Consider the following 60948-nt stretch of genomic DNA (forward strand, 5'->3'; position numbering starts at 1 on the left):
TCATTTGAGCCATCAGCTATATGTGTGGGGACATGTGGAGGATGTATTTCAGTAAGTCTGTGTCAGAGCCAGTGACCCAGACTGTGGGCTGAAAAACAGTCCTAGACATTGATTAGCTGTGCACTGTGAAATCTCAGGTGGTTGTGCATCTGCCAGTCAAGAGAAGTGAAGAATCCATGAATGCTTTCTTACTAAATATTTAAGAATATTGGGAGAGAGCTGGTAGTTGAGGGTCTGAGGAATTAGATTTTTGGTCATGTCATGTTAAAAGGGGCAGAAAAGAAGAATTTTCTGTCCAACCTGTTCTAGTGGGTTGACCCTAATCAGATGCCAGGTACCCACTAAAGCCACTCTCTCACTCTCCCTTTGCAATTGAACAGAGGAGAAAGGGAAAAAAAAAAACAAACCAGCTAAGGATTCATGAGTTGAGATAACAGCTGGGAGAGGTCACTTACTGATTCCCTTCACAGGCAAAACAGACTCAAAGTGGGGATAGTACTTAAATTTATTACTAGCAGGATAAGAGCCAAAGAGTGGAAATAAAACAGTCTTAAAAACACCTCCCCCACACCTCTCCTTCCTTCCATGTTCTCCCTTCTCCCCCTCAGTGGTGCAGGGGGATGGGGATTGGGGGTTGTGGTCAGTTGTTGTTTCTGCCGCTGCTCAGAGAGAAGAGTCCTTCCCCTGCTCCTGTGGGGACCCTCCCATGGGAGACAGTCCTTGATGGACCTCTCTGGCATGAGTCTATCCCATGGGCAGCAGTTCTTCCCAATCTGCTGTCCTGTGGGTCACTTCTCCATGGGGTGCAGTCCTTCATGGATGAGCTGTACCAGCGTGGGTCCCCCACAGGGGCCACAAGTCCTACCTGGGCAAAACCTGCTCCAGTGTGGGCTTCCTCTCCTTGGGCTGCAGGTCTCTGGCAGGACCCTGCTCCATCTTGGGCCTCCCATGGGGCCACAGCCTCCTTCATGCATCCACCTGCTCCAGCATGGGCTCCTCCATGGGCTGCAGGGGGGTCTCTGCACCCTGATGGTCCTCCATGGGCTGCAGGGGCAGCTGCCCCACCATGGTCTGCACATGGGGCTGCAGGGCCTGGAGCACCTGGAGCACCTCCTACCCCTTCTTCTGCACTGATCTTGGTGTCTATCTTGCTGCTCCAATGTTCTCACTTGGCTCTTCCCTGGCTGGAGTTCTTCCTGCGCAACAACCTTCTGTTCTTAAATATATTATCACATATCATATATTACTCCTGATTGGCTTGGCCTTGGCCAGCAGTAGGAAGTCCATCCTGGAGCCAGCTGGCATTGGCGCCACTGGACAGGGGAAGCTTCTGCCAGCTTCTAACAGAAGCCACCCCTGTAGCCCTCCCCCCCTCACACCACTACCAAAACCCAGCCACAGAAAACCACTACACCTGTATTAATTTATTTTTTGTCTATCCTTGTCCCTCCAAGGAGATCAAAGCTTTTTAATGTCCAAAACAGTCTGTTAGCATCTCATTAAGAGGAGACCTTTCGCTTAACAGTTTCACTGAGATGGACATTCGATACCTTTACATAGGGACTTCCCTTAATAATGATAAGGAAACCCCTCAGTAAGTTTCTCCTATGAGTTATTTTGCTGTCAACAAAACTACCAGCACCTGAAAATGGGCTCACTCTAACAGTTCATGAAACAACACATTTATTAATACAAATTCATGACAATTTATGGGGTTTGTGTCTGGAATAGGGTCTAACTGCAAAAATTACACCTAGCTATGTAGTAATAATAATAAAGTAAGATCTAAGCACACACTCTGAAACAAAGGACTAAAAATACTATGAAGAAACATAAGCAAAAACTTTAAAATACAGCAAGTTACTAAGAATAGCATGAAGAAAAAGTAAGCTCTAGTTATATAGAAGCAAGTAATTAGCATGTGTAAGATATGTCTCACCTTCCAGGCAGCACCCAGAATGGAAGGAGGAAAGGCAGCCCCATCAGCTACCTCCGCAGAGTTGATGGAACTTCTCTCCATTTTTTCTTAGGTCCAATCTCTTTTGATACCTTTTTTTTCCTTAGGCAGTTTGAGTGGCTATAGTCAATAAACTAATTTTGGGGTGATAGACAAAGGACACAGGCTCAAGGGTCGTTTTCCTGTGTCCCAGTCTGGCAGGATGTTTTCGAAAAAAGTCGATGTTATCTCCATATCACTCCTTTCTTCATTTAATCCTCTTATTGGTTTCTGGGAATGTCTCCCCAAGTGCTGGGGTCTTCCAGGAAACCATCAGGAGTTTTTTTCTCCTTTTGTAAAGCCTTCTCTATCACCTTACAGGTCATCTCCCTACACAGGCAATCAATTACCCAAAGTGCTCTCCATAACATTGTAAGTAATACAGTTGTGTGAGAGAACCTAAATCTGAAGCATAGACAAAGAAGGAGGAGACATCCTATTTTTATAGTCATGTGTCATTTTCCATATTTCCACTGTCCTTTCCCCCATTCATAAGGACAAGTCTTAAGGCCAGACTGTGTCTTACATTAGATGCTGAAGAAGCATCCATTCAGGCACACGGATATGAAATGCTACTTCTTTAATGAGATTCTCTCTTCCTAAACCAAAAGTTAAAAACATTTTGGATCAGGATCTCCCTTGAATTTTTAAATAAATACTGCTTGATTAGTAATTGCAAATGATGCCCATATCTAACCCACTATCTAATTGTTAGCACAGCACCACTCCTAGTACATATTCACCAAAAACTGCATGCTGTTCTTTTCTCAGAACACAGTAAATTCCTTTATATGCATTTCAAAGGTTGCATGGTTTGTGTCATCTTCTTCTTTGCCTAAAGGAAGAGCTGCTGAAAGGTAAACTAGTTCTAAATCCTTTAAAATTATTTATAAAGTTAAAAGAATTTAGCATGCTTATAAGGCATAAAAATCAAATTAATTTTTACTACAGATTTGTAGAATACTAAGATTTGGAAGATAATCTATCATTAAATCTCAATAAGAATAGAACTGAAAATATTATTCATTAGATTTCTATGAGCCTAAATAATAATAGTTAATTCAAGTTGCATGAGCTACAGTGGTGCTGTGGTTACTGGGTTACTCAAATAGTGCTATATAGTGCTGATATAAAAACTGATAGTCTGAAAACTTCTGTACTACCATTAAATTCTGTAACATTGAAAGTAGTACTGCATTTTTTTCCTGATCTAGTTTTCTGCAGTATTTCTGAAAGGTGATCGTGCAGTTGATTTAAATGCAGATGAAAGATTTAAAAGGGAAGTGTAACAGATCTGATTATTATTTTTTAAAAAAACTTATAATCTTTAATCTATATTTACATTAATTCAATTATATCACTTCAATTTTTATTTAAATGTCAGATGAGAGGAAAACAGTTACCCTCCCTCTCAATGCTGAAGGTTTTGGCAAATGAATGCTAACTACTGCAGGCATTTTTGCAGCACTCTAGATTATCAAGTTAATTGGAATTATCTATACTTTATTCTTTGTGTAGATGTAATTATTACATTTATTTTGATCAGCAGAAATTTCTAGCACAATTCATAGGAAATTTCAGAGTCTATTAGAAGAATGAAAAGTGCTTTTGCCTGATAAAAATCATCAGTTCAGATAGGTCAGGATCTCTGAAGATCTGAAGATCTTGCTCTGGTTAGAGTAAGATTCTTTCTGTTCTCTGAACTTCCCAGTTTAAAGGCCTCTGTCACACTTATGCAGAAGTTTGTTGCTACCAACCTAGTCCTGTGAGACTGCTCTGTGATTAACAGATTGGACAGCTGCATTTGTCCCCCCAACATCTAAGTAAATCTTTAAGGGACTTTCTCTTCCCCTGCACAATTACCAAAAATGTGATTTCTAAAACCCTAAAAATAGCTGGCAAATGAAAAGAATATTGATAAATGAGTTCCAACTAATTTTTGTTCTTATTCAGATAGTAATAGCTTCTCTAACAGTAGAAATAGATGTGCATTAGGAAAAAAAATCTCTTCTTTCCCATTGTTCATACAGCATGAGGGGTGTGATTTTGTGTCAAATTCAAGTCTATGGAGACATTGGTGTGTGACTGTCATTACTCTGAGTGGAAGACTGATTTAATGATTATGAAAAAAAGTTGTTGGAATGAAGTAGGTGTCAAGTCTCTTTTCCCCAGTAACAAGATGAAAGAAAATGGCCTCAAGTTGCACCAGGAGAGGTTTAGATCAGATATCAGGAAAATTTTCTTCATGAAAAGAGTTGCCAGGCATTGGAACAGGCTGCCCAGGGAAGTGGTGGAGTCACCATCCCTGGAAACATTAAAAAAATGTAGACATGTGACACTTGAGGAGATGATTTAATGTTGAAAATTGTGGTAATGCTAGCCTGATGAATGGACTTGGTGATCTTAGAGGTCTTTTACCAAGCTTAGGGATTCCATGGATCTATGATTCTAACATCCTGACTGGTAACTGGCACACCAATCCTATAGCCTGCAAATTCTCACTGGAGTGTCATTGAGGTTACCTTCTTGTGTGCTACTTCTGGCCTTTGGCTTTGATTGTGAATTAAAGTGGGGCTGACTCAGTTATCAGCATAAAGTTGTTTTTGTGCACCTTCATGACATACTTGTGTATCAAAGATAGCAAATCTCTGGTGAACTACTGCCTCGCATTTAGCTTATTCATGCTGTTATGAGAAAAGGGCTGTCAAAAGCCTTGAAAATCACTCACATCTTCAAAGTAATTTAAACACATATTTTTTCTTTTAGATGTAAAGTTTTCTGTATGTGTTTATTTACATATATATAATTCATCTACTCATGTATTTCACACACTTTAAGTATAAAAATCTTTACAAAATCCCTCAAAGTCACAAAAAACATATAACTTCTGTTTATCTGATACATTTTTACAATACAGAATTTGTCAACATTTTCATAAAACAGCCTGATCTTAAGAGCCCTGCTTTTTATTTCATGACATCTTAGCATTCATATGCGCAAAGTGATATTAAAGACCAATGCAATTACTGCATTTTAGGACTATATCTGCAAGTAAGTGGTTGCCTAAATAGAAAATGTTCTTTCTGTTGTGCATACTTTGTTGAAATTATTCATGTTAGGCAGGAAAGAAAATTTCACAGTACACGGATTTTGTTTTATTGTTCCTCTCCTTAACAGAACTCCAGCTAAAAGCCCTGTACTGTGTTCCCTGGGATACATTGTGGTTAATGACTAAAAGCCACAGCTGCACTGCTGGGGAAGGCAGAAGGGATGTTCTTGTACCGACTGGATTGACTTCTCTGCAGTGACAGCTCTGTACCTTTTCTGGGTCTGTTTCTGAGCATGTGAAGATGCAATTGTATGATTTCATTTCCTTCACAACCTTATCAACTGATTATGAATAATAATTTATGACAAATATAACCCCTCTTCAATCCTGTAGATAGGCTCATGGCACCTACAGGAAAGAGGAAAATAATTTTGTTTCTTTCATCCACTTCATTTCCACTTTGAATTTCCATTAAAAATGTAAGTGCTGTCTGCCATCCTCTCCTTGCCAGAAAGACCTGACACTTTCCAAGCTGTAGTGCCACTCTTGAGCCAGCCAGGAGAGGGTGCAGGAGAACATAGTCTGCCAAACAGCTCCCTGGGTAATTTCATTCCTTAAAATGTAAAAAAAAAAAGTCCATTAAAGTTATTATGCTTTTCTGTTATCTCATCTCTTTAATTTGCTGCCTTGCTACCTACTGCATCCTTTTCAAATGGCATACTACAAGTGCAGACAAATAATATACCCAGATGTCTTTGGTTCTGGAATTTTTATTGAGATGGATTTGCCTGTTATTTCAAAAAGATTTAACATCTTCTAGTGTTAAATACAAATTCATGTCTCACCCATGTACCTCTTTAAAGGTCATGTATAAAATCCCAGAACCACAGAATGATAGAATCATTTGGGTTGGAAAGGACCTTTAAAGACCATCTTGCACTCCTTCCATGGGCAGGGACATTGTTCACTAGACCAGGTTGCTCAAAGCTGCATCCAGCCTGGCCTTGAATGCTTCCAGGAGTGGGTCATCCACAGCTTCTCTGTGCAGCCTGTTCCAGTGCCTCACCACTCTCACAGTAAACAATTTCTTCCTTATATCCAATCTAAACCTACTCTCCTTTAGTTTAAAACTGTGGCCATCCACAAATTCCCTATCCATCAAATAGTCTGTCCAAGTTCCAAAAAGCATATTTATTAATTTTCTTAGCCTGTAGCCTAGAATTAGGAAACAGAAATGTTCTGGAATGGGAAGTATTTAGATAAAGTACACTATCTTACCTTTTAAATTAGAAAGTTTCTGATATTTTTAGGTGCATGTAAACTAGTATGGTGTTCCTACTTTTACAAATATTACTATGATTCCCCCAACCTCATAAAGTGACAAACATCAGTAGCAGTTAAAGAAAAAACCCAAGAAAGATGGCTCTGCATTCAGGCAGACACAAGATCCAGGCTAATAACTACTTATGACAAACACAAAGTGTTTATGAGCTCCCTTCCCCTATGCTGTAATTATTTGCAGAAGCTTCCACATTTACAGTCACATGTAATGTCTCCAGACTTAATAGCAGAAACACCTTCGTGTGATACATCAAAGCAAATAAGAGAGCTCTTTGATATATTGTTAAGATTAACTGCATAATGATTTTTTGTGGAACAAATAATTTATCACATAAAGAAAACTTTTTCCTAAATTCACCTTATTTGTTTTGTTTTATTTTGTTTTGTTTTGTTTTGCTTTGCTTTTGAAATTATCCTTAACTATTTTTGAATGTGAGTGAGTTTTCAAATGGAGGAAATCAGCTCAGCTGGTCTGTATCACATCAGCAGAGCAAACTTCTAACTGGAGGCGATGCACATAAATCATCAGTTGAATGACCTGAGGACAGAACAAGAGACAGCAAAGTCACCTTTTTGGTATATGGCTCTGGGAATGGGATAACAGCTACAACCTTCCCAAGGTAACTTTTTCATCAGTCAGGCCTGACTCTGTAGGACGTGCAAACATCCATCCCCCAGACTGCCCTGGCTGGCAGTTCTGCAACTTGTTTCCACGGAGCATTCAGGGAACGAGCCAGCAACATCCAGGGGCTGTGCCAAAGCATGTCCAATCTTTTCTGTGATAGAGATATGGGAGAAGCAACAGGTAAGGGAAGGGAGGGATTAAGGATGGGAGAAAATTCTCTTCTATCCTATACCATATTGTTCAGTCGAGGAATGAGCAACTGGTCATAAGAAGAAGCAGTGACCAGAGGCAAAATATCAGCAAAAAGTGGTGATGTGACCCCACATCTAATTACACTACAGAATGCTGCTCTGCAGAAGGTAGTGGACTTTAAAACTGTAGAGATTGCTGCAAAAACAACTGGGTGAATTAATGAGTTAAAATCCAGCTAGACCTATAAAATACAGAAATTTCATCTCTGCTGCAGAAAGCCCTTGACCTACAAATTACCACTGGCTAAGAAAATATTTTGCAAACATAGCACTGCATGCATAACCCTGGTGTTCTATCCTTTTGCATGCATGCAGTGCTGGTCAGTGGCAGGGGGACAGTCCCACAGCCTTTAGCCTGAGCTCCTATGGCCTTTTTAGGTTTTTATTAGCTTAAGTGTTTGCAACATAATAAATGTGAATTTAAAACCAAGAGGAAAATTTTGATTTACCTGCAAAATTTCCAAGTAAATTTTGACAGTACAGCACCACTTTTATGATTGTTTCATTCTGAAGGCTTTCTTCCAGTATATTTTAACTTATAACTTTTTCCCTTATATTCAAGACATATATTCAACTTTATCATTATTATTGCATTTCTCGTAAATACCTGCCAGAAGGCATCCCTTCTAAAGACAGATTATTTTCTGGTTTTGACGTGGAGGAAGGATTTCTATTAATTTAATAAAAATTCTGTTTAGCTGGAGTAATATTAGCAGACATATTTTATAGTAGTATGCAGGGAGACCATAGTTGTTCATTACTTTGCCTTCTTAAATATTTCTATATTTACTATCTAGCACAAAAATCAATTTTATTTCTTTTAAGGGGTAAAATAAAGTGTATAATTAGGTAGCTTCAATAAATTGAACTTGATGAATTTGTTATTTTAAAAGCATACAAATTTTATTCCTTGATAAATTATTTATTATATATACGTATTACATAAATATATATATAGGTTTATGTTATTTGTTCTCATCTTTGAGATGTTCACTTTCTGAAAAAAAAAATCATACATTATGTTTTAAAATGTAGTGGCATGAATATACTTATTAAGCTGTCACATGTTTTATCGAAAATAAACACTGTAGCCAGCACTTCAGTGGAAATTCTCTCTAAAAGGACTATCAAATAACAGATTTTAATTGCAAGACAAAATTATTGCTCTGATACAAGTGAAAGAGAAAAGTGATGCAACGGACATTTGGAGGACTTCAATCATAAGAGAAAAACCTGAACTGTTAGTCTAGCATGCAATGGGTATGAACAAATCATGCTGCCAAGTTCCATTTCACTGAAAACATCACTTGCCAATCAAGTGAGAACATTGGTGAGAACTGTGAAAGATCTCAGCTTTGAAAAGGGATGCAAGAGGTTAAGAAGACTGAAGCTGCATCCCAAGGAATCAAACGAATGTGCCAGGAACCAGTTCCTGGCACAAGGGCTGACTGGCACAGGCACAGCCCTCTTACTGACCTCCCAGGCAACAAGGATTCTTGTTGCAGTCTGAAGGGCAACTGAGGTGAAGAAGCTAGAGAGGTAGAATTTATTCTGGTAATATACACCGATATTCAGCTGGCAACCACCCACAGTGCTGGGCTCATCTCAGTTCCCTCCCCCAGTCCTAACCAAAATGATCATTTTTGTACAAACTGTCTGTAAGCATCCGGAGGAAAAGGAGATGACTAAGAGTCAATGTGGATTAGTTAATAATAAATCATGTCAAGCCAATATAAATTCCTTTGTGAGGCCCGCGGGTAAGAGAGAAACAGCTGAAGTCATATATTTTGATTTTAGTACTTCTTGTGACACTGTATTGACAGTGCATTCTCAAAGCAAACTATGGGCACATGATAGAAGTGAGTACATCATTGACTGGGTGGGAAGCCAGTTACAAAATCATATTGGGAGGACTGTTATCAATGGTTCATTGTAGAAGTGGCAGCATATATTTCAGTAGGTTCTCCAGGAGTTGTCCTGGGTCTGGAAAACAGTTCCATCATGATGCCTGCATGATGAAATAAGGAGTATATTATTAATGTGCAGACAACTCCAAGCTGAACAGGACTGTCAGTTCTTTGAAGAATGGTTAGAATTTAAAATAATCCTAACAAGTTATATCATCTTACTATAATAGGATGATTGTTTTAAACAGAATAAATGAAAATTAATGAAGGAATCAAAAGCTGCACAGAATGAGGAAGAACTGAGATAAGCAGGAGGCAATATTCACATGCATAAAACATTGCTACAAAGACAGAGTGCACTCTGTTCTTCATAGCTGTGGAGGACAGGACAAGAAGTAATGACTTTAACACTTTAGCACAGAAAGTTCAAATGCCAAGTAAAGATAATTAAGAGTCAAAGAATAATGTAATTTGGGAGATAATGGAAACCACTGCTAGAGACTTCTAAGAGCAGGCTAGATATCTACCATAATCAGCATAGGTATAGTTGAAATTCTTACTCCTTGAATAATTTTTATTACCATTTACAGAGAATATATTTGGTATACTGACGAAAGAGAAAACCAAATCACACACACACTGACAACTCAGGAAGAAACCTAATTTGTTACATGCAGTAACAAAAATCTGAGTGTCTCCAGATAAGCACATGCCTGTGCCTCTACACAGCCCTGGGGGATGCAAATGCACACCACTGTGACTGCAGTATCAAAGTTTCTCTCATGCTTCTCCAACACCCCTTTAGGAAGCAGCAGAACAAGATGCCATCTTGCTGCTTAGAACACTTCAAATTCATTTATGATTATTACAAAGACAATAATATTTGCCAAGATCCAGAATCTGCAGGAGGATGATAAAAAGTCCTGTTGTTAAAAACATTAAATCAACTCCCATGCAAACTTCCTAATTACCCCACAGATTAAAGTGCCATTTAACTTCTTCACTCCATAGAACAGAGTGAATTCAGGTTTATTTAATATTGCCATTATTTTAGATATCAAATGAGGTCACATTCTTTAATCTAAAAGCATTTTCTGAGTGGGAACAATTCCAAGTATGATTTCATACTGTTCATATTTTTTTCTAGTCCTATTTGGAACTGAATAGTGGCTTCTGACAAGAAGCTGGAGGAAGTTTACAATGTCTCCAATAAAAGCAAAAATGAGTGATCATTAAGAAAAATTAGAGAAGGCATCACATCATCAAAGAACTGTGAAAAAGCCAGGGAGTATGAACAGCATTTGTGACACATTACAATACAAATCCAATAAGAGATGAAATTACTTTCTCTATGTCTACAGAAAACGAGATTCTAATTGAAGAAAAAAGAAGTAACACCACCTCTGCTGATGCTATTAGTTGCCTGTTATTGAAAGTGGACCTTGTCAGTTCATGTTTCCACCTTACAAAGCACAAAAAACCTACTTGCTTCTAAAATCCCCAAATGATTTTATCTTAGATTAAAACAAACTTCAGATTTCTGAACTAATATTTCTTACAGATTGAAGTAGACAGAAGATGGAATGAGAAATTGTACATACTTGGGAGAAGACAAATTAGGGAACCCTGAAAAGGTACTGAATGATTTGCTAAATGGTACAAAAAAAAGTAGCCAAATTCAGTAACTTTTGGTGAGATTATGGGATTAGTGGCATGTAGATAATTTTGACCCATGATGGACTGTGAAAAATGAGATTAGCAAGGTACAAGATAAAAATGCGTTCCAGTACATATTTGGGGTAGTAAATAAATCAATATCATCATGGCTAGTGAACGAAGATTTGAGAAGGGCCCTACCCACACTTGTGAAAAATACAGATATAAAACCTTTGTAATATTTGTGTTCCTGTTGAAGCATTGCTAAACCTATTTGTGAAGATTCTTAGTTGGCAAAAAACAAAGGGTTCCTTAAAAAAAAAAAAAAAAAAAAAATTGAACTCACCTCTGAAATCAAAACTGTTGGCAGTGTGTCCTGACAAACTGTAAAGATAAAATGCCCCCTTGTTATCAAGCCCAGTATTCTTCAGTCACATCCAGTTTCATCTCCTGCGGTGGAGAAGGGAGTTTCTCCAGAGGTTAAGGTCAGGTCACAGATACAGAGTGTTTGCAAAAGCACTGGAGCATCTGATGAGAATTTGCATCGTGTCCCTGAGCCAGGAGCATGACATGCCAGATCAGGTGACTGCCTACTTTTTCTTATAGAAGCAAATAAAACTTAGTATCTTTGGACAAGAGTGCACCATAAGTTACTGGTTTTTACACATGTATTCCACACCTGCTGTTTTAAGTAGATATAACCTCACCACTTCAGTGGGGTCAACCGAAATTCATTTATAAAGTTACAAGTGTTACAATATACTAGGCAAGAACTAAACACTAATCCCATATTTCCTGCTTTGTTGCAAGGAGCAGATACATTACACCATAACTTGTCTAAATGAAAAGTATAAAAATAGTCTGGATGTATATATGATCAGAGAAGCCAACCAGTATTTAAACTGTAATGAAAATTAAGTTCTGAAATAACAACAGTGTTTCTAATATTCTAAATGGTATTAGAAAGAAGTTCTGATATTTGGATCTATTTTTTCCTTATTAGAAAACAAGTCTTTAAAACTCCTATCTGTACTGGATACTTGCATAAATAGATTATGGTTTAGCGACTTTTTTGCCAGATGACTTCTAGCTTTGTTCATGGGTGTACCATTTTAAAACAACGGTGACAGGAATATGCAAGTCCTTTCTATTTGGTGTTACTTCTAATGTGAAAGTAACATAATTGTTTGGCACAGCTTGTGGTATTTGCTTACAGTAGGTTTCAGCAGGCTATATTTCATTTTGTCACAAGTCTCTGGAGTCCAGGCTCAAAGTATGTTTCTTTTAACTCTACTGATACCATAAAAAATAACACTGGGTATTATTTAAATATTGTTTATGAAGATTTTAAGTTATCTTCCAGCAGTGACACAATTTTAATACTGATCTGAGGCCAGATCCTGCAGAGTTGCCAGTGCGTAGCTGCTGATGAACAGAATGAACAGGTCCTTCTTGCATTAAGCTCATGCATTTGTGGAATTGTGTTGATGTGGGTTAAATCTACATTCCATGAAAATTCAAGACTAATATTTTGAGTGGGTTGAGTGGGTGCACTTGACGGCTGAAAATCAATTCAAACCCATGGGAAACAGTAATAATAGTCTCTCATAATAACTTACGAAATATCGATATTAAATAGAAAATGAAAATTACAAAAAAAATAAAATGCATATGGAATAATAAAGGGAATCTACCATTTAATATATTTAAATACATTTGATACAATTTTACAAAGGAAAAATGAACAATTTTGAAAATTGAGACTGAACCTGCATTTGTTACCCTTGAAGTCAGTTACAAGGCCCACTGATCTCTTGACATCTAGATTAAGAGAACAAAGTACAAGAAAATCAGGAAAACAAATGCATAAAATAGATAATTTTTAATAACACATTATTTTACTAAGGAGGATTTTGAATCTTCTGAAATTTGTACCATCACTGGGTGCACAATAATTGTATTCATTTAAGTTACTCTTAGTATCTGGAGGAATTTCTCTGAAGATGATTTTCAAAGCTTAGCCTTTACTTTAGGAAGGAACTGCAGGGCAGGACACAGCCTTTCAGCTGTGCTGGTAATTATGGATATACAAGGACTATGGGATTGAATCATATTTCAGAAATATTTGAGCCCAATCATACAGTCTTTCCTGTACTAAAGCTTGCCCAGAACTGCTTTGTGCTGCAGGAGGGAATGCTGAAATCCATTGGTGCCAGGTGGCACTGTACCCAGGGCACCTCCCACGGGGAATGGCATATGAAATCATCTCTGACTGGATTCTTTCCTGTCCCTGCGCTTACACAGATCCCTTTGCACTCAAATTCTAGGAGGCATTTGTTGCAATTAGCAGTTAAACTGAGTCAAGGGACTGGGTGTCAGACATGTGCAGCTGGGGATTGCTGGCTGGGCGCCTCCAGCCAGTTTGGAACAACACGGCATGAGCCAACACATATCTCAGCAGGAGTTTTGCCATCGTGCCTGTCTATAGCCAAAGACCTTGTCCAGAGAGAGGGGCAATGCCTGCAAAACACAGCTGAGTCCCAACAAATAGGTAAGGGAGGATGATGAGCCTTTCACTGTTGTCCGTAATTCATGGTTCAAACTGCAACTGTTTCTTTCACCTAAACAAACAGACTATAAATCAACAACATATTTGACATGGTCGACAATTCAGGATTAGTAGGAAATATTTTCTTGTTTATCTTGTCTTCTTTCAGAGAAAAATGAAATAAAGTTACAAACTTACATTGTAAATTAATGTCAAATCAAATGCAAAATTAAGATTAAAAAAAATCATTTCCTCTTCTTGACATTTATAAACATTAAGATTTTTCAGCAACCCTACAAACACACATCTTTTCTTGGAAGTGGAGCACTCTTATTTCTGCCCTACATATATACAGTGTTCTCAGAAACTTCACAAGCCTTTATATCAAAGCAGTGCCACTGTTGTTATTCACTGACAGTTGTGGAAAATGTGATAGTGCCATTGTCTAAAGCAAATGCCTAGATTTAAAAAAAAAAAAAACAAACAAACCAACAAAAAAAAAACTCCTTTCACAAATTACATTTGTTTCCAGATAGAACTAAAAACATCAACTTTGCACCTCCAAGTGGTACTTCAGTCCAGATTCTCAATAAAATGCTTTTTCTATCCACTCTGTGATGCAAGTGCTATATACTAGATAAACATACGGAAGATACTGAGGGGAAAAAAAAAAAACCAAAAAAACCCAAACAAACCAAAAAAATATTTCCTTGATAACCTTAGGAGAAGTAGCATTCATAAATAATTAGCTGTTGAATACCACCAGTACTTACTTTCTCACTCATTCTGACTTTATATGAAAAATGTCTCCATCAGATCCACCTTACCAGTATCTTCCAGTTTAAATCAATCTTGGCTCAAACCCACTGAGTCAAATTAAAAGTAAACACTTGCTTCAAAGCAAAAAAGCTTTCAAAACTAGGTAAGAGTTATTATGTACATGTCCATCTCTGAACAATCCATCTCTCTTGAGTATTCATGTTTCATCAGTATTGTATCAAAACCTAAACCAACTGAGGTTATAGATTACACCAGGGCTCACTGGCAGAAATAGCTGCACGCCATCATCTTTTCCAGGACCTCACCATAGCCACATCCCATGCTCTAATGCAAATCTCTACAGAATTTACATTATATAAAAAACCACATGGTGCAGTAAGACACCATTACTGAGCTCAGACGGTTGGATTTCAGGAATCATAACAAGGCCGCTCCTAAACTTTGAGACTGGATCAAACAGTAATCTCAGAGATTATCAAAATATACGTCCTGCTGCGTACAATCATTTTATGAGTCAGATAAATTGGGCCTATAAAGAAATATCAGATTTTGCTCTGTTAGAGCTCTGGTAAAGCTGAAGTCTAAAACACACAGGATATTTCTGTGCCACTTAGGCTGCGCATCTACAAACTAATAGCCTTCAATGGGAGTGTCTATTACAGTAAGGCAGTTTCGTAATTTTTTTTAGAGAGACTTTTTAAAGTGTTTACACTATTTTAAAAGCAGAACCAAACTGCACTTCAACCCAAATTTCACATATTTCCCAGACTGTTTGGATGCAAAGCTGAGTCATGAGTTTTGGCAGAGCTCTGGGACCCCTGGGGAGAGAAGTTTAAATCTAGGCAGTTGCTAGCCCCAGATCCTTCCTTGCACCTCCATCTCCAGTGTAGGCACAGGCGTGGAATGAGGCTGCTTGTCATGACTCTGCCTCTTCCGATCTCATAATTTCACACAGTAACTTCAGATACCTGAAGTCAGACAAGTCAGCTCAAACCCTTTCTACATATATAGGCTGCTACACAAACATCTGAGAGTGTGTAGTGCTTTAGCTTGCTTTCTGGATTACATTTCATTGAGTAGTACTGACAGAGATCTGTTTAGTACAAACAGATCACACAACTCTTATCAGAAGTCAGATTAAATAAATGTCTAGCAGAAAATAGTGTCTGCCTTGAACTCTTTTCCACTAGCACTGAACACACTGTTCCAGCAGACATCTTACACTGTGCACATAGGCAAGATCACTCCCCTACTTCAGCCCAATATTCCATTTCTTCTACATTAGTTCTCTTAACCACAGTCTTGGTCTAAGAACTCATATTAAGACATTCTCTACTATGGGTATTTAGTTTCCAAAACAGTTTCCCATCCTGATGGCAGAGCTTTATTATTTGTCCCAGATGTTTTTCTTTGAGTTGGACTGTACATTTTAAAATGTTACTATTTGCTCCACTGAGTCTTTTTTTCAAGATATGCTTCCTATGAAAATATCCTGATAACTATTAGTTATATTTTTAACATCTGATTTGTGTTGCCATGGTCCCAAATTAATTATTATATTATTTTGCCCAAGACCAGCATGAAGCAATGCTTCCCTTTTTCTCTTTTTTATATATTATAATGATAATCATAGTCTTCTCATCTTTCCCTCATTTTCCAGTATTTCTGAAAGATGATGAGAGGATTTTTCAGGTAATTCTCTAAAGACATCTAATGTAAACCATTGTCATGAAAATGGTTAGCTCCAGCTGGCCTTCTTTCTAGCATTTGTGTAACGTTTGAGTTAGATCTACTGATATTATACAACCCATCTGAACAGAAAAACAGGATCAACACATTTGATAAGCAAACTTGCCTCAGCTGGCAAAGTACAGATGCTCTTTAAGTCACAGACAGAAGCATTACCAGCTATGTGCCTGCGTTAATGAAATCACGTAGTATTGGGATTACAGGGCCCAGCTCTGCCTCTGCCTCATTCAGCATTCCTTTGACCTCAGAGGGTGATGTGATTCAAAACAAAAACATGGCCTACAGTTCCTGAAGCAGTATAATGTATTGTCTGCACTTTGTTGACCTCTGAAAGCCCACTGCCAAAGCAGAAAGAAAAATTCAGCCGCTTCAAATTGAATTTAGAGAGATTTAGGCACCAAAACTCTCCAATTCAAAATAACTTTGCAAGAAGCTCATCTAAACCTAATGAACATAGGATCACAAAATATCTCTTTGGTTTTCATCCCAAATGTCCATGAGTGCTTTCAGTAAGTCCTGGTCTGAGCAATGATCCAGCCTAGTTTTGGACCAGCATCGTCCAGGTGAAAATCAGGGTGCAGAAGCATGCCACTTTCCCACAGAGGCAAATTTTGCAAGTATATGCAATACTACCAAATGATGACCACATAAAAATAGCAAAAGTGCATGAGGTGACTGTTGAGTAAGAATTCACATAGTGCAAGAATCCTTGTTCAGCCTTTTAATTATCACACACAAAGAAGAAACAAACAAACAAACAAACAAACAAAAACCACCACCAACAACAAAAGAAACCAAAAAGTAGATGTTCCACTCCTTTTGCCACCTAGGATGACTGCAGCCTCTGACATTCTAGAAGTCCTGCTTACTTCCACTCTGTTAAGGGATGGGTCAAAAGAAAAGCGAGGAGTGAAATCCTTCTTGCTGAAGCTGAACTATGGCACAGAAGAGAAGGAAAATTCATGGAATCAGAAAATCATATACAACGCTGCACCATCAAGAAGGTCAAAATTGAGACTCGGCCCCTGCTGGCAGCATGAATAAACCACTTGTGTTGAATGATGCAAAGGGACCCTTGTACCCACTGCTGAGCTCTAGGCAGTTCTGTCCTGAGTACATTATGGTTTTTGCTTGTTCTTCTGAAGTGCTCAATTCTGAACAGAGGTATTTGGATACTTAATTAGGAAGGTGGGACCTTTACTGTAGTGCTTTCCTGCTGTTATTCTGACAGCTCAAGAGCAAAACTGCTATACTGCAAGAAAGCAAACTAGAAAGCAGCATTTGCAGATGTCTAGAAACAGTGTGCCATCAGATAGAACAAATAAACTTGGAAAACCAAATTTCACAGAAAGTTTTGCAAAAACGTTAGCTAAAGCTTTTCTCTTAGCAATTCAGATGTGGAAGTGGCAATGCACTGAGTTGCTTCTGACTGTGCTGATGGACACAGCTAATTGCTGGCCAAACTCATCAAAACTCTCTGCTGCATCAAAAACCCACTCCCCCTCTCACTGAAAAGATTCAGAGATGACAGGAAAACATACTCTGTGATGCTCTAAAATTCACCCTGTCCTCTCTCCCTTCCAGGCTTTTCTGGAAGAACACTCCAGCAAAGCCTGGAACAAAACCTGCTTCATATACCTTGCTCCCCTTTCAGGAAAGCATAAGGTCTAACCCCAGGGCCTGGCGCAGAGCCCAGCTTCCCCTGGCAGCTCCTGGAGTCCAGACTCTCCTGCTGAATCTGCAGCCCTCTGTGGCTTCCTGGAGAGCTGTTATTTTTCAGGAGGGAGTAACGCAAGAAAAAGGTAAAGAAGACACTGTGTTCTGTAGGTTTTCTGAGGCCTTTATAAATGTATAACATTTTTTCTTTCCACAGCAAATACAGATTTCTTCAGAATTACACACTGGTTATGAAAATTAGTTTTATAGGTATTGCAAAGATGCTGCTGGTTTGTAAAAGACATAAGAGAGGAATAAGACTGATATCACATGTTCATGTCAAGTATGTGTTCCTCCCAGTACTGATGATTAATTAGTGCATAGTAAAAATATTTTAATAAGCTGAAAAGTGACTTAATGTTTCAATATTTATTAGATATACATGACTGTAAGGGGGGGGAAGTTTGCTTGGAAGTTAATGATTGTTTCATGATTTATGATAAGGCTATAAATCTCTATGCCAAGAGAAGAGGAGATCAAAGGGAATCACATCCCATTATGAACCCTGAGGCAGCCTGAAGACTTCATTTCTTATATCTTGTTTCTTAGCAAGGCAAAAACTTGAGCCTGAAATGGAAAAAGATGAAACAGGCTCTGACAATTGAATCATCAGCAGTAGCTCCTGAGCTGAGTTACTATGGCAATGGCAGTGCTGCTGCACAGCTTCTTCTTACTCTTACTACTGGTACAAGAGCTTTGCAAATGTACATGGGAAATTTCCACCCCACGTGTGCAGTGGGTGGCAGGAGGAGCCCATGGTCTCAGGTGCCCTGGTGCCTACTGAAAGGAAGAGCAAATTTGTGTTATTAAAATATGTGATTTGCAATTTTCCATGGAAACAGTCTTGGAGGAGTAGGGAAAGGTCCTGGATTCTTCCTGCATTTTTGTGCCTTGGGAAGGTAGATTCCAGTGCTCAGAATATATTTTATAAGCACACAGAATCTTTAATAAAGGAATTTTAAGCCTTTTTTTCAGCAGTAACTATCTCACTTCTCTGAATTATAGATGTCTTGACACTGCCAGGGGAGGATGGTATCATCTTTTTGGCAGAGCATAGCTTGGAGCTCTACATAAGTAATGGATCTAATTCTGATGCCAGGTTAATAAATTAGTAATTATAGCTCTTTAGATATGCAACAATCAGTGTCAGTACTCAGCAGTGTCCTCTTTCCTCTTCGAGGTCTAGATGAACGCATCACCTTTCCTGTTACTGCCGATATGTTCTCTGCACACATTAAAGGCACATTTGCTCTTAATTATTTTTGAGACAGTATTTAATATTTATGCTCTAACAGCAAACAGAAGTTCCCAACAGGAATTGGGGCCCTTTATAGGTGCCATGGGAAAATTAACTCTATCCTAGATGAAACCGGGACAGTAGGAAGCATACAAAGGGAACCTTGGCCCAAAAATACAATTGCTGAAAGTATAACTTATGCAAGCTCACTAACTCCTATAAGTAGACATCTATGTGGAACCTCAAATGAACTTCATATCAAAAATTTCATCATTCCTTTTGTGGAAAAGCAGTCCTTTTCAACCACTGTGTTCATATGCATACAGGCCAGATTGCAGCCCTGCTAATGCATGCTCTGGGGAGCAGATGAACAAGGTTGCATGTGCATTAATCAATAGAGGGGTCATGACAACTACTTCAATGAAAGGTAATAGAGAAAATACTATCATTAAATATACTATGCCATGTACTGTCTGAGAATTAAGTACATTTTTATGTCTGAGAAGCAAGTTTTTCTACTTTTTCTATATTTGTGTTCCATAAATAAATGTTACTGAATAATAAGAGGAAGAAATTCTTTACTGTGAGGGTAGTGAGACACTGGAACAGGTTGCCTGGGGAGGCTGTGCATACCCCAACCCTGGCAGTGTTCAAGGCCAGGTTGGATAAGGACTGGAGCAACCCGGTCTCGTGGCAGTGGCATTGGCATTAGATGAGCTTTAAGGTTCCTTCCAACCCCTTAACATTCTGTGATTCTATGAATAAGGAGCAGGGAAAATCTGACGACGCATTTTGCTATTTATATAACATCCATAGTATCTGTACTGGTAACATCTGCCCTCTGTTACGCATCTGCTTTGGTACCTTAACACCGCACACACAGACGGCACTCTGCCTGCCCTCATTTCTGTATGTTTACGTTCCTTTCTGCCTTTCGCGGCCCGGCCCGGCAGCAGGGGCCGGCGGAGGGCAGGCGGCGGGCGGACAGCGGGGTCCCCTCCGGGACATCCCAGTGACAGCGGTTCCGAGGGGATGCCGCTGCCTCCCGGGCGGGGGGACGCGCCCCATCCCGCACCTGCCCCGCGCCCTTGGGGCGGCGAAGCGGGCGCTGCGGCGGCGGCACCACGTGTCGGGGCGGGGAGCGGCGGGGCCGGGCGGGCGCCGCCACCCCCAGCGCCGCAGCAGAGCAGAGCAGAGCCCGGCTCAGCGCATCCCTCTCGTCCATGCCAGGTGCCTGTTCCCGGCCGCGCCGCGACTGAGGAACGATGGGGCCCCTGCGGGAGAGCAGCAAGGTGAGGAGCCGCGGAGGGACGGGGCGGCGGGGAGCGAGGAGAGGCAGGGGCAGGCAGATCTCGTCTTGCCCCCGCCCTGGGGGGCGGGAGGGGGGGCCGGGATTTGCCTGCCCCTGCCTCGATGATGGAAAGAGGAGGGCACATCCGAGAGGTCCCTGACGCCGGGGTGTCCCTTCCCGAGCAGGAGCAGAAGACGCAGCTGGAAAGGGAGGTGTCCCGCAGCCGCATCCCCCGCCTGGTCCTCCGGCCGCAGCAGAAGGTATCCCCAGCTTCCGAATCGCCCTTTTCGGAAGAGGAAAGCCGGGAATTCAACCCGCCCAGTTCCTCCGGGCGCTCTGGCAGGACCATCAGCAGCAACAGCTTCTGCTCAGGTACCGCAGAGAGACCCCCCTGCCGCGGTGTCCCCGGGGGACACGGTGTGCCCACCACGCCGACCCGCGAGGGTTCGCTGTCATACCGAGACGCAGGATCTGTGTGTCGGGCTCGCATCGAGCCCGGATGAGCAACCCGCTTTGCAGATGAAGAAGAGCAACCATTGATTTTTCCAGGGAAATCTAGTATCTGTTCTTTTAATATGTGTCCGTAAGCTACACCAGATGTTTCCATTTCGAGTTCTGCTATACGCCGCTAAAAAAGTTGACGGTTTATTGCAGCAAAAGAGTTGATTTAAAGAGAGAGATGTGCCTTAGAAACTGGAACATGGGTTTGAGGCATTTTGAAAGCCCTTAAGTCAAGCGTCTGTAAAACCCAGGAGTTGCTTTTAAGGGTATCAGACTGCAACTCCTTTTGGTTTTATGACGATCTCCATGAATCGGAACAATATGTTGAAGTTTTCACTGGCCATATTGAAGTAAGTTTTGTTTATTTTAGAATTTAGGTTTCTCCTGATGAGTGTGTTGCCAGACAAGAGTTGGGCATGATGGATTCTCCACAGAGAGGGCAATGACTGGGTGATAGATCAGAAGTAAATTATTACTCTGCAGCTGTGGACCACAAAAGTGTCATTTGCTATTCAAAATCAGTACATCCCATTATGTGAGAGACAACTTAAAACCAGATTTTTTATGTTAAATATTTGCCCTTTGTACAGTTTAGCACATTTTAAGTGCCTCAACTAGCAGTGAAAGACTCAGATGCCTACTAGTGGTGAGTGATTTTTTAATTCAGTGAAACTCTCCACCATGTATGACATTATGCACATGGGCAACAAAATTGAGGGTCACATCATGGACACCTTGGACTCTATATGCATATGGTAATTTTAAAGGTATGTGGTTGTCCAGAAATTTGTTTTCAGTAGTCAGTATTTTGGAGATCATAACATTTTTAGTGGTGGACTTGGAAGTGCTAGGTTAATGGTTGGACCCTATGACCTTAGAGGTCTTTACAACCTAAATCTTTCTATGATTCTGTGATTTTCTAAGTAAAAATCTGAATAATAACATGTATATTTGTAATAGTTAATATCAGAGCATGTTCCTTTTTTCTATTCATAAAATATTTAATTTACCAGAGATTTTCCTGGGAACAGACTGAAATGCTCATATTTATCTTGGTCTTCACTACAGTGGATCAGATTATTATTATTTTTTAAATTCCTTTGACGAAAAACAGTGTATTGAACATAGTGTGCAAGTTTTCGTAGATGAGAAACACAATATCTATGTATGAGTCTAGCTTTGCCAGATTTTGCAATTCAGTCTCAGTGGAATGATCTATTTGGTTATTGTTTAATGAACAATGCAGTGTGTTAAACAAACATCATAGAATTGTAAGAATGCTGAAGTCTCTTTCCCATGCCTTTTTAATCCCTCCACCTTACCTACTTGAAAAGCCATTTTTGCCTCTTCCAAAGAAATAAAATCTTTTGAAGCTTTCTGGAAATACATTATTTTTTATGATCTCTCCCAAATGGCTGCTTTTCATCCATTTTTTTTTTCCCGGTGTGTTGACAAGCCTTTCATCTGGATTATTGACATTTTTTTCATCTTTTGAGTTTGTACCATGTTCTTCAGATCTACTCAACATGTAGCTGCCAGAGTCATATACCCTTGCTGTCCCACTGCACTACATAGGCTGCATTGTATTAGCCTGGGTGTGTCTGATCTCATGGCTTGACAGTTTTAGGGCACCTTTCAAAGAAGTACTGGAGAGTACAGTGCTGGTCTCTTAACCTGCATCTCAAGCACAACTGCTCACCTCTTTTATTTCTTTTATTCAACTTTTATTATTCCATGAATGCTGCATTGATTTAGTTTGATTTTTTTCCCCATACTGATAGCTTTGTGCTTCTAAAGCTGCCTACCCAGTTTGACAGTGCTGTGAGCCTTCAGACCTTCTGCAGCCAATGATCAGCCAAGGCATTGCTTTCCATGTCAGTTGTTGCTAGGTTTGATGAATTTTTCACTGTGATGCAGGTATGACAACAGTCACTGACTTGATTTCCTCATTCTCTGACACCTCTTCCCTATCTTCCACTTATGATCCTTCTTTATCATAGTATGTCTAGTTTAGATTGAAATTCGCCATCAGAAGCAGGTGGCTGCTGGTTTCTGTTTCTGGGGAGGGGATGGTGAAGAGCTGTATGGAGAAGTGAGTGGAGGGGCTTCAGCCTCTACCCTGGCTCTCCTAGTGCTTCATCTTAATTGAAAGTGGCTTGTGCAGAAACTGTATTTAAAATTAACAAGTAATACATTGGAAGAGGTGAGCAGATGTATCATATGAGCAATAATGTAGCACTATGAAAAATTAATGAGCCTTTGGATCATTGTGTTTTTTGTAGCTTCTTTGGAACGTTGAACTCCAAAATGTTCTTGATAAGCAGCAGATAGTATGAATTGATCCCTGGAATAATTCCTTACCTATTTACCCTTGTCTTTTCAAGTTGTTCTCTACTTTTCTTCCATTATTATTGACACCAAGTAGTTATGATCAGTAGATTTCTTTTTGCCCCAGTAGAAGTGGTATTTTTTCTCTTCATCCATTAAGTATGTATTTTCTACTTGATTCCCTAGAGCTTCTGGTGTTGTCCATTTTCCCTGTGTGCTTACATTGGTCACAATTCATAAGTGAACGCTTAGAGTTCTTTCTTTCTAAAGGAGAGCAGGGGGATTCTCTAGGTATTATTAATGTTATTTTAGGAACCATGGCAGTGCTGCAAGCATGGTGGCAACAGCAAAAAATACCTCTTGGCAACAGAAAAGAGACAGTTTTCGTAATGCTTAGTTTCTTTTGAAGAAGTTGTTAGTTCTGGCTGTGATAGGTTTTAAATTTGCATGATCAGCTCCCTCTTTGTCTTGTTTAACCGGATCAGAGACTCACTTGACCATGTTGGTCAATTATTTGTAGTTGACTTTATGTCAGCTTTGCTTTGTAAGTCCATATGAAGCACGGTGAGACTGTTAGTCTTCTCTGTGATATTCCTGATGAAATGTGTTTTTAATATGCTTTGTTTCTGCCAAGTGAACATGGATGCTGTCTGGATGTTGTGTAGGCAAGCTAAGCCTTTGTACCAGTATTCACCGTGCACAATCCTTCCTTAAAATCTTAGAGCATCTGGGGTCCTGGCTGTCATTTGGTATGGGAGCACTTCTCTTCTACAGCTTGGATGTCGGCCACAGGACTTGTATGATGTCAAACGATGAAAAAGCACTCTCCCAGCAGCTTTGTCTGGCTCAACTGCTACTGAGCATTTGCCCGTGTCATGCCTGTTTTTCTCATAAGTTGCACTTGGCTGTGTGCTCTTACCTTGTCAGTCAGGCAGAGAACACAATTTAAAGCATCCCAAACAAGCCATCTGCTGATGGATCTGTGGCAGAGGAGATGCTGGACCTTTGGTCACTCCAGTTACAGTGTTTGCCCTGTAAGAAATGTGAAACTTTGCGCAAGGTTTTATCCTTGATTTTGGTGTGCCTGTCCATTTGATACCGAACCAGTTGCTTATTGATTCAAAGTCAGCCTGGACATGCTAAGCTCAGTAAGTGTGTTTAGCTTTTCTTTTTAAAAGGAATTTAGTCTGGGACATATTTTGCTTCTACTTTCGGTTTCTGAATAGCTCAGCTTTTAAATTCCTCTTTATGAAGATGACTTGTAATGTGCTACCTTTATAACAATGCCCAAGCTCTCCTTCAGCCTTTTCTTGGAAGCCAGTCACCTGAATTTGTGCAGGTAATGCAGTGAAGCTTTGGTAACTGAGATGCAGCTTTCCAGGAAGCACTTATGCATTTAATAATTCGTTCAGCAGAAATTTTTGATCCAGAAGACTTGTTTTATGCCCATAGCAAACAGTTCCTCTTTTCTTGGGCTTACCTGTAAATCATCCTTTTACCTAGACTGAATAGTCCTACAGGCTATTAAAAACCAGTAGCACTTCTGTACATCAGTGTTTGTGACTCCCTCCAACACAGTCTACAAAAATAAGAGTTGAAGCTTCTTTTTTGCTTTTTCTTTAAAAAAATACTTAGTTCAATGCTTATTCATTTTCAGTCCTTACTTCATAACTCGTTCTTTTCTGGTGTAACCATTTTTTAAAAATCTTATCCTTCGCATATGTAGCACAGCAAATGTACATCTATACAGTGGCTGCACTGTATGCCTGGAGGTGTGGGTGCTGCAGCAGGAATCACAGAGTTGCCATTCCCTGCTCACTTACTCCTGTGCACAGTCCCCTCAAACTCAGAGATAATTTGCCAATTGGCCCTGCTATTGATCCATTCTGGGGCTCAGTTCACAGGATGTCAAAAAGAGCACGTAGGCTTTAGACAGGCTTATTGAAGTACATGTGTATGTGCAACCCATATTAATAGCCACAGACAAGAAGAACAGGGTTTTAACAGGTGTTACTGAAGAAATAGTTGTACCTTCTTGCACTCCAGCAAATCATTTCTTTGCTAGAGCATTGAAGGAGGTTGCATTGTAAACTAGCTAGCCTTGGAGGCTACACCATTAAAGTTTGTGTACTTAAACATATACTCCTGAATAGAAATAGATACAAGAAAACAAATTTTTAGTATTTTAACAGGTCAATAGTTTGAGGCCAGGGAGTTAGTATAAATTACTGAAAATAATTGCACTTATTATTTGTGTGTATATATGTCTGTATTATTATGGAAATAGTGAGCTCTCCCATTTTCCTTGTTTCTTGTTATCAGAGGAAGTATTTTGTTTAAATAGTTCCTTAGATTTTTAGTCTGAGTTACTGATTCAAAGAGACACACTTAAAAGTTCTCAAGTATGTGATGCTGCAAGTTAACTTCTGTTTCCTACAGTCCTTTATGCTATGCTTTTCCACAGTCCTTTTGCGCTTTTTTTCAGACTTCTGAAGTGGAGGTCTTCTCCAGCGTGCTTGTTTGCTGCACTCTGTAAGGCAGTTCAGTGACTACTGTGATATTAATTTACAAAAATGTTGAAACAAAGTCTGCTTTCAAAAATGCACATATGGACATTTAGCATGAGGGTGACACTGGTGACATGCTTCCTTTTCTCACTGCTGCTTCCCTAGAGAATTTCCTGCTGGGTCAGCTTACATGCAATAATTTATTATTGCTTTACATTGTGAGCTGCAAGTTCTGTTTCTGTTGTGCAGAGATCTGTTCCAAACATGGAAATGAGAAAAGTGCCTAGGTACTAAAGAGCAAAGCCTGCTCATTCCTCAGTTTTTGGCCTTTCACTGCTTCCCTTTCAACATCGCTATTTATTCCCTCCTACTAAGTAACAATCCTTTTGTTCCTCTTGACACACAACAACATCTGGAAGCCAAAATATTTGACCTTTTGAATGTTTTTTAACACCTTTTTATGCATCTGTCAGTACTGTGAAACTTAAAAACCTGAGCCAGAGCCTCCTGAGGTCAGTAGAACAGTTCCCATTCACTCTGGCACATTTTGGATGGTGTCCTGAGAACAGTCACCCTTTCTACTACCCTGTTTTTCATAGCTTGCTTTGTACTCCAGGCTGAATTCTAAATATTAGTGTGTATTTTCTTCACCACAAGTGCGTTACCTAATACTTGTTTTGCAGTGCTTTTCATACAATTTTCTATTGAGTTGAATGTTGTCCTGCATACTGAAGAAAGTCACAACTTGTAGGAGGAGTGAAACTTTAATCAGAATTCTTTGATTTATTTTGTGTTAATAAAGAATCTAGATGATTGAAGAGAATTCAATATGACATGTTTTAACCCTACATTTATAGGGTTAATATATATCCTTGAAATTTTTGAACAGTGTTTTGAGGTGTATGTATCACCAGTTACAGCAAGTAGGTTCTATGGTGATGCTGAGTGGCAGTCTTGGCTTGAGGACAGTTTTTAAAAAAAAATGCATAATCCAACAATGGATAGAATATAGGCAATTTCCTTCCATGAGAAGGTAAACAGTGCAACATTATGAGGTGATATTGAAGCTGTGAGGGTCAAAGTCATATGCTGTTGTCAGCCATGAAGGCAGAGCTCTATGGGAACAAGGACTATAAAGTGTTGCAACATTTGAGGACCAAGTACAAATTTTTATGTAGTCTATTGAAAATTTTTATTTTCAAAAATGGTACCTTCAAAATTGGGAAGAATATTTATAATTTCTTCCTTTGCTGCATAATGGAATAAAACACATTAAAACACACACACACAAACCCATCTATATATATGTATATATTTCACATAATGTTAATGCTAGATGGGTAGTATTTCTTATAATGGATGTAGTCAATGCTTTCCCACTAAAGATAGGAGCAGTGGTTCCTCTTCCAGCTATTGTCCTCAGAAAAGTTTAGTGAGGTCTACTAAAGTGTGTAAAAAACGCCATACCAAACAGAAAAGATTCTTTTTTGTCTCTTTTTTAGACACTTTCCTGACCTCAGCTCCAGTTAAAACTTTTCTATAAAAATTTAAAAAGATTTTTCAGTCCTTTATCATCTTAAACCCCTTGTCCAAATGTTATCTGGGATGTGATATCAAAACTCGAGAAACTGTGCTGTTCCTGGCCACAGCACTCTCCTAGTAACAGTACTATTTTTATTGATATTTTTACTGGTAAGCCCTTATGTTTCTGTTCCGTAATGCTAATACCATTAGTGGGGCTACAAATGTAATGACAGAGCCAGGAAGCCACAATCATATAGTCCTTTCTTGCACATGGTTTCACAGAACTCACATTAGCCCTGCCTGCTAGGGAAATGTTCAAATAGAAGGAATATTAGTAGATTTACTGCTGAAGTCATACTTCAGTATGATTTAGCTTCTGTACATTTAGATATCTAGAGCAGATACCTCTAAGGACATGTTTATGGGAGATCCTGCATTGTAAAAGATGCCCAAGCTGTAGGAGCAGGTCGATCTGTTCTTTTTTCACCTTCCTCTCCCCTCTTCTACATTATCTTAACCTGTCAGCATTCCTGCCATGCTGTGACTGGGCAAAGAGGACCACTTACCAAATTCAGTGAGCAGCTCTCATACTAAATTTTCAGCAATGACCATTAGTGGTCAGCCTGTGGGTATGACAGAAGTAAGGTCAAAGGGGCTGGTGAGTAACAGATGTAAACGTTGCCTGTATATTAATGACAGGAACTTCAGCAACCACCAGAAGTCAGAGATGTTTAGTCTTGATTTTACTTACTTGATTACTGGGTTAGATTTTATGACTAGAACATTAAAATCCATAGTTTCAGCTTGAAAGATAGACCAGTAATAATAGGGTAGAATATCTAACAAATGTGAAGAAAAAACATGTAGGTTGTAGGGATCTCTGGAGATGATTTCAACCAGCTTCCTTTTTGAAGCCAGCCTGTTTCCAGCGCTAAGTCCCAGCAGCAGTGGCTTTGTATACCTGAGACTAGAAACCCTCTGAGGACAAGAGTTTGCACAGCCTCTGTAGGTGACCTCAGGGAGTGCTGGAGCTGCTAGACTGCCTTTGTTCACAAGCAAAATGGAGCATAGTTAATTCAAGTTCTGCCTGCAGAGACACTGAGATTAAATGTGGAATTAATTTGCTTAGCAGTGTTTTGTATAAGTAGGCCTCCTCTCTTTTCCTGACAGGGCTATAGTTTTGGTTGCCCTTCTGCCCTTCTTTGGTGTTTGACTTCTGGTAAGACACTTGTCTCACAAGAACATTATATTCTAAGAAATTTTCTTAAATACCAAGTCAAACAGGTCTTAAAAATAAGTTTTTTAACTATGAAATGAGTTTAGAATTGATCAGAATGACCAAATCTGGTAGCATTTTTAGGACTCTACTTTTAGTGAAGTTATTGAATATTTTTTTCAACAGTCTGTGTGATTTTGCAGGTGACAAATTGTTAGTAAAAATGATTAACCTTATAGAGTACATGAAATCACCTGTTGGAATGGCTTCAGTAAAAGTGAAAAGTTCTAGTACAATCAGGAACTGAGGAGAATATTCACACTTCTTACCTTAAACTGTGCTGGTTGCTGGGCACGTGAGAGCCATTCTGTGTTGTGGTGAGATTGGATTTACACCTGTTGAGACCCTCATGGTGTGGGTGTGAATATGCTCCTACCGCTGTCTTTTTCTGTATGCTACTAATTTTATACTATTAAATTTCATCTGCTACATTTTCCGTGTTTCCCAGTTATTCCAGAATGACACTGTGAGTCTTCCACTAGCACTGTTTTCTGCCTGGGCAGTGAGCCCTCACTGGTTCAGCTGCCCAAGTCAGAGCAGTAGTTGGGCTAGTCCATGGAGAGAGGAGAGATCCTCCAGGCAGTGACTCAGAACTAGGCTGTCCTTGTGACTCACTCTCCAGGGGAGCCTCTTTCTTTCTGTTTAATACAGAAAGAGCCTTACAGGTAGAAGCTTTGGAGTCTGTCAGCAACTTCTATTATTGCATAAAACACCTCTGTGCTACAAGACCAGTCATGAAAAGAAGACCAAAGCAATTTGTAGAGGGTCAAAAAACGTGAGGCGGACAAACAGGCTGGGAGATTACCCTGAAAAATTCTGAAATACTCATGGTGGTACCCTCACTGTCAATAACCAGCTTGCAGTGGCTGCAAGCCATCATGGCAGAGCTGTGGCTACCCAGACTAACAGATCCTCGGATGAATGGAAAGGGAACCAGCAGGAAATTGGTTTTGTCCTGGTACACTGAATATTTAGAATTTCATTAGAGGTACATGTTTAATTCTGGAATCCACATTTCTTGATGGAAATTCAGAGTATGTACAGCCTGAACATTGCTCAAGAGAACCTTAGAAGGAAATGAAAGTTGGGCAGTGGAATAGGGATCAGGTAGAAACTGGAGAGTTCAATCTCACAGGAGTGCCTAACTAGATCTGGCAGCTAAGAGTGAAAGTAGAAAGAAGTCAGTGCTTCCTCAGTGAGAGCATCATTAATTATTTGGATGTGTTATATACGGAGGTTGTATATTCAGTGTTTCTTGAAGCCTTTAAGAAAAGGCAGTAATTTTCTAAAGAATGTTCTAAGGATTTTCCAGTGAACCTTCTAATGTCTCTGAGCCCAGAAAATCAGAGAAAATCATCACATCAAAACATATAGCCTAAAAGTCTATAAGAACAATATATTTGTCAGCTGTTAATAGTATTATTATCTTTCATTCTATTTATGTTTAGACTTTGCTATTTAAAAGTTAGTCAGTGCATGCAAATGTCAGAGTGTTCTGAGCAACCTTCCTGACTGTTTGTGTGAGGAGACACTATCCCATGCTTGCCTTTGAAACTTGGCAGGCGTGTCTGATCTGGGAGAGGGCTTGGACACAGAATTTCAGTGATGAAATCCAGCTGATGTTCAAAGGAAAAGCCTACTCCCAGAACGCTCTTAGGAGGCCACTGGGGAAAAAAGACACCATGAAAGAAAGCAATGAAAGTTATGTGTTATAAATTTATGTCATTTTCCTTCTTGTGCAAGTAAATAATTCAGGCAAAATCAGAAGTACAGGCTTTCACAACACTATTTGCCAGTTTTCTCTCTTCTGCCTTCCTGATGCTCATGTGCCTGAGAAGGTACATCAGGTCTACCTGTATTCCTCAGAAGTCTGGACCTGAAATCCTTTCTGGGTCAAAACTCCTGCCAAGTTACAGTACTGAATCCTTAACTGACTTTGCCAAAAATTACAAATACATCATATCTTCAGCACAAAGTGAATCCCTTCGTGGGCTCATCTGCTCCTGTTACCCAATTTTTGGAGACAGATTCCTTAACTTGTCCCTTTTCTGGGACAGGTAGAGGTCTTCGCCTCCTTCCATCAGAGATGTGAGCAGGGTTTTAGAGGAACCTCCAGGTCCACTGTAAATACTGAACCCACAGTGCCAGGAGTTGCGTCATTTTGCATATAGATGAGGAGCAGAGGTGCTCACTGCAGCAGTGAGCAGGGCAGATGTCAGCCTGTGAGATGGAGGGGAATCAGCTTGATGTGCTGTCAGGGTCTACAGGGAAGTCTGCTGCTCTCTTGTGGGGTGGAGTTCACCTACAGAATTAAATACAAATAAATACCTATTAAGGCTTTGATAGGAGGACAGAGGAAGGACGTGGGGAAGGACAAAGTTATGTGCAGGCAGTTGGCCAGCAGTGAACAGCTGGAGAGCACCTCACTGTTCACCAGGACTTATCCTTGTGCCAGGACAGTGAGTTGTGGGTCAGTAGGAGGTGGACCCCTCCCAGTGTTCAGCAGAGCTTTGCCTGCCTTTGGTGCTGAGCACCAGCATTTCGTAGGCAGCTCTTCCTTTCTGTTGCAGTAAACATTTGGATTATTCAAAAGGCTGACGCACAAAAATGTTTCCCTGCAGCTTGCCCTAGTTTTGGAAAATTTATACTTTTGTTCATGTTTCTGGCTAATGCAAGGTAGAAGGAGTAGAAGTTGTGCATTACATGAAAAATAACAAGTGATCAGAGCAGAGGGAGTACAATAAAATCATTCATTTACTGCAGCTGGAGTGGGAGCGCTCACCTGGTTCTTGGTGTATCTAAAGGTCACGAGGGATATGAATAGAGAAGAGCTATTCTTCTTTCTGTCGGGCTCATTTGCTCCTTTAAAAAGTGCCCCATTGCAATGAAAGATGAAATTCTTAAGGGTAAAACAAGGATATGTAGATATGACATAATCTGATGTCACAGTGTCACCAGTATATCAGAGGTAATGTCGGCGGGTGGCAAGTAAAGTATTTTTTTATGCTATTTTTTTATTCATTCTTTAGCTTCCTTATTTCCTTATTTTAGTTAGTTCTGCATATTTGTTTTTTAATGTCTCAATTCTTAACACTGTTTTTTCTTTCATTGTTTATTATCAGCCCTTGTGATTCTTCCAGGTACCAACTGTATAGCTTTAGGAGTTACTTCTGTATAAAGTCTCCCATATAAAACACATCTGCAAGGTCTGCAGAACCTGTGCAGGTATCACACACAGTAAATTTATTGGTGGAGAGATGAGATAAATAGTTTCTTGCAGGGTTTTTTTTGTCATTGTTTTTGTTGTAACACAAAGTTAGGAAAATACTGCCTCATGCAGAAACATCTGAATGGAAAAGTCAAAATTTAAAATAAGCTGCACAAACTATGACTTATTTCTGAATATATTTGATTACAAATATTTGCGTGCTTCTAAAGAGAGGATGCTTTGGACATAGCTAAAGGAGCTTTTAAATGCAATTCAGGAGCTCACTCAACAGTGCTGATCGACTGCCCTGTAGGTAGCATTCCCTCTGCCTGCAGAAGAGACTGAACCTTGGAGAAAAGGAAATGGGTGACTGTCTGTGAGGAAATTATCACCTCTCTTCACTCTACTGAATTATATTGTGATCTTGATGGGAATGGGAAGGATAAAAAGTAAACTAAAATCATTTGGGCAGCAGTCCTGCTCTAGTCAGGACAAATGTGGGGATGGGCTGAAAACCTTATTAGCAGTCTTCTATTTCCTGTTATTTTGCTGGGGACTTACTCTGAGTTGCAGAAGGCAGCAGCAAGATGGCAAAAGGAGATGCTTGTTGGCTTAATTGTGATGATTTGAAAGAATTAAATATGATTAAGCTGTATTAGGTGCTTTGCACTCGTACTGCCCTTTGTGCCTTGGGAAATGATTCTGGCAGGAGGCTGGGTTGCCCCATGGCTTGGCATCATGCCTGACACTTGGCAGAGACCTGGGATGCAACACTTCAGGGTGCTGGCTGCTCCTACAGGCTCTGCTTTGGAGGGTCAGCACCCTGGTGCCTTGCTCAGGACTGGAGGCAGGACATGGAGAAAAGAGAAGGAAAACACTGAAACAGATAGGTGGGAGTAGAGTAACTGGCCAGTCATGAAGGAAAACTGGATCAAATGAAAGGATGAGGTTTTTCTATTGTACTGAAGGAGCAATAGTTAACTCAGCAGCAAAAGCTGCTTTTTCCTGCAGAGGGGAGATGGGCAGGGTGATGTTAGATAGACAGGGGATGGCCTTTCTGCCTCATAAATGCGCAGTCATACATTGAATTTTAAATCAATCTGCACATACAAAACTCAGTGCAAGATGAGGCTTGACCTAAATTATGAAGAGGGTGGAAGTGGTAAGTGCAATATGGTCATGCAAATTACTTGGCTCAGTTGTAGGTATTTCTTTGGGTTTCATGTTAGGTAAAGATAATGCACCAGGAGAAGACTGTAATTGCATAATTTAGAGGGCAGCTTTCATTTTGTCCTGGGAAAGAACAAGCAATTACGTTTTTCCAGGAGAGTCAGAGTAGTATGTTTGGTTTTGTTGTGTATCACTTAGCCACCATGACTTTTAGGGGAACTGTGATTACTCCAGATTACAGGGTGGTAATCTGGTAATCTGTGGTTTGATGTATGGATTTCATTCAGAATCAGACTTTTTACTTTGCATTCAATTGTTAAGAGCTGGAGTGTTTGTTTCCCTGGAGGTCAGGAACCTGGGTCTGTTCCCTAGGTAGCTGCTGATGCCCTGGAGCGTTGGTGTGCCCTCAGAGGACTTCAGCTTTAAACAAAGGCAGCCTGTGTATAATCCACTCTGTTCAGAACTAGGAACCACACAGACATTTGGTCAAGAATGGAAGAGTTCTATGTTTGCAGTTGCTTTTAAAGGAAAGACAATTTTGAGGAACCCTTATTAATTTCAGTTGAATGAAATTCCTGACTTCTTGCATATGGGCTGTAGGTTGTTCTCTTGTTGTTCAGATAGGGGAACATTTCTTGAAGGAGATCATGTGGCCCATGATTGCCCTGCATCCCATGTGCACTACCCAGTGCATTTTTGTGTCTTACGCATTTTCATGCTGTAATGTTCCCTAACCTAGCTAATGGAATTCATCTTAGATATGAACTTTCTTGTATTTTGTCAAACTTAGCAAAACAAATACCCTGTTAGTCTGCCATGAGTTATTGAAGTCTTCTTCACAAAATGGGTGAAACGAGAAGCTTCTTACCAGGTTTCAGAGTCAAGGTTGTGCATATCACTTACTGTAAAGAGTTGTAGTTCAAACAGTATGTTTTATTCTGCTAACTTTAATGTACTTATTAGTTAGAAATGTTGATGCTTTCTCTTTTGTCTTCAGATGACACTGGCTGTCCTAGTAGCCAGTCAGTATCTCCAGTTAAGACTCCTCCTGATGCTGGAAACAGTCCAATCAGTTTTTGCACTGGTAGCGATGGAGACTTCTCCAGGAAGAAATTCAGTCCAGGGTCAATGAGTGAAGGGAATACACAGCTGGCTCGATATAAGAAGGAGACAAAGACAAGCCTTGTAAAGCCCGGTAAGTATAATTCCTTTCATTTCCTTAATTACACTTTCTAATTGACTGGTACATTTACGGACATCTACATACATGGCATTGTGCTGCCTGTGATACCACTAATGCTGATAGCAAATGAAAAAATAGTTGGGTTCTGCCTATGGAGCCAACTGCAAGATATGAAAACACTATTGGTATTGTCTTTTTCATGGAAATATAATTAATTGACACCTTCACTTTCTTTTATGAGGCTCAATGGTGATGTCAAATAGCTGAAATGGATTTCACCATGTTTCATAGTAATTGCACACATATTTCACTTCCCAAAGATAAATGACTCTTAATATGAAAGCAAAGTCTTGCAACATTCTTAGATTTATTATTGTATCCTGCCTAAAGTTTAGGCTGCCAAGCTGTGATAGCTCTGGGGATACAAGGTGTCAGACCAAGGCAAGAGGACGGGCAGCCCACATGTGGGATTCAGGCAGTTTTGGCCCCAATACTGCACTGGCTGAATCATGAGTGTCTCTCCCATTGCCTTGGGCTAGAGGGCCACCTCAGACCACCAGCTAAATCAGCACCTGCATGTCACACATCCAAGGCTAAATACCCTGGTGTGCCATTGGTTGCTGTAATTTTAATGAGTAGATATAAAATATTTTTGTGATTCATGTGCAGGTAGCTCTTGACTCCAAGTGGTCAGGATATTTGTGCTGTTGTTTAATTAATCATGGAGACAGAGCTGGCCCTGTACACAGCCAGCTGCAGAACTGACATGGTTTATGGGCTCAGGTACCTCCTGGCTTTATTGTTTCCAGGGTCATTTTACCTCTGGAAGCAATTTATATACTTTCATGAAAAGCCAGCTCAGATTTGCTGGTACCATATTTAATCTAGAAACAGCAGAGACTCTGTTGCAACATCTCTTCACTGGCTTGATCAATATGATTTACCACTATCCCTGAAAGTTCTTCAGCTCATTTCATAGCACCAGGTTACTTGAGTGTTCCCTGTCTCCTACTGATGTGCATAATGGATGATAGATAATATTTTTTCAAGGTTTGTTTTCTGTTCCATTAAAATCAAGGAATCTAATGCAGGCAGAATGCAGTGAACGTAGTATAAGACAGTCAAATCTGCAGCCATGGCTACCACAACAATTTTGTTTGTGAATATGAACGTGGCTTAGCAAAATGTGGATAATGAATTGCAAAAGTTTTTCCCTACTGAGGAACCCTATACACAAGGAAAAGAATTATGCAACTTTTTTCAATAAATTATTTAACTGTTTTCAATTTTACACTTAAATTGCCTTATAACATCAAATTATTAACCTTTTGCAGTAACAGTCAGAAGTCATATTATTGAATGCATTATTTCAAGTCTTTGAACAGATTTCATTTAGATATTTACATATTCTTGTAAGTGAGCCACTATGTAGCTGTCAGTACCTCTGCATTGATCTCTAAGGTTGCAAAACTTGTCTCTAGATTTCAAGTCTGTCGATCCTGAGATCTATTAAAACTCTCAGAGCAGCAACTGGGTCCCATTTACAGGGTACTTCTATGTTCCTTCTGTGAATATCTCACACTTTTTTAACGAAAAGGTTTTCAAAATCATGTCATAGTCAGTGTGAGAGCTGACATACGTGAGAGACATTTCAGAAATGGAAAGCATGACAGGGGACAGCCAGGGTTTGTTTTCCTCAGTGATGGCCACAGAGGTTAATGTGATTCTCTTCCATTGCTACCTCTTGGCTTCAGGTGGATCTGGTCTCTCTTCCCCATGACTTTCTCTGGCATGAATTTCTGGTGACTCAGTTGGAAAGATCTAGCTAGCCCTTGTGAAAGAGGAGGCATCACCCTGTAGCAAAACACGCAAGGAGTAACAGGGGACCAGTAGAAGGGAGGTGGGATGTGGGAGGAGAATAACAGCAACATGTTATACATGTTGTCATACCTAAAGGAAATTAGGCATAATTTTCTCTTTACCAAAAGCCCTTCTTGATTTATGGAGATTATTTCATATTTATCTGAAATGTCTTGTGATAATGACCACATAGCATGACTCAAACATGAGAGACAAAATTCCAGCCTTGCACTATCTTTTGCCATGTCCTGCTGCTAGCACCTTCAAAATGCCTCTCATTTTGCAGAAAATCTATCCATTTCCAGAAATGTTTTCTTGGAACATGCTGAATCTCAGAAGAAACACATACATAAATATTTAGATAATTCAGGAAATGTCAGAATGGGATAGCACTGAGAATGAACCCTGGGATGTTTTTAGGCTGTTCTCAAGCTCTGATATTTTTCTGCTGTTCTAGTTTCATCACTTCATCTTTCTTTTCTGACTTCAAAATATAAAATACACAAGATCTTTTCTTTTTCTCTATCTGCCTAAGGCCTTGTTATATGGATCTAAATCATCTTTACCTCTTGAAGTATTAACAAGCTAGATTGGGATATCATTCATAATTTATGTTGTTTTCATAGAGAGCCATACATAATCCTGGAATGCATCTTGCTAAACTTCTAAAATATTTATAATCATGGAGAAACTATAGATTTGAGAGAGTCAATAATTGTTTTTGTTGTGCATTAAATCCAAATCACAGCACTGTAGAAGTGAATTTGGCTTAAAACCAGTGCTACTTTCCCAGGGAAGGAGGGACAGGGCAGAAACATTAAGGATGATATATAACATCCACTCCAGGAGAAAGTTACAAGCCTTTTAATTTCTGGATTTTAAAAGTTGTTCTTCCTTTTGGATATGATTCATCGAAACAATATTAAAAGAAATGCAAAATGTGTTGCAGAAAATGCCCTCGCAAGAAGGCACAAAAATACTTAATTAACATTAGTCTTAGTTTTGTATCAAAATGGTGTGCCAAAGTTTTTGTAATTGAATAAACAGGATCATAAACACTTCTACATAGTCACATTTTTGGTGTAGTCCTCCTGCAAGGATTCCTGAATTCCTGCAGCTCATGTCTGCATCCTGTTGAGAACAGTGAGAATTGTTTTGCTTCCTTTGACAGTCTTTCTCATCTTCCTTTTTGACTTCCATTACAATACTTAATGAAAGGATTCAAAATCTAGATCTGCAGGCTGCAAAGTACTGATTTCAAAGCCATGGATGAAGAAGAGAATCTTTAGTGGGAGTTGTGTCAATAACTTTTAAAAGACTTGCATGTTTAAACTAACACGGAGTTGTGTTTAGATCTCTGTGAGCATCAGAATTTGAGAAGAGCACCTGATCAGCTGACTGTGTTCAGCATTTCTGACAAAGGTCTGGTCTTTCTTGCTTTTGATGTTATAGGCACACTTGGGACAGTTTACTGAATGTGCTGAGATTACTGTTGGAGCTGTTTCTTAGAGCCCATGGAATTTCTGAAGTTTCACATGAAATTACTAAGACTTTAGAAGAAACATTAAGGCTGTTCCAGACCCTATAGCCCCTTCAGAACCCTGCAGAGTAGAGATGTAAGCACCACTACACAAAAGGAGACCTGGATATGCCACAGTTAGGGTCAACTTCCAAACCTTATAAGGACTGGCTGTCAGTCATTCACAGCTTGGTTCAGTAATAATCATTCCAGGTAGCAACAGACTATGCAAAAAAGGGGGTTTTTTCACTGCTAATGAAACATCTAACCATCTGTTACTGAATCTGTCTAAAATAGAAACATTTTGGATTACAAGACCATTACTTTTCATGAAGGGTGATCATCCTTGAGAGTTTAGGCATTAAAACTTTGTTCTGTTCAAACTAATGACAAAATCTCAGAGGTTTTCACCACGTAGAGCATCTCCATTTGTTGGACAATGAGCAATGAGCAGAGACTGAAAAACATTAAATTGCATCTGAACACAAGAAAACATTTTTTGTACTGTGACAGTGGTCAGACATTGGCACAGGTTGCATAGAGAAGTTGTGGAGTCTTCATCCATGGACATATTCACGACTCAACTGGATATGGTCCTGGGTAGCCTGTTTCATCTAATCTTGCTTGAGCAGGGTGTTGGACTAGATGGTCTCAAAAGGCTCATTTCACCTCCCAGAAATTCTGTAATCCTGTGTTGTTAGACTTTTTTTTCCTTTAAATAATGCATCACCCAGATGGGTAGTTAAGTATTTGCAAGGAACAATTTATCCTTTTCCTGCCTTTTCTTGACTGTGTAAGTTCATAAAAATGAAAGTATATAAAAAAAGTAACTTTTAAGAATCACTATTTAATTTAAAATGCCATTTAACTTCAAGGCAAAGTAAGTAGTGTTGTACTCAACATGAGTTGTCAGAATTATCTTTTTTACTTCTTCCTGGTGAATTTATCAAGTGATGAATGAATGAGCCTTGGAGCAGGATACCCCAGGCTGAACAGATTACTCTTTGAAGGCTTTAGCGGTATTAAGAGTTTTAGAAGAGAGGAGTGAAGCAGAATGTATTTGCTTTATTTGATTGTTAGTATTTAGTAGGTGCAGGTGCTTTTTAATTCAGTGTTGGAGCTGATAGTGATCAAAAAGGAGGCAAGGGAAATTACCCTGGACAATTGGGAATATTAAGGTTAGATCTTAAATAAGCCAAACAAATCAGAGAGAAAGTGCAAGTGTTAGCTGCAGATTATCTGTTAAAAATGTCTAGCTGTTCAAATGCAATGCTTTTCCTGATTTTTTAGTTTTGTTTTATGTCTGGTGTGCGAGGATTAGATTCCCAGGACACTAAATGTCCAGAATCTTATTTCTGGAGGTCCCTTGTTAAATCAAAGAGTAGTGACTAGTTAATCTGTTAGTATAAAATTAGCAGATAAGTTTGTCCATATTGCCACTCTGTTTCTACATGTGTCTGTATTCTAAAGGCTGTCACTTAGGTTATTTCAAAACAAAACAAAGAGGTTTTCAATTAGGTTATATTCCTGACATCTGGCCATATTAGTTTACAGCCCTTTTGTCAACTCATTCCCTCATTTCAGCATGACAGTGTGGGAAGGAATAACAGTATCTGGCTTTGATATATATGTATGTATGTATGTATGTATGAGCTTCACTTGAAAAACAGATGAGTTGTTGTGTAAGTTCTGCAAGATGATTGTCTTAGAGATAATTCTGGAAATAAACTTCAATCTCAAGAACTTCTTTCTGATTACAAAAGGATGCAGTGGTAGGACTTTATCTTGGTAAGTCTGATAAAATATTAGAAAGACATATTTTACTGGTGCATTTATCCAAGAACATTGTATCTGGTATTTCCATTACTTTTGTTCATTTCTGTACCAAATTTCTGCAAGCAGTGGGAAAAATAATAGAACTGTTGTCCCTATTGTTCAGCAACAACAGTACAGAATACAAAAATCATGTTACAGAATGTGCTAACTTGAACAGTTCCTATGTCATGCAAAGAAATTTATGGGCCTTTATAACTACTAGCCAGTACATCTACCTATTATGTTGAAACTGTTTTAAAAATGCCAATGGTGTACTATGTATTCTACACAGTCACACTGTTTGATTGTTTAAAAAAAAAAAACACAAAAAAACCAAAACCAAAACCAAAACAAAACAAAACAAAACAAAACAAAAAAACAAAAACAAAAACAAACAAACAAACAAAAAAAACCAAACTCCTGTATTTGGAGAGATCAAAGTGCCTTGACTGATCCTTAAAATAAATTGGCATTCTTCACTTTAAAAGCAGAAGGTAAGAGTGATGAGAAGACTGGTGTCTCTCTGCTGTGACTTGTATAGCAGTACTTTATATCCCACATTCCAAGACTGCCCCTTTTCTGGGGGAGGGATAATTAAGAACAAGGGTATGTCATAGCACATTTAACCTGGTTATAAGTGCAGTATTTAATCGGTGTACCCCATGTTCCCATCCTGCAACCAGTCATAACCTTATTTAAGTAGTGAAGATGTGAAATTCCATTCCTAGGAATATTCAATTACTTAAATATATGGCTGGTGTCACACGCATAAGAATGCTGAAATTAGGAAATGAGCTACACCAGGTTCAGTGTACATTAAATAAATGGTCATGGAACAAAAAAATGTTCTGAAGATGGACCAAAGGAAGTGAGTGGATATCAAATGATGGAGCATCTTGCCTATGACCGACCATTAGTTCTCCCCTTAAAGTATTTGAATTAATAATAAGAAATCTCTTTATCTGAACATGTTGATTGTAAAGCATAGATTCTCTGAGGGGTGCAGAGAAGCTTGCAAGTGAAAAGAGAAAGAGGAAAAGCCCAGGTTCCCTGAGTAATTTAAACCAGATGAGGAGAGCTTTGTATTTGAGCATTAGATCTTTAAGCAGCTCGGTATTTGGCAAAGAGCAGATACACAGTGGTCAATTACTTGTGCCTCTGGAAGGCTTTTGATCTGTTTTTTAAAACAGCACCTTAGCAATAAAAAGAGAAGAAGCACTTGAGCATGTGTCATCTTTCTCAGATGTAGGCACATGCTTCAAATGCTTCACTTCTGTCCCACACCTGATAGCAGACACTCTAACCATTCTGACACTCAAATCCAACAAATGCAACATTTATTTCCTGTACTGTTTTAATCACACTGTTCTCCCTTTCTTATATGTGCATTTCATAATTTTATTTGTGATAAAGTTTCTGAGATATTTTCTAATACAGAGTCTATAACAAATACAGTTGTTGCAGTTTTCAACTGTATTCCTTTTCCTCAGTTACTTTTGCTTATGTTCCTTCTCTTCACCTTTCATTTTGGGCCCACAAAAGATAGCTACTGCTTATTTTTCTAAATAAAAATGTTTCTGTATGCACTGAGCCTTCCTGCATATTTTACTGATGGGAGCTGCTTTAATTTCACGTCTGTTGCTATGGAGCTGAGTAGATTTGCTTACCTGACCTGCCAGCACAGGGAGTTATTAAGGCCTTAGTTCTGCGGGTCCCAGAGGACCAGGTTGTGCTTGGGGGGAGGCACATGCATATCTCACCCTCTAGGAGCAAGGATGCCATGTCTGGGTTCAAGCCCATGCCGTCCTCAAAGCTTTTGTCCTGGAGTTGAGCCCAGAAGGGTGTCACCCTGCGGAGTTTTGGTGGCTGTAGAAGTCAGTGCTGTGAGGTCTGGAAGGTGGCCAGCCTGTGAGGTCTGGGGGATGGTGGTGGGGGAGGTGCTTCTGGGGTCTGCCATTTGCAAAGCCCAGCCTCCCCAGCATACTTACAGATGTCTGGGTCCTCATGGCAGCTTTGAGTATTTCCTTCTAGTTGGATCAACAGACCCAGTGCAGCCAGTAGATCCCGTTGGAACTTCTCTGTCTGACATAAATCTCTTGGTTTTTGTGATTCAGAAGAGGTGAAATTTGAATGTACATATCTCCTTAGACAACCTTCAGGAGCTGTGGGCTGTGGATGGGGGCTGACTCTCTGGTCCAAGTGACTGGTCCCATTGCTCAAAGGACATGGAACAGCTTTAACAGTTGAATCTGCCATTTCCTTTCTGAGGGTTACAGGAGCTGTTTTGGAGGTGAGGAAGATGTGAATTCATGGTCTTTAGCCAAGCTGAATAAAGCAGAGATGGCCTGTAATTTATCTGACTTCAATTCCTGATCCGTAATACAGTGATAATTATCTCTTCCTGCATGAGTGCACTAAGGTCCTATTGTGTTTTAAAGGAGGTAGAACAAATGAAACCAGTGAATCTGATGTATGGTCTTTCTGACCAAATATTTAAGTGTTTACTTTAGGATTCACTGATTACATTGACTAACTTTCTGTTGACTAAAAATGGGACCAAGGTTGGCTTGGACATCAGTGTCTATGTTGGAGGCATCCACATTTAGTCAGGTGATTCCTACCCCCATCTCCCATGTTCTCATCAGGTCTCTGACAACTCTGCTGTTAGCCTCTTAGGTGTTCAGTTGTGGGAGAAAGTTTGTGCTTGAAGATCATGCATGGATCTTCAAGTAGGTCTAATTAGATGCCTTTTCCTCTTCTGTTCATCCCTGGTAATCTTAGGTACTCTCTGTTTGTCCTGTTTCTGAGGACTGCTGCCCAAGCTGCCTAGCATTGCTTAGGAAGATTCTGTATCTCATTTTGCACTATGGATTCACAGGAATAAAATATTTTTAGGGCATAAGTTACTAAATGGCACTGAAGTGAAACAAATGCTCAGTAACTTCTGAAAGATAATACTGGCATTTATCAAGAATATAAATATTTTCAGCAAAAGATGCTTACAAAGATAGGTTAAAATTATTAGCATAGTTCTACTTTTTTAGTTTGTATTTATATATATTGTCAATTTCAACTTTGAATTAAAACAAATTTGCTTGAATTGATGTGGAAAACATGTTCAAATAGGCAAATATTTATTTCAAACATAAATAAGCAAAATAACATCTAGAAGTAATGATTTGACTTTGAAGTATTTTATAGTATTTAACCCAAATCTACAAGTTTCTATTAAAGTGGCATGGAAAAATAATATTTTAATTCTGTATCACAAATATTATAATCCACTCCCTTCTAAAAAATTATTTTAGATGGTGCTTACTAGAGACATAGGCAGCCAGTGGTTGGGCTGTGGCGTCTCTAGACATATATCTCTTTTTGTTCAGAAGACTCGTAGGCTGCAGCAAGTGCCCAGATGTCTCAGCGAAAACAGAGGATCCTAAAAGGAAGGCAGCATGTTGCAAAGGAAGAATTGGCAAGCAAAAGGTGAAAGCCAGAGCCCTGCCTGCCCTACACAGTGACCTGCCCACTTGTGGGCTGGTGGCACAGTCCACCTGCAATTCAGGGTCTTGGAAACAAATATTCTGCAGTTACATACTTAACTCCTTTGTTACAAACTAAAAATAAAATAAATAAATACATAAATAAAAAGAAGGTCCCTGTTACTTAGTTCAAGTAAAGGAAAAAGAAACTTATATTTAAAGGAAAAAGAAACTTCTATTTGTGTATCTTTTTGGGCATGGGCTTTAGCACAAAGAAGAGGAGTGCCCTAATACAGGGCTGCAGGGCAGGCTAAGGGAATGCAGGGTGTCTGCTCCCAGGGAAGCTGTTCCATTTTAATTTAGTTACTCTTTTACTGGTGGTTTGAAGCCGAGTTCCCAGCAGGCACACGATAACTCTTTTGTCTCTCCCTCCCTGGCCCGTTAATCGTCCTGTTACTGCTCCAGACATACAGAAAGTGGGACAGCCACTGTTAAAGGGAGATTCTCGCCTGAGGATGCCTGCAGCCTCGAGCTTAGCCTGGCACTTGGTCCAGCAGAGAGCCACGGCTCTAACTGCAAATCAGAGTGAGTAGGGGATGTGGATATGGGACTTCTGCAGGGAGTGCCTGGGATGCTGCACAGGATGAGATCCCTGCCAGACAATACATCTTTTAGATCCAAATGCCTTTTGATAGAGATTAATGTCTCATGGGGCTTGTGGGGACGTGCTCCTGCATCGGGAAAAGACGGCTGAAGGCCTGGCATAAGAAGAGCCTGGGGTTTAGAGGTCAGGCTTGAGGGAGTTATGGAAGAGGGCAATAGCTGTGATCTTTAGTATTAGAAAAAATCTTTTTGTACGGTCAAGCAAGTTTGTTTTTTTGTTATTCTTTTTCCGCTTCTGCTAATCCAGAGTGGAATATGAGCCAAAATGGAGAAACCAATGCTATACATGCTGCACACTCTTAAGTATTTATTTTAAAATGTATGTGTAAGGTCAAACTAGAACATGCTTTGCAATTTCTATATTTACTGCAGTGAATTTTCTGCTCCTTCTGGCTGTTTTCTGTGGGTTTCAGCCCACTTCACCTCCACAGAAAGAAATACTGTGCATACGAAAGAGGCCATTATGTATCTTCCCTTAGGAGAGGGTTTTTGTGCTCTGCTTTTAAATTACAATCTGTATTATTTATGCCAATGTTTAAAATAGCTTCCTGATTCTCCAGTTAAAGTATTCTGAACCTACTCCAGATACATTTTACTGTGCACAACTCCCACCCTCCATCACTTTTTATTTCAAGTAATTTTTCATGAAATAACACACATTGCAGCCAGAAGCCTGTATTGCTGTTACATAGTTTTCGTTACAGTTTTCTTGTTGTATTCCTCTTCCCATGATAAACCATGTTGCCAGTGTTCATTTTTATCTTAGAATGCACAAATTGCATTCTCTTAATCTGCCTTCATAAACAGTGCCCTGTAATCCTGTTATCATAATTGTTGACCTTTTTTGGAATTCCTCCATGTTATTAATGCCTTTTTAATGAGAATCCTCGGATTTAAACTGTTTTCTGGGCAATGTTTACTCAAGAATTGATAGATTATTTCCTTTTCTGTTTTTCCTTACATTCCCTATTTCTTTTTTGTTTGATATCTTACTGTGTTCAAAGAGGAGCTATGCAAATAACTGATTTGAGGGTTGCTGCCAAATCAAAACATTAAAGAAAATCTTCATTTCAGACTGAACAAAGACCATATTCAATCTAAAATATTTTGAATTTTGGGGGAGTTTTTTTATGTTTTTACTGCCTTTTTAAAAGAATAAAGAAATGTCTGAGTTTTATAATTAAAGAATCATTTCAAATAGAAAGTAGTGGTTTTCCATTTTCTGCTCATTTTTGACTTCAAATCATAAATAGTTTCAGTGTTCTCAGATCTTTATTTTGTTGTGACCAAATTACTACATAAAATATTTGTTTCCCTCAAAGTCATTACTTTAAATACTTTTTGAGCAGTGTTGAGGGAATTGGCCTATATATTCCTTGTGTTTATATATGTATATTTATACATAGGCATGGAAAGCTAAGGGAATATCTTTAGTCATGCCCATCTCACTTACTTGATTTCACTGTGCTATGAAGACATCATGTGAGTGGGTGGTGATTGGGCTCCAAAGTGGAAGGTCAGTCATAAACAACTTATCAGGTCTTTGCAGATACTCATAATTTTGAATTCTTGGCCTGCTTAAGCAGTGGTATTTCACTTGCTTTTATGTACCTAGATAATCTAAATCCTGATGAAGCCATGTTTTAGATATCTTCACTGTGTTTTGGTTCTTACTTGAAGTTAATGATTCTGAGCTTGGGAAGAACCTCAGAGAAAGGCAAAATGCATGTTGAGTCCCTGTTCCAGTAAAGAAACCACAATTAATAATCATAAATAAAACCCAGCAGCCAGAAGAAGAACTGGATAGAGGTTGTCCAACTTATCCCAAAACTTTAGATGGCACAGCTTAGTTTTCTCAGGTGTGTTGTGCGCAGGGGTTGAGTGGGAGTCCCCTGATGGAGATGGAAACTGTGGTAAATTCAGCTTGTTTGGATATCACCCATGTAGGAGGGGGTAATGAAGACATGCATTCCAAACCGAGTTGTTTTACAGAGGAGTGGAGAAGAAGGGCATGATAAGCTGAAAGGACTAGAACTGCATCTCTTTATCAAGTTCTTGTTGCTGGATGCAGTTTCTGGGGTGTGATGGGGAGATGATGTGCAGCCTCCTCCTTTAGTTCAAAGCTAAATCTGTCTCTAAGAATCCCAGGTGGATCCTTTCTTTCCCCAGCAAAGCAGACAGCATAAAAGAGCTTTCCTTGGACTTGTTTTGTGTGGAACCTGATTTATGTGGTGTACTGTGAAACACCCACCCTGGTCTTTAGAAAGAGACACCAGACTGTTCATCACTTTTAAAGCTGACCTGTTTCTAGGCATGTCCAGAAGCAAGAGTTTAGCAGAGCTGAGAAGCATTGTTGGTTGAGACTGGTGGGACGCGTTTCTGAGTTGAGATGGCAGTTAGGGAGAGTGCCACTTCCACAGTTCCCCTGGGAGCTGGAGACCTGGCCTCCTTTCATACATCCAGCCTCCAGCCACTGCAAGGTGAACATCACTTCCCCAAGGAACCTGAAATGTATTGCCTTTAATGTGACATAACTAAATACTAAACATACTTTATTATAGTGTATCTTAGATACAGCGTTACATAAAATGTATTTAAAAGAAATGAAAATTCTGGCAGATTTGTTTCATATTTTATTAGTATTACAAGCCTTGTCTTGCTTCTGTGCTGAAGCACTTCATTACAGCTCTGTGTTCCACCCTTCTGAAATTCTGTAAATAATAGGAAGCTGTTGACTTTTGAAATCTGGGCAGGCTGTGACTTTTTGCTAGAGCTGGTGGAATACAGCTTGACCACAAACCCACAAGGATTAATAAGCTGAAAAAGCACAGGCTTCTTGTCTGTCATTTGGGCTTCTTAATAGTAAGAGTACTGTCAGGGGGAAAAAAGCAGCAAATGGCAGCAGTCATATCTTGAAATGCATTGCCCTCAGACCTACCTTGGCTTTGTTACTGTAAAAATATAATTTAGGCAACCAATCAATATACTGGGTTAGGTTTTACTGTTCCTTTCTATAGATGACATGTGAACTTTAATAGTTTTTTATAATCAGTAAATATTTGATTAGCTTATGACAAATTTTGCTTTTCGTTCTGGGATTGCAGGGTTGTTTAGTCAGTTACCTCCCAGATATATTTATCCTTCCAGTGTTTTTCTCTTGCCTGTTGAAAATATGTCAAACTGATTTAAAATGTTTTATGCACATTATAATGAAAGCCATATGTCTTGTATTAAGGGTGACTGTGCAAAAGCTTTCAGTTGAATCAGGTTTAGCATGTGATTTCATGCATTTGCATATATGCTGTGCACGTGTGCCTGTGCAGCTCCTTGCTGTGCCCCAGACAGCTTCTCTCCTCCTTGTGCATGGGAACCAGATTTAGGATGTGTGTTGAAGGGGCCTCTGAAAGCCTTTTGCTAAACTTCTGCCACCCATGTGATGGGAGGGCTGGGATCTTTTCCCAGTCTGTGATGGAGTTTTCTGCCTTTCTGTGTACTGCTAAGTCATCCCTGCCAGAGACGACATTTTCCAGTTTCTAAAAATACCTCTGACCAACCAATCCATTTGCCTTCAAACAGACCAAATAGTACTGCCAGGTACATAAGAAAATCTCCCAAGGTGACACTACATGTTTGCTTATAAAAAATACTTGTCCTTAGGTTGATTTACACATATATTTTATGAAACTGTTGAATGCAAGTTGAGTGTCATGTCATACAACTCTCACTATACTTTTTGAACCTCCAGTCTCAATGTTTTTATTGAGGTTGGTGTAGGAAAGCAGCATCCTTCCATCTCTGATAACAAAGAACCTTTTTATTTGAACATGAAGATAAGTTCTCCACATTGTTCCCTTCTGCTCTATGAGCATATGTTCCCCCTGACAAAGGTCACTTCAGGCTGAGAAGAGTAAATTTATGGGAGCCATTTTTAAAGTGGCGTTAGAATGTCTCAAACTGCAAGAAGAAGTGCAAAAAAAAATAAGTAGGTCAGGTTGATTTCTATATGAAGAATCTCCTTAAGATACATAAAGCATCAAAAAAACTCTGATTTGTAATACTCTTTGCCTGTTACAACATCTGCTTGTGGCTGCTCTACAAATCCGTGAATTAAAAACAATTAAGAAAAACACAATCTCAGATCATAGTGATATGCAGAATATGCATGATGGCTCTCAGCCAATATCAGTAATTAGTTTGTAGTGACTGTGTTTTGAGAGAAGAGCTTGATTGATTGTGGTTTCACAGTGTACTAAATCACATTCTGTATTCATGTTGAGATCTGCAGTGCTTATAATTTGCATTAGTGTGGTTCAGATTACTAGCAAAACTGTAGTACTTAGATGAGATCAGAAAACTGCTTAATGGGATAAATTTTAATTATTTGATAACAATCCTTCCAAAGCAAGAAGGATGAGCAAAAATCAAGATAAATAATAATTTTTAAAAGCACATTTAGATTCAAACACAGGGAAGCAAGATCTGTGTTGCAGTCCTTCTCTAAAGTTTTCTGTCTGCTTTTGGATCTCCTCACCCAGAAGGTTTGAGGGTCTCCTCACCCAGAAGGTTTGAACAATTTAAGGAGAGCCAACTAAAAGTTGTGCCTCACGTCCCTCTGACTGCCTCTTTTCCAGCTCCTCAAGTTAGGAGCTGTTACTGGACCATGCAGTCAGCTGAAATGTGATTCACAGACCTGTCTGGGAAGGAACACGGGGGAAAAGTTGAGTGCACATGCACCACAGTGTGGGGTGAGATGGCTTCATCAGCCAGTGTAGTGGGATAGGGAAGGGATGACTGTTGGTACCCTTAGGATTGACCATGCCAGCCATTGCTGTACCCAGCTTCTTACCATCATTCTTCAAGCACAAGTCCCAAATCTGAGCTCGATAACTAAGCCTCATGTAAAAACAGAGGGGATGGTTAGGTACTAAAATCCAAGATTCACAGCAGAGGGTGTGCCAGGCAGGAACACACCTCCACCAGCCCACTGATGAGAGGGGGAGAGGGATGCCTATCTCCCAGACTTAGTTGCCTCCTTGTAGTTCTGAGTGTGCCCACATCTGTGCCTTGGATTCCCTGTGAAACTCCATACCAGAGCCAGACCATTTCTGTGAGCACTGGCGTCCAGCACATTTCATGCCTCTGAAATGTGGTCAGCACTAGTGCTACCATTCTGTCATGCCAGAGCTGAGCAATTAGAGCTTGAGGAAAAGATCTGGGTTCAGTGCCCTCCAATGTGACCTACTGGGCACTCTCAGCTTCTTCCCCTGACTCTGGACCTCATTATAGTGGAGAATGTGTAGAGGCAGAGGAAGAGTGTGTGGGAGCAGCTTCTGTCACCCAAAGATTAGAGCAGTCCACGTGGAGGAGAAGAGCTTGTTCCTTGCCCAAGGTTACATCTGCTTTTACCCAGTTACTGTTTGGTGTGAAACATAATAGTTAAATCCAAGATAAGAGTCTCACATATAGAAGTAAAATAAGTAGTAACTCAAAGGCCAGGGACTGAAACACATCTATGGTCTTGACACTGTGAATTCAGTGCATTTCCCACTAGGAGACCTTCCCTTTGAAATGGGTCATTTTTAAGGGTTTTATCTGAAGAAAAGTGTGAAATGCTAAAGCAAGACTTCATCACTTCTTTGCAGCTTCATTTTCTTACATCTGTCAGTGCATGTGGCTTTCTTTCCTAGATTGTTTGTGGTGTGCAAAATCAATCTTGCAGGAACAACCCCATATTAAATAGAAAAATAAAAGCAGTATTAATGTTTCCTGGAAATATACTGCTTATGCTGTAAAATATTGGAGCTAGAGATGTAGCTGCAAGTTAAATATCTCAAGATAAATTAACCCAAATATCTTACAAATACAGGTATTTTCAGTGGCCGGTATTACAATTGAATTCTCTCCACTTTTCCAGCTGCTTCTAATGATTTTTCTGGGTATTTTTGTATGCAATCAGGCCCAAATTCTGCCCCTGGGGTCTCTAAATAAAGCTCTCTACAGAGACAGCATACCACCTATTCCTCTAGTAGCTGCACCAAAGTGGTAAACATGTTTGCATATTCTGGTCTCTTTGCTGTATAACAAGGTGCTTATGAAGGCAAGAAAGCTCAGCAAATTTAAGTGCTTTGCATTTTGAGGACAAGCTGTCTCTGTCAGCACTGTTTTATTTACAGCTCTGTTTCACTGAATATATGTAAAACCTGCTTCAAGACTGATATACCTATAAAGAGGTCATGTTTATGGAGTCAGAAATAGGTAAGCTCTTTGGCAGCTATATACTTTAGCACCCATGAAGCGATGGTGAGGTTGCAAATAGGAAAGACGTACACAAAAAACTCCAAAATTTTAATAAGCCTCTATGCATTCTGAGTTTTGGGAATCTGGTTCTGCTGCTGAGCTGTCAGTATTCTTGTCCCAGATACTGCTTGAACTTTTTCCTTTTTACCTTAACCTAGTATTTTGATGGCAAATGGGCAACAAAAGGCACACAAGAAAGTCTGAGCTTTATTCTTACAGAAGGAAAAACATTAAATGCTAAAGTGCAAGGAAAATTTTAAGATTTTGTGGCCAGAAGACTATATAACAAAGTATCCAAGCCTCTGTAATGGCTAGAAATAGAAGACTGGGGTACCATACTCCATCCAGGAGTGCATGTGGGGTTATTGTGTGATCTTGTGTAAGAAGGGTATATACATATGTACATATTTGACATGGCATTTTTGTGCTTGGATACTGTCCTGGTAAGCCTGATGTACCTAATCTGTTCTATCTGTAAAAGCTGTGAATGCAGTGTTCGATACAGTCACTGTACTGTGTCATCCTTGCACTATGGCTGAGGCACTGCAGAGGGTAGAGTTAAAGGTGGGGCTTTTCTGCACCCAAAATGTAGGCGTGGCGGCTGCCCTGCACCAGTGGGATAAACACGCAGCAGTGCCAGCTGGAGGCGGACTGACCCTTGCACAAGCAGCTTTCTCCGTCTCCTCAATCCCGCCCCGTAATCTGTAATTGCATCACATGCAAGGGGAGAAATTTGCCCTGTAGACATTCGTAGGAGGTTTCCCAGTGGATTCCCATGCTGCGGCAGGACAGCGTTGGCTTCCTGAGCTGCGGTCGCAGATGAGTCTGCAGGAGCATCATCGCCCTCCCTGCCTCTGCCTGGGCTGTGCCGGCCCGCGGTGCCCGCACGCCTCGTCACAGCTCCCTTCTCCTCCCTCCGTGTCAGCTGAGCTCGGTGACTGTCGCGATGCTGTCAGGGCAGGAGGAGACGACAAGGCACCATAAGGCAGGATGCTGCCTGCAGCGCACTCTTAGCTCGGGATCACTGCCCATCGGGCAATAAAATACAGGGACAGCACTAGACACTACAGGATTTCACTCCTGCTTCTCAGATACCCATTCCCGGCAAGGAGCAATCCTGGAAAATGTGACGGTACTTTGTTGGCCATCCTTGTGCTGTCCCTCCCATCGCACAGCGCAGCTCCGCTGCCGTGGCGTGGGCGTGCTGCTGCTCGGAGCCCGCTGCCAGGCGGGGGAGGCCGGAGCGAGGGGCTTCCCAGCATCGCATCCCGGGCTGGCTCCGCTGCCGACAGGCTCTGTGTGCGCTGCTACACTGATGGCTGCAGCACGGAGGAATACGTAGGAATTAATTCCGAAGGAGATACCGCCGAAGCTGGTGACTCAATCTGTAGCATCCTTTGCAGGAAAGGGTTAGTAAGACAGCAGGAAAGTCTCCGATCGGAGCTAAACACGTGTTATGGCCAGTTAGGAAAAAGCAGTGTGGTTTTGAGAAATGTCAGTCTCTTTCATGGCTAATGCTGAATTAGTGGGCTGTTCTGGGGCTTTTGCAATCACATTGTCAGTAACAAATATAGTCAACAGGCGTCCTTAGGGAGCTCTCAGCCTGGAGAATGGCGTTAGGAGAATGAGAGGTCATGTTCAGCTCCTGCTCACATTGCTGCTAGACAAGGAGTTTCACCTTTTTGTTAAAAAAATTTGTAAGACAGAAGTCACACTTACACAGGAGAATATGTTGCAATTGATATTTTATGGATAGATGCCAGGTTATTTTACTTAGAGATGTCTACCGAATGTGAGAAAATGTTTTTTAAAGTCTCCTAATAGCATTGCTGTCAAGCACTGCTACACACAGAATTGGTTTGAACATCACTTACACACTTGGAACCATTACTAGCAGTGACCCCTTTAACTTAGAAAATGTTCTCAAAGTTCCTATAAATAGCTACAGCCTAATTTTAAACATAAGTAGTCTCCTGTGCTAAGTGTTAAGCTTGTGTGTAGCTGTTATTAGAACTGGTGCCAGAAAGGTTACTTTGTGCTTTGCAGACACAGTTCCTCGTCTCAGGTGCAGCTCAGTCTTTCCAAAAGCTCTGCTGATGGTGTGGTTGTATTTTCAGGCTCCGGTGCCTCTTATCAGCAGCGCCAAGTTCTGCAGCTCTTGGTGCTCCAAGCCAGGCAGGTCAGGGAGAGGCAAATGTTAAGTCTTCCTACCTTGAAATGCTTTCGATAGCGAGATCTGATTATGATGTGATCTACTTACCCAGAGATGAGCCTTGGCTGCGGTTCCTGCTCTCTGTGCTGCAGCCAGGACTTGCTTTGGGAAAGCTGCTGGTGCCTTGCAAGCACAGGAATGTTTTGGGGACCTGAACTCCAGAGGTATGACATCCATGTGACATGTTTACCTGCTCAGGTCTTGTTTGGAAAAGTAGTTTTGGGTGTAGTATGGTACTGAGAGATTATTTGGAATGTACTTTAGTCTTGTAGATGGGAATGTTTTGTTTATCAGGAAAACTCTGTTGCAGCTTTGGACATCATGATTATTTTGCTTCCCTGAGGAGAGGGTCACTGACATCTACATCTGTAGACGTGATATAAATACCCTGTGAAACCAAGTAGCTTTGCTGCTCTCCCTCCCCTTACAAATTTGTACACAGCTCTGATCTGGTTACAGCTGTGATGATGTGGGTCTGGTTATCTGGGGTGTTGTAGTGGGTACAGAACTGGTTAGAGGTGGTAGAGCTGGGTCCCCAGAATTCCCCCTTGAAGAGCTAAGCTTTGCATCTGAGCAGTTTGAAATTGGGCTGAGAAATATTCTGGGCTGGGCTGATTCAGAGGCACAGAGAAATGGGGGCTGGTCTTGAACCTGATGAGGTAGGGAAGTATTGGGTTAAACCCAAACATGCCTTAGGGCCAGTTGCTAAGTGTTGCCAGATGATAAGCATGGTTGCTGGCTGTCTCAGCCTCTTTAAGGCTGTGAAGCCAGACTCTGAAGGCCTTTTACCAGTCCCAGGTATTCTGGGGTGCAAGATGCACCCACCACCATCAGCTCTGCAAAGAATTTAAGAGAGATTGAGCACTTGAAGGTCTGTCTGCCATAGTGGGGATGACAGTAACTGCAGGTATATCTCCCCTGTGTGGAAAAGATAGCAAAAATGGTAAGTTTGCAGCTGCTGTCTGGGGATGTCTGTGCATGGTACAAGACTCAGAAATTTGCAGGTGAGAGATATTCTCCCTGATCAACTACTTAAAGGATTTTGAAAAGTTATTTCCATCCCCTCAGCTAAAGTCACCGTTCACTGTTGTGGCTCTGCAGCAAGAGACTGGGGTATGGCTTAGGACATTTGCCGTTTGAGTGACAGACTTGAAAAAAAATTCTAACTTTGGGGTGTTGGGGTTTTTTTCCAGAGGGTAAGACTTTCTTAGTACATGTAGCTACTACTGACTTTAGCAAAACAAGAGCAGTTTTTCATGTATATACCATAGCTTGGGAAATAAAAACTGTGATGCATAGAAAATCAGTCATCAGACAGATGACTTAGTAACTGAGAAATACTTGAGAGCCACATGTGATTTTGGATTATTTTGAGGTTATTAGAACTGCCTCACTATGCTTCTACACTACAGTAAACATGCATGTGTGTATACATACATATATGAATAAGCTGTTAGCCTATGCACATTTTTATCTATATACATGTGTGTGAATGTCATCTCAGGAACCAGAACAGAAGCAGGAAGCAGTGTTTCTGTATGGTTTAAAGCATGAGAAATATCCAGTTACAATTGTGTGTTTCTCATCACTGTGCTCTTGAAGGAGCTACGTGAATAGCCTCAATTCATCTATTGATGGCTGCAAGAAAACAAACAGGTTGTCACAGCAAGTGTTCCTATCTGAGTCCTAAAATGGCTTCTGTAGCGTGAGGGTTCTGTGTCCAAATGTTTTTTCTGCTCTTGTTGAAGTGTCAGTTCTGAAGAAATACTGAAAATCTGGAACAAATCCAGTGCTTGTCCTCAGGGATGTTTGAAAATCCATGCAACTTCTGAAATTCACCCAGAACAGACAAAGGAAGGATGCTTGTGATTCACTGTTATTTTGAAAACAATCTGAGTTATAATTTCCATCATGTTTTTACTCTTCCCTTTTCCTTTCCAGGCAGTGAAGCTGATTTTAGCTCTTCAAGCAGCACGGGCAGTATTTCAGCACCTGAAGTCCATATGTCTGCTGCTGGAAGCAAAAGATCTTCTTTTTCTCGCAAGTAAGCAAAGCAATTTTTCCTGAATATTGCCAGTACGAAGATAGACTTCTGTGTAAGGTCTTGCATTTTAAAACAGTCAGGGTAGGACTAGGCTCTTGGGTAGCACACTGATGAGAACTGTGAAATAGGAAAGAAAAGAGAATTCTGATTTCGTGCACAAAAATTGTTCATATCCCAAATCAGCCGACTGTTGGGGGTTTTTTGTTTATTCATAACAAGTATGGGAGATACAATTAGGTAAGGCAGAAAAGGCATTGGCTGGAGTGGAGGAGAGAGCAACTGGGTGTATGTTAGTTAACATCAATACTTGTAGCCAGTTAACCTAAACCTTTTGGTCTTATCACTTTGTTTTATTGCTGCCATAAATTATCAGCTTGGCATACACCCTTCCAGATCATGATCTCTTTTTTTGCAGGAAGAAGTAGGCAATATTGCCTTTGATGTTTTTTGTTGGGTTGTTGTTTTGTTTTTTTTCTGAAATACTCTTGCCCAACCTTTAGATAACTACAACTATATGCATTTTTTTAAAAAATCATGTTTCTAAGTGAACCTTTCATGAAGGACTTCTGTAAGATTTCTCCCTGTCGTGTGTGAATTGCAAATTCAGACAGCTTGCTAACACAGGGGCATTAGGATTGAGCAGCACACATTGTGTTCTGCCCACGCAATCCCTGCTGGTTACATTTTGTGGAGTAGGAGGAAAGAGTTCAAATTGACAGGACTGGTTTCCTGCCCTTTGTGAAAGAGCTGGCAGGCAGGCTGGGACCAGCAGCAGGATACCCGTGTGCTTGAGTCCCACAGACGTCTTCAAGGTTGCAATGTGCCCCAGCACATAGAGATTGTCAGGATGATGCTTAATGAGTGGTTTCCAATCTGTATCATGAGACTGCTAGAAAAATAAACATTACTTAAGCTCTCTCTAGATTACATCTAACAAGTTACTGCCTGTGGGAAAAAAACGGTACTAAGTACAATCTGAAGCCCTAAAATCTCCTTACTCTCAGTAAGATTAATCACCTTACTTTCAGTGAGATTATATATAATTTCATATACTACTGTGCATTTTAATATAACTTTAAATTAGAGCATACTGACCTACTTCATAGGACAGAAGTCCTCTGTAATAAGGTTCCTTCAATGCATTGCTGTGTTAAGCAGTTTGTGCAAATTCTGCTGCACACTAGAGCTGATGATACACTGTATAAAGTAGAAAGAGATATCTCCTTTGCAATATGTTGTTTTTTAACTGTTTGACTTAACTCACTATGAAACATTTCAGTGTTGTCACAAACCACAGTCCTGCACTTCATAGTAAAATAATTATAAAATCACCCAAACCACAGCAGTGTGATGAAGGTTCACAGCAGCCACTCAACCATCTGTTCCTTATAAACTGTTCCATTTGCAGAGAAGGAAGCAAACCAAGTGAAACAATTTAAAGAAGAGATATTGCTTCATAGTTCTGTGGTATTTAAATTTTTATGTTCAAGTCTTCTCTTTTGCTGAATGTATTTGACTTTTTCCAGGTTTTTGGGGTTTTGTTGGGGCTTTTTTTAACCTGCCCTTTAATTACCATTTAGAGGAACAACTTCCATGGCGAATGAAGGAAGCACTGTAGTAGTGCAGGATGACAAATCAAGTAAGCAGGAGAGTAATGCATCCCGGGAAGCTGTCCTCAGAGTGCTCCAGCCCTTGGGCAGCTGTCAGGCAGTGAGGATACCAATTCAGTTCAAGCACACACGGTTGACAGATTATTTAATAAAGAGTGGGAAAAGGAAGGTAGATATGTATGAGAAAAACTGGGTGAAAGAAAGAAAAGGCTGTGCTTCCTATTGTCTATTTTAATACTATTTCAGCCTGCTCTCTGTGGGGTTCAAACTTTATCTAAGCAAATGAATAGCTGACCATGACAGATGAAGCACCCAGTATGCCAAAGGCAGAAAAGAACAGTGGCCCAAACAAAATCTGTTTTCACTGCACGCTGTGATCCCTCGGGCTGCTTGCCGAGGAGCATGAAAGCAGCCTTACAGCAATCCTCCGCTTGCAGGCACCACTCCACAGGCCTGGCCAGGGAAAGCTGAAGTGTGGTTCTTTTGGCATTAGTCCAGACCACAGGCCTCTCATTACTTAAAGGAGATTCAGGGAACATGGACGATCTGACAGAGTCACTGGGAACTGTGCTGTCCACAGAGAAAAGTGAAAATGGCTGAGGTCTCCCTAGATCACGTAATTCAGACTGAGAACCCCCCAAGTCAGTGAAAGAACATGCAGTGTCTGATAACATCAGGACTTTACTTCCTTCCAGCCACTCACTTAATTCTCTGGTTTAGTGTTTAGAGAACTTTGTGTGTAAAATGAGACGTATAATGGGTTGTGTGATGAGGATAATGCTTTCACCATTTCGATTCTCTTCCAGTCGTGGCCCTCATGGTCGGAATAACGGATCCTTATCCTACAAGTCTGGAACCAGCCCACCTGCTTCCCATGGAAAGGACCCTTCGTCAACACTGTGCAAAACCCATCTGAATCCTGCTAACATCCATCAGAGTTACAGGGCTTCTTCAGCCAGCAGCAGCAACTCAGGCTCATACAAAGGAAGCGACAGCAGCCCAGTGATGAGGTAAGTCTGTATTTCAGCCTCCTGGTGTTCATGGCACCGACTTACCCTCTCTGCACTGTAGTGTGGGATCAGCTGTAGGAATTGCTGCCCAGGGCACCTTGTTCCTCAGCATAGGTGCGACTCCTCTTATTGCTGGCTTGGGAGTCAACAGGCTGCTTCATACCATGTAAAAGCTTTATTATTTCAGCACTGTAAAATTCAAGTTTACTGTAAGTCAAAGCCCTTTGCAGTTGGTTTTCGCTCCAAGGCAGGCTACTTCATGCATTTTTGTGTCATCAGTTCTCATGAGAATTTACTGGTTCTTTTGCTCTAGGGTTCTTTCACTTTGAAGAGAGTTGGGTGGGGTAGTACAGGAAATATGATACGCTCGGGTGAAAATTCAGCCTGCCTCCCTAAGGATTGCAGTTTCCTGTACAGGAAAGAGCACAGATACCTGCCAGAGCACGTGACACATATTGCAGAGAAGAAATTGCCATCATGCTGCTGCTGTTTCCCTCAATCTCTCTCAGACAACTTAACAGCCAAGCACATCAGATGCACACCTAAAGCTAGATGGGATGAGTGTAGGTTTCAGGGTGCTCAGCTTTTTAACTGCTGTGCAGAGCGGAACTCCTTGTGTTGCCTCTCCTGGCTGTGTCTGCAGCTGGGTGCCCTTGCCAGGGGCCAGGTTGCCTGCTCTTGGGCACACCACCCATTTTGGGTTAAGGGATGGCTAGGTATTTTAAAGTCTTCCTTGATGTAATGACACTGAAGCCAAGTACATATATAGTACATTTTGCACTATAGCCTCAAATCAGCTATTCATTCAAGTAATTTGATTTACCAGAGGAATCACTTGTGTGGACACTGAGAAGCCCCAAATGAGTCAAGCTTTGCTTTATCAGTCAATTGGATGTTTTTCTTTCTGCCAGGACTTAAGAACTGGAGGAGTGATGTTATGTGATGGTTTGTTTGGGTTTTTTTTCAGGCGATCAGGGAGATACAATTCTTGTAGTGACAATCACAGCATTAAACCACAAAATCCAGAGCAGTATTTGACTCCTCTGCAGCAGAAAGAAGTGGCAGTACGGCATTTGAAAACCAAGCTGAAGGAATCTGAGAGCAAACTTAAAGAAAGGTAAACTTCACTTCAGAAATCAGTGTCAGAAAGATTTATTTGGGAACATTTGGGGGTGGGAATCCTGAATGTTTTTACTCATTTCTTGACCACATAAAGTTTTCATTAAGAAATTTGAAATATCATCAGTATGATTAGGTTGTTTTCAGGTATTTCAAGTTTCATACCAGCAGTTTAGTTATAAATATAGCTGTCTCGTTTCCCCTTTTGGAATTTCACAATTGAATATTTTTAAAGGATAACTTTTTACGAGTCTGATTTATACATAGAACAGTTTCTACCTGCCAGTATATATTACCTTAGTGTACTGTTCTGCCTCTCTCAGTGAAATATGACTGCAAATGTTTCCCTTCTCCCCAGTGAAAGAAAAGCTCACACCCATACCAGGGTGCCCACTTGTGTTTTTGTCACTTATTTACTGAATTTTTAATAATAACCTTTTGTATGGATGTTGACAAAGAAGTGACAATGTGCATTACAGAGCAACAGATGTTGTCTCCTTTACTAAAACTGCACTCTGAGAACTGGCTCTCCAGCACAGACAATCCAAGGGGATACAAAGGGCTGTTTGAATGGAGGCCCAAGACAGAGTCCCCAGGACCCCGTGGTCCACCTCAGCATCTATAAGGGCTGCAACTCAGATAGGGGCCTCCACACCCTACTTATTTGCAGCAGGCTCTGGCTCCATGCTGGGAAAAGCAAGCCAGGTTCTTGCAGCCCTGACCCACCTGGCTGTCTGAGGCCAGCATTGGCTCTGGCTGTACCTGAAAAGCTGCTGGCAGGCATGGTGGGTGAGTCCAGGCAGCTGTTTCCCATTTCCTCTAGGGTGAGGCAGTAGGTGATAGGTTAAGCACTGCACTGTTTATACCTGACCTAGAGGTCACCACCTGTGCCTCAAAATGTCTGAGATGCGGCACAGCCCACGAGGCTGTTGGTTGTGTCGCGAGGCTGGTGACACCCATTAGCGATCAGCCAGCATGTCTTGGCTCTCTCAGAGGTGGCCACAAATAGCACCTGGAGGAATTTCCTTCTTTTTCGGAGCATCTCTGCAGCATAGCCATGCCCATGTGATGAAGCCTCGTGATGACTTCAACTGATCAGTCAGCAGAAGTGTTACAACATTTTTATTTTGCTACAGGGAAACAGAAATAGAAGAGCTTAAAGCTCAGCTGGGACGGATGAGGGAAGACTGGATTGAGGAAGAGTGCAATCGTGTGGAGGCAGAGCTTGCCTTAAAGGAAGCAAGAAGTGAAATTAAACAACTCAAGCAGGTTATTGAAACCATGAAAGACAGCTTGGCTGAGAAAGACAAAAAAATTCAGAAATACTTCATAGACATAAACATTCAAAACAAGAAACTGGAATCTTTGCTGCAGAGCATGGAGATTGCTCAGAACCACTCTGTGAGGGATGAGCAGTGCCTGGAATACACGTCCGACTCAGAGGAGAAGCCGTTAGCATTGTGTGCCACCGTGCCAGACAGCCTCATCACACAGGAACAAGCTCTGGGGGAGGTGGCAGACAGTGAGGTGCTTCTTAGTGAGGACAGAGCTAACGGGACTGACTCATCTGCAGGGAGTTTGACCACCACAGCCTCCGAGTTGAGTGATCCAGCTCCCTTCAGTGCTGCTGTAACTAAAGAAATGCTTGAAATCGTTCTGGATGGAAAACTAACTTATTGCCAGGAGGAAGAGAAAAGTAACAACATGATGGTGGAGCAGGCTATCCAGACTGACGTGGTGCCATATAGCCTAGATGTGGAGCAGCTCATTCAAAATATCTTCAGAGCTCAAGATACCTGTCCTCTAAGCCCACCTTCTTCACTGAAGGAATTGGGTGAATTTTCTCTTGAAAGCTTCAGTGATTCTGGTATCATAGTGGACTTAACTCCAAGTGATCCCAATTCTGCCATCCTTTTGTCTCCTATGGAGTCTCCATGCAGAAAGGTGGAGCACGGAGTTAATGAAAATCGTTTCATGAAAGAACTTGATTTTACAGAACCTCATGATGATGAATGCTTTGAGTATGTCAATACAGGAATAAAGAGGAGATACTGGAGCAGCAGTCTCCTTGGAGATCTTCTGGCTGTAGCAGCCCCTGTTGTACCAACTATTTTGTGGGCTTTGAGTACTCAGAGAGGAGGAACAGATCCTATTTACAATATTGGAGCATTGCTTCGTGGTTGCTGCCTGGTGGCCCTGCACTCTTTACGCCGAACACCCTTCAATATCAAAACCTAAAGAATACTCTGTCCCTGGGCACCAACTGGCTGTAGCAGAGAGAAAGAGGGATGAAATAGATTATAAAAAGTTACTGTATATTCTGGCAGAGTCCATCATTTTGCTTTTGACTATTTGATTTGCACTATAAATCACTTTGAAAACATGTTCCTTGTTTTAAAACAAAAAAGCTGAAGGTGTTTTTAACAGATGTTTTTAACAGTACTGCTGCTTACAGAAATACTCCTCCTGCCCCCAGGCACAGATCCCTCCCCTGTGCTGGTGTCTTTCTTGTGCCAGTGCATCTGCACAGTGAACATGACCAGGGAAATCAGGAACTACAGCTAGTGCTCTTTTATGTCCGATTGCCAAGTTAGCATTAAGCTCAGTCACTTTCCCGGGATGGTTCACCAGCGAATGCACAAAGCACTTTGCACTGACTCAAGGGTGGTGTGAGATGTGCACGGGGACAAATGGCCGGAAAATGGTGGGGTATTTCTCTAGACAGCACTAACCTGAAACATCTGTGAAACTACAGTGTTAAGTAACTGAAATGAAGACTCACTCCCCTTAAGGTATCACTCCTGTGCTCCAGAAAGCATGCTAGCGCTTTCCATTTGTTGTCCCAAGTGTCAATTCCGTTTAGAGGTAAAACCCGTATTCCCCAGGCAGCTTCCAGCACATCGTTTGTGCCTGTCTTGTGTAGTGCTCTTCTCAATCGTGCAATTGCTTGAGCATTTCACTTGGTCTTGTGCGTATACAGGGACTGTAACCAAAAATGTACACTGTTGGGAGTCTTCACACTTGTTACAATGATAAGTATAGGCGTGGATACACTTTGACTCTTAATGTTGTTTTAAAGTCTTAATGTATTGGAACCAGATAGTCTTTTGAGCCCTTTGAAATACTATGTATAAATGTATTGTGTTTTAACTTATTGTTTATTTAATTGCTTAATTGTAAATTATCTTTATAATCACAAATTCAGTAAAGCATGATAGAAATGTCAAATGTGTGAGAGTTTTACTGTAGCAAAGATATAAGAAAATAGCCGATCCCAGCTGAGCTGTCAGGTACAGCCTGAGCAGTCTGTCGGGTCCTATTACAGTGAAACAGAGTTAGACTGAGAAAACCTGAGTACAGCACCAAGAGTAAGCTCTCAGCCAGGCTCATTAAAGGCTCCAGTCGGTCTGCAGACACCACACCCTCTGCCACCTCACACTGCGTTCACAGATGTGACCTAATCTTTAACCCAATGCG

General features: G+C 40.4%; 1 protein-coding gene across 2 annotated transcripts; it reads left to right on the top strand.

Moving 5' to 3' along the window:
* Nucleotides 1-19983: 19983 nt before the first annotated feature.
* Nucleotides 19984-60699, top strand: SYBU (syntabulin). Of its 2 annotated transcripts, XM_050305723.1 has the most exons (7): nt 19984-20147; nt 20332-20518; nt 33658-33855; nt 53630-53732; nt 56149-56352; nt 57320-57469; nt 58608-60699. In XM_050305723.1, exons 1-7 carry the CDS (start codon nt 20121-20123, stop codon nt 59707-59709), a joined length of 1971 nt encoding a protein of 656 aa, XP_050161680.1. In that variant the 5' UTR covers nt 19984-20120; the 3' UTR covers nt 59710-60699. The 2 variants fall into 2 exon arrangements, with proteins under 2 accessions (XP_050161680.1, XP_050161690.1); XM_050305733.1 differs by lacking the exons at nt 19984-20147; nt 20332-20518; nt 33658-33855 and adding an exon at nt 51740-51852.
* Nucleotides 60700-60948: the final 249 nt, after the last annotated feature.

The sequence above is a fragment of the Myiozetetes cayanensis genome, unplaced genomic scaffold, assembly GCF_022539395.1.
Source record: "Myiozetetes cayanensis isolate MyiCay16 unplaced genomic scaffold, myiCay2020 scf1, whole genome shotgun sequence".
Classification (NCBI taxonomy): domain Eukaryota; kingdom Metazoa; phylum Chordata; class Aves; order Passeriformes; family Tyrannidae; genus Myiozetetes; species Myiozetetes cayanensis.

What these genes read in the sequence shown, in the direction of transcription:
- SYBU (XM_050305723.1), top strand. Translation starts at nt 20,121, where the DNA reads ATGGGGCCCCTGCGGGAGAGCAGCAAG. An exon ending in GACAGCAGCCCAGTGATGAG is followed by an intron (nt 56,353 to 57,319) that starts GTAAGTCTGTAT and finishes GTTTTTTTTCAG; the next exon opens with GCGATCAGGGAGATACAATT. An exon ending in GAGAGCAAACTTAAAGAAAG is followed by an intron (nt 57,470 to 58,607) that starts GTAAACTTCACT and finishes ATTTTGCTACAG; the next exon opens with GGAAACAGAAATAGAAGAGC.